Here is a 67507-nt window from a genome sequence, read left to right as displayed (position 1 = left end):
TGCGGGTCGGGATTGAGGTGCGTTGGCAGAGCTGGGGGGGAGCCCTGGGGGCTGCGGGTCGGGACTGAGGAGCGTTGGCAGAGCTGGGGGGAGCACTGGGGGCTGCGGGTCGGGATTGAGGAGCGGAGCTGGGCAGTTCAGGAGCCGTTTGCCGCCCCAGCACCTCATCCATCCTCCCCCCAGGCCCCGCGTCCCAGCAGGCGTCACACCCAGCAGCCTGGCCTGGCGCCCGCGTCCTCCTCACCCCACCCTGGGTGCACCCTGCGTTCCCCCACCAGCCGCCCCACCCAGAGACATGCAGGTCATGGGTGAGCTGGGGGGGCAGGACTGAGGTGAGCTGGGGCCAGCTTCACAGGCTCCTCTGGGCAAGGCCATGCAGGTCGCCATGGTTACGATTCCCTAGGATGTCCCCTACCCTTGGAAGTAAAATTACAACCAGGGTGTGTCCAGGAGCTCCACTGCCCCCTGCTGGCAGGATTCACACCTGCCACGTGTCATAGGCCCTGTACACTCAGTAGCAATTGTGATTCATCAGTCGCCTGGTTTGTGGGAGCAGGAGAATCCTGGCGCCGACCTGCCTGTCACCGGGAAGCTCCAAGGTGCGGTGAGGGGCATAAGATACAAACGCGAGGGCCCGAATGAGCCCACATGTGTTACAGACAGTCCCATTTCCTTGCCCCCAAAGGATCCCAAAGCAGTTACTGGATAAGGCACAAACATGCTGGCAAACTGCAGCCACCTCTGGGGTGATGTAGAGCAGCTCACAACATCACTGAACAGCTGCTTAGGACAGGACAGGGCGGAGCCCTTTGCCTCTGGAGAGAATGCAGCAAACTAAGGGGGGGCTGTGGGTTGGGATTGAGGAGCGCCGGCAGAGCTGGGGGGGAGCCCAGGGCTGGGATAATGGGGGTCCGCGGTCGGGATTGAGCACCAGCGGAGCTGTGTGCTGTAGCCAGGGATTTGAATACACCATCTGTGGCCACAAAATGCAATTGAAGAATGTAGCAAGGGCACAGCCCCGCCGTGGGGGGGTGGGGAGGGTTGTGAGGGGCCATGGGGGAAGCGGGGAGGGAGACTCTCTGGTTTCACCCCTGTCCTGTGTCCCAGGCCGCACGGAGCCAGAGAGGGTGGAGCCCATCGCTCACCTGCTGCTTGGCCAGGGCAGAAACTCAGTGGCGCTGGGATCTCCCTGCAGCTGCAGCCCTCCCTGCAGACGGGCCACAGAGCTTGGAGTAGAGACCCCCAGGGCAAAGCTGGCCACTGCAGGGCGCAGGGCAGGGGCTCAGCAGGGGGCGCTCTCCCCTGGCAGTCAGTGGGGCACGGGGGGCGCTGTGCTGCAGGGCGCAGGGTGGGGCTCAGCAGGGGGCGCTCTCCCCTGGCAGTCAGTGGGGCACGGGGGGTGCTGTGCTGCAGGGCGCAGGGTGGGGGCTCAGCAGGGGGCGCTCTCCCCTGGCAGTCAGTGGGGCATGGGGGGCGCTGGGCTGCAGGGCGCAGGGTGGGGCTCAGCAGGGGGCGCTCTCCCCTGGCACTAGGACTCTGGCAAGGGGGCCGTACTGCACGACTGGGGCCTGGTTCAGCCCCACAGGATCCATGGTCATTCCCGGGAGGAGCTGGGACCCCCATGCTCTGGTCTGACCCCACATTTCCCCTCCCCTCCCTCCACTCTGGGAAGTCTGGTCCCAGGGGCAGCGCCACGCAGCGGCCATCTCGGGGACAGGAGGGGGCACTATTGCCAGATGGGGGAGGTTCCACCAGCTGGCTGGACGGGGATTGCTCCCATCCCTTGCCCCTGCAAGCTGCGTCTGCCCTGAGCAACCGGAACCCCCCATCCCCCCCCCCCCCCGCCCCAGCCTGAGTGGAGCAGGACTAGGGAGGCCTCTGGGGCAGGGGAGGGGCAGGCTCTGCAAAAGGTCATGAACTGAACTTGCTTCCGACACATTGACGAGGCTTCTCTGGACTATCAGGCACGGAGATGTAGAGCAGGAGCTGTGGAGAGAACCCAGGAGTCCTGGCTCCCGTCCCAACCCCCCCCCCCCCGCTCTAACCACTAGACCCTGCTCCCTCTCAGAGCCAGGGAGAGAACCCAGGAGTCCTGGCTCCCAGCCCCCCAACTCTGCCCCTGGCTCTGCGGTTGATCCCCTCGATCTACGTGCTGTGCGGGGCTTGGGCAGCGATGGAGTCAGTGCCCCCCACCCCCGCGTGTCCATGCCAGGCTGCCCGCTGGGCCGTGGGAGCCGGCATGCCGGCAGCTGTGGGGCCAGGGAGCCGAGCTGTCATCTCCCGTCACGCCTCCCCTAAGCCGGGCTCCCCGCCCCCCCCGTCCCCCTGCCGCGCGCCTGCCCCACTTTTGAGCGCCTTTAATTGGCTGCTCTTCCCAGAGCCCGTTAGCGACCGGGGAGGAGGGGCGGCTCCGAGCGGGCGGGGGGAGAAGGGAGCCCGGGTTCTGTTCCCAGCCGAGCCCTGTCCGGACCCGGCGCCGGGGGCAGCAGCAGGGACAGGTGAGCGCTCGGTGCCTGGCGCGGGAGCAGGCGGATTAACGGGACAATGGGCGTCTGGAGGCTCCTGTCATGCCTGTCAGGGTTGCTCAGCTCAGCACTCAGGACCCAGGCTGCCCCCCCCCCGGCCTCCCCCCCCTCCCAGCACCGCTTTGCTCGGAGCTGCTGCGGCGATGACCGGGAGAGGGGCAGGCAGGGCGGGGGCTGCGGGGGGCAGAGGTCACCCCAGGGTGCTGGCCGGGGGCAGGGCTCTAGCTTGAGCAGTCGGAGCTCCGGGCAGGAGGCAGGGGGGGTGCTGTGGGGGAGGGGTGATCAGGCCCCTCCCACTGCCAGGCTGCTGTGTGCCCCCTCCCTGGTGGCTGGGGGGCTGTTTACTGTGTCTGGGCGGTGGAGGGAGGGGAGCCTGGTCACAGCGCCCCCTAGGGTAACATGCTGGCACTGAGCGTGGGCGAAGGGAGCCCTGTCGCCCTCTGGTGGCAGGGCCCGTGCAGGGGGCCAGGGCCCTGGGGGAGCGTGTCTCCCGGCCGGGGGGTGTGGGGCAGCCAGACTCAGTGTCTCGCCCCAGCTGGGGGTCACCTGGTCGCAGGGGTTACAGTGCATTGAGGCCTAGACGTGCCTCAGTGCCAGCTCCCTGGTGACCAGTGCCAGGGACCCCGGCATCCGGGGAGGGCCGAGTCCCTGCGGGTGAGTCTCGCTAGGAGAACTGATGAATGGCTCCTTCTCGATGCCCAGAGTGGGGGCAGCGCCAGCCTGGAGCCTCGTCACTGATCCAAGGGGAGTGAGCCCCGGGGGTGGGGACGGGCCTGGAGAGGCTGTGTGGCTTAGTCTGAGGGGCACCGGCAGAGCTGGGGGAGGGGCAGGGTTGAGATGGCAGGGGGCTGTGGGTCAGGGTTGAGGGGCACCGGCAGAGCTGGGGGGGCAGGGCTGGGATGGCAGGCGGCTGTGGGTCAGGCTTGAGGGGCACCAGCAGAGCTTGTGTGGGGCAGGGCTGGGATGGCAGGAGGCTACAGGTCGGGATTGAGGGGCACCAGCAGGGCTAGGATGGCAGGAGGCTACAGGTCGGGATTGAGGGGCACCAGCAGAGCTGGGGGCCAGGGCTGGGATGGCAGGGGGCTACAGGTCGGGATTGAGGGGCACCAGCAGAGTTGGGGGCAGGGCTGGGATAGCAGGGGGCTGCGGGTCAGGCTTAAGGGGCACCAGCAGAGCTGGGGGCCAGGGCTGGGATGGCAGGGGGCTACAGGTCGGGTTCTGCAGGCTCATCTCTGATGCAGACTGGGGGGCACAGATTGCCCCCCCTGCACTCAGGTATCTGGCGCTGTCAGGTTCATAGGCTTAACTGGTGCCCGGTGTGTGGTGCTGGCACAGCAGGTGCATGTCTCAGTGTGGCGCGGTCTGTGCCCCGGGGAGGCGGGAGATGGTTTCAGCCCCTTTTGCAAGGGGCACTGGGTGCCAGTGGTGGGAGAAGAAGCAATGAGCAGCAACAGTGGGGTCCTTCCCAGCATCTTCCAATTGGGCCATTGCAACAGAGGGGAAACAGAGAGGCAGGGATGTGCCTAGCACATTGTACTGCTGGGGACGGAACCCAGGAGTCCTGACTCTCAGCCCCCCTGCTCTAGCCACTAGACCTCACTCCCCTCCCAGAGCCGGGGATAGAACCCAGGAGTCCCACCCACCACTTCACTCTCTGCCCATCCTTGGGACTTGGGGACAGCCCTGCCCATCACACCCGCGCCCACACGCAGCCTCTGGGGAGCTAACAGCCTAGAGACCCGTCCCAAGCCCCAGCCTTGCGCCCTCACCCCCGAGACCCTGTCAGAGCAGCCACCCCCCCATGGGAATTGTGGTGTCGTTTTTTATTAATGCATCGAGCAGCCTTGTTAGGGGAGCTGGTCTCATTAGCTGCCCCACCCCCAGAGGGGGACCCTTGGTGCAGGGGGCTTTGCCTGGGGGTCTGGGCAGGGCTCATGACTCCGGCTATGCCAGCCCCCTCCTGCCTTCCCGGGGTAGCACCACAGCTGCCTTTGGGTCCTGGGCTCTGAGCTGGGCAGGGGACACTCAGGGGGCTGGTGGGGCTGAAAGCTGCTCCCCTCCCCTGCTGTGTCCCAGGCCCTCAGCCCCCCAGCATCACCCCCAGGTGTCCCCTGGCCCCCACCCAGGCATCTCACCAATGTGCCGCCCCCAGCAGCCGCAGAGCTGTTCTGAGCCATGGCAGCAGCACTGGTACCTAACCTGATCGAGGAGGGGGCTGTGCTGCCCCTTTAGCAGCTCCCCCTGGCTAGAGCCCAACACACTGGATTGACCCAGCAGACTGTAAGGGGCCCAGCCGGGGGGGGCTCAGTAGGGGGCGCTGTGCTGCAGGGAGCAGTGTGGAGGGTCAGCAGGGGGTGCTGTGCTTCAGGGAGCAGGGCAGGGGTGAGTGGGGTGCGCTGTGCTGCAGGGAGCAGGGGGAGTCAGCAGGGGGAGCTGTGCTGCAGGGAGCAGGGGGAGTCAGCAGGGGCGCCTGTGCTGCGGGGAGCAGGGAGGGGATCAGCAGGGGCGCTGTGCTGCAGGGAGCAGGGTGGGGGTGAGCAGGGCGCTGTGCTGCAGGGAGCAGGGGGGTCAGCAGGGGGTGCTGTGCTGCAGGGAGCAGGGCAGGGGTGAGTGGGTGCGCTGTGCTGCAGGGAGGGGTTCAGCAGGGGCGCCTGTGCTGCGGGGAGCAGGAGGGGATCAGCAGGCGCCTGTGCTGCGGGGAGCAGGGGTCAGCAGGGGCGCTGTGCTGCAGGGAGCAGGGGCGGGGTGAGCAGGGCGCTGTGCTGCCGGGAGCAGGGCGGGGGTGAGCGGGGGAGCTGTGCTGCAGGGAGCAGGGGGGGATCAGCAGGGGGCGCTGTGCTGCAGGGAGCAGTGTGGAGGGTCAGCAGGGGGCGCTGTGCTGCAGGGAGTGGGGGGGATCAGCAGGGGGCGCTGTGCTGCAGGAAGGGGGGGTCAGCAGGGGGCGCTGTGCTGCAGGGAGCAGGGCGGGGTGAGCAGGGGCGCTGTGCTGCAGGGAGCAGGGGATCAGCAGGGGTGCTGTGCTGCAGGGAGCAGGGGAGTCAGCAGGGGCGCTGTGCTGCAGGGAGTGGGGATCAGCAGGGGCGCTGTGCTGCAGGAGCGGGGATCAGCAGGGGCGCTGTGCTGCAGGGAGCAGGGGGGTCAGCAGGGGGTGCTGTGCTGCAGGGAGCAGGGGGGGATCAGCAGGGGGCGCTGTGCTGCAGGGAGCAGGGGGGTCAGCAGGGGGCGCTGTGCTGCAGGGAGCAGGGGGGGATCAGCAGGGGGCGCTGTGCTGCAGGGAGCAGGGGGAGTCAGCAGGGGGCGCTGTGCTGCAAGGAGTGGGGGGGATCAGCAGGGGGCGCTGTGCTGCAGGAAGGGGGGGTCAGCAGGGGGCGCTGTGCTGCACAGAGTGGGGTGGGGGCTCAGCACGGATCAATGCTCCTGAGAGATACCCAAGGGCCGTGATCCCCAGTTGTGGTGTTGCCACAGAACCGGGCTCCTCCCGAGAGCAGCTGTTCCTGTGCCCAGCCACATTCGAAGTGCCCTGCCGGGGAGGGCCCCTGGTTCAGGGCAGAAGGGGCCGCGCGTCCCCCATGTCTCTGCTTCCCGTGCTCAGCCGTTGAGGCCAGGGGTGACTTGCGTAGATCCCGACAGCACAGGGTGGGGTGGCCGTGTGTGGGGTGGGAGCTGCTCCCCCCGCCCCCAGCAAATGAAGCTCCGAATGTCACCTGCCCCTTTTGCGTTGTGTCTGCCCCGTGCACCAACGCACTGTGCCTGGGCTAAGGAACTCTGCACCGTGATGGCCATCCCACATCCCCGCACTACTGCCGCAGGAGCTGCATCTATGGCGATGGGCAACCCCCTCAGCCTGGGGGCTCTGAGTCCTGGTCCCCGCCCGCTCTCATGAGGTGCCTTCAAGGGGAAGCAGGTGGTGCAGATTCCATCTCTGGCCATTGCTCCCCGGCTCTGTTCCTGCAGGGCGTTGCTGCGGATGGATCAGTGGCTGTTGTGCTCCACCCCAGAGGGGGCTGCAGGGCAGTGCAGATCCCTCCGTGGAACGTGCTTTGGGGTGGAGAAAAGTCTTTACCTTAAGGACAGGGACTAATTAGCGCTTGTCACCAGGGCCGGTGCAACCATTTAGGCGACCGCTGGGATTTGGGGGGCGCCATTTTCTTCAGCAGTGACTGCGGCGGCTGGATCTTCGGCCACCCCTGTTGCCGCCAGCATTTAGGTGGAGGGAACTGGGCAGGGGAGCCCGGGCAGGGCTGCCTGCAGCAAGTAAGGGGGGGAGGCAGCATGCAGGGGAATTCCTTGCCCCAGCTCACCCCTGCCCCGCCTCCTCCCTGAGCACACCGTGGCTGTATCACTTCTCCCAATTCCCAGGCTTGCGGCGCCTAAGCTGATTGGCACTGCAAGTCTGGGAGGCAGGAGAAGTGAAGCAGTGACAGCGTGCTCGGGGTGCTCGTGCTCATGCATGGAGCAGGGGTGAGCTGGGGCGGGGTGGGTGCCTTAGGGCGGAGGGGGGGGAGCTGATGTGGGGGGGCCCTCAGGGCGAGGGCGCGGGGGTGGGGCGCAAGGTGGAAGTTTCTCCTAGGGCGTGACACATCCTTGCACCGGCTCTGCTTGTCACTGAGGGAGGGAGGGAGCCCCTTGTGCTGTGTATTCCCTGGCTGTCCATGAGCACAGCTCAGCCCCCCCCCCCGGCCAGCTGTGCTCATTGGGAGCTGCTGTGCAGAGGCGGGGGAGTCAGTTCCCCTTTGTGGGCAGCAGGAGCTGAGCTGTGACTAGGAGCTGGAGGGAAGCAGCATCTCTCTGGCCTGCGAAAGCGGATCCAACCCTGCTGTGCCCGGCCCAGGGGCTGGGAGGTTCCACGCTGCTGGGGCCGAGAAGCGAGTGCTCAGGGGAGGCGTGCGGCTGGCCGTGGGGATGGCTGTGATGATCAGGGTGAGTGTAACCGGCTGGCCTTGAACCTGGGGTGCTGGGCTAGAAGCAAGGGCTCTGCTGTTGGAGCTGCGGGAGTAGCTCTGTTAGCTGGCAGCAGCAGCAGTGGCAATAGGTTGTTATCTTCGCTTCGCCCAGCCATTGGAGGAGGAGATTTTCCAAGCATGTTGTGGGGGAACCAGCTAATGAGATTTCACAGGCTGAAAACAGCCGATGAGAGAGGCAGGCTGGGCTTGTGCTGCCCTGGGCTGGGGTTTGGGGCACTGGCCCCAAGAAGTCACTGAATCTCTTGGTCTGCACTGAAAGGTTACCGTGGCCAAGCTCCCAGTGAAAACTCACCCCTGGCCCGTGGGGCACGGCCGACCTCCCGTCACTGGAGACGCAGCCGAAGAGCTGCATGGGGAGGGGGGCGCAGAGCCCCCCGGCTGCATCGGGGGGAATTGGGGAGAATGACGTTCCTTCCTTCATCTTGTCTATCCAGACCCTGAGCTCAGTGGGGTGGGGCTGTTGGGGGGAAGGGGGAACACAGCAGCCAGGTGCTAATAGCAGCAGCAGCCCCTCCAATAACAGGTGGCTCAACACCCCCCCCCACGCCCCCAATTTTCAGATCCGAGGTTCTCAAAACTTAACACTTAGGCCCCTGGTCAGGCTCAGCTGGCTCGGAGATAAGTCAGCAGCAAGCCACGCCGGCTCGGTGCTATAGCAGCAGCAAACCACGCCGGCTCGGCACTATAGCAGCAGCAAGCCACGCCAGCTCGGAGCTAAAGCAGCAGCAAGCCACGCCGGCCCGGCGCTAAAGCAGCAGCAAGCCACGCCGGCTCGGAGCTAAAGCAGCAGCAAGCCACGCCGGCTCGGCGCTAAAGCAGCAGCAAGCCACGCCGGCTCGGAGCTAAGTCAGCAGCGAGCCACGCCGGCTCGGAGCTAAGTCAGCAGCGAGCCACGCCGGCTTGGAGCTAAAGCAGCAGTGAGCCACGCCCGCTCGGCGCTAAAGCAGCAGCGAGTCACGCCGGCACGGAGCTAAGCCAGCAGCAAGCCACACCGGCACGGAGCTACGCCGGCTCGGCGCTAAGCCAGCAGCGAGCCACGCCGGCATGGAGCTAAAGCAGCAGCGAGCCACGCCGGCTCGGCGCTAAGCCAGCAGCGAGCCACGCCGGCTAGGCGCTAAAGCAGCAGCAAGCCACGCCGGCTGGGAGCTCAAGCAGCAGCGAGCCACGCCGGCACGAAGCTAAAGCAGCAGAGAGCCACGCCGGCTCAGCGCTAAAGCAGCAGCAAGCCACGCCGGCCCGGCGCTAACGCAGCAGCGAGCCACGCCGGCTCGGCGCTAAAGCAGCAGCGAGCCACGCCGGCTTGGAGCTAAGCCAGCAGCGAGCCACGCCGGCACGGAGCTAAGCCAGCAGCGAGCCACGCCGGCTCGGAGCTAAGCCAGCAGCGAGTCACGCCGGCACGGAGCTAAGCCAGCAGCGAGCCACGCCGGCTCGGCGCTAAAGCAGCAGCAAGCCACGCCGGCATGGAGCTAAAGCAGCAGCGAGCCACGCCGGCTCGGCGCTAAAGCAGCAGCGAGCCACGCCGGCTCGGCGCTAAAGCAGCAGCGAGCCACGCCGGCTCGGCGCTAAAGCAGCAGCGAGCCACGCCGGCGCGAAGCTAAAGCAGCAGCGAGCCACGCCGGCTCGGCGCTAAAGCAGCAGCGAGCCACGCCGGCTCGGCGCTAAAGCAGCAGCAAGCCACGCCGGCACGGTGCTAAAGCAGCAGCAAGCCACGCCGGCTCGGCGCTAAAGCAGCAGCGAGCCACGCCGGCACAGAGCTAAGCCAGCAGCGAGCCACGCCGGCTCAGCGCTAAGCCAGCAGCAAGCCACGCCGGCTCGGCGCTAAAGCAGCTGCCAGGCCAGCTGCTTCCCAGCCCCAATTTCACAGCAATGTGTGGGATTACGAGGGTTTTGTCATTAACTCTCATCACCCAGCTCTGCTGCGTGGCCTCCTCCCTGAACACCCACTTCTGCCCGATCCCAGACCTGGCCACCCCGTTGCACCCTCTGGCGCTACCATGGGGCGGGGGGCTGGAGCTCCCGTTACTGGAGGGGCTGCTGCTCTTAGCACCTGGCTGCAGGATGCTTTGTGCCCCCGGCTCCCCTGAGGGAGCTCGGAGCTGCCCCAGCAGCCCTGGCGCTGCAGCATCCTGCCACATCAGGAAACCGCCTTAGGTTTGGCACTCTGCCTGTCCTGCGGCCTCCCAGCGTAGGGTGGCCACTTCCCTTTGGGGTAACCTGCAGGATGTTCTCCTACCCCCCAGCACAGGGTCAGCGTGGCACGCAGGGAGCCGCGTGGCACGCAGGGAGCCGCTTGGCTTTATGACACCACACCCTAGATGCAAATTTAGGGAGGGAGCCATTCGGTTTCCCCATTTACCCACAGGGGAGCCAGAGAGCAGATGCAGATTAGCTGGGCAGCAGGTAGGTGCAGTGGCGCACGCCGCCTCCACTTCACCTGCAGAGGGCGCCAGGAGTGTCTGTTCCCCAGGCCGGCTAGCGGTGGTGTGGACGTGCAGCGCCCGGCGCCGGCGCCCACTCACAGACCCCAGCAGGGTTTGCCGCAGGGAGCTCGGTGCCTGGGTCTGCAGCATGTTCAGGCCGGGCAGGTCCCTCCCAGCCCCACCACGTTTCACAACCCGGCAGTCTGGCGGCCGAACCCTGGGGGACGGGGCGGGGTTTGCAGGAACAAGGGGCAAGTGCTGGGGTGGGAATTCAGATCAGCCCTGGGGCCTTTCTCCCGACTCCCCCTCCCTCTCCCCCGGGCCTTGGGGCCTTTCTCCCAACCTCCCTGATCCCTGGGGCCTTTCTCCCTCCCCGCCCCCAGCCTTGGGGTCTTTCTCCCGACCCCCGCAGCTGGCTCCTTTGCAGAAACTCGGCCCTCTCCCTCCTTCCTATTTTCCAGCCCGAGGTCGTGGCGCTTGGTCTGGTGGCGCCCAGTGATGAGCTGCCAAAATCTTAACAACGGGTTCCCTATAAAAAGTTCTGATTTAAGGGATGTGCGACAGCATGTATTTTTTGTACCAATAGGGTTACCATATGTCCATATTTTCCCAGGAAGTGATTAAGAACCGAAAAGCCTGACATGTCCAGGAAAATACAGATGTATTTTAACCCTACCTAAAGTTCTTTTTTAAAAAGATGGGGCTGAACTAGAAATGAGCTCCGTTTCACATGTGTGGGTGGTGATCAGGGACAGTCTCAATTTTGGGGTCTTTTTCTTATATCGGCTCCTATTACCCCTCACCCCCGTCCCGATTTTTCACACTTGCTGTCTGGTCACCCTAGGGTGTGCACATGTGTGGGTCCGAGCTGCTCCCGGCCCCCTCATTGAAGCAGGTGTGCAGGGTTACTGCCCTGGGAACTGCAGGGCACCAGTGGATGTGGGGCTGGCTGCAGATAGGGGCGTGGGGCAGGGCTAGCTGGAGGCAGGGAGTGACACGGGCTGGCTGTGGGCAGGTGATGGAGGGGGGCGGGCGGCGGGTGGCGGTGGGCAGGGGTGGAGGGAAGGCGGGGAGGCGCAGACACTCACGGGGCGGGGAGCAGCAGGAGGCAGCCGGGGACCCACCAGGCAGCAGCAGGAGCCCCAGGGCCAGAGGTCCAAAGAGCAGGAGCAGCAACAGGGCCAGGAGGCAGCTCACATGGCTCTCAGCACAGCAGCGCCCCGGCGGCCGGGTGGAGGAATTACAGGCTTCCCAGGCAGAGCCCATCAAAGCTTCCCTCGCAGGGAAGCTAGTTAACAAGCGGTTCTAAAACCGCTTCTAAATTTAACAACGGGTTCGCGCGAACCGGTGCGAACCGGCTCCAGCTCACCCCTGGTGGCGCCCGGTGCCATTGCTGTAGTTGTTGCTGTAGTTGTGACAACCCCCAGCCTGGTGGGCCCAGCCAGGGCCGGCTCCAGACCCCAGCGCGACAAGCAGGCGCGTGGGGCGGCACTTGCCGGCAGGGGCGGCAGGCTGGGCCGGCGGACCTGCCGCAGTCATGCCTGCGGGAGGTCCACCGGAGCCCCGGGACGACCGGACCTGCCGCAGGCAGGACTGCGGAGGGGGCGCTCCTCCCGCGGCTCCAGTCGACCTCCCGCAGGCGTCACTGCGGACGGTTCGCTGGTGGCGCGGGTCAGCTGGACCTCCCGCAGGCATGACTGCGGCAGCTCAACCGCAGCCGCCGGACCAGCGAACCGCCCCGCAGCTGCGGGAGGTCCAGCCGAGCCGCGCGACTAGCGGACCCTCGCCAGTCAAGCCCGCGGGGGGAGCTGCTCCGGGGCGCCGGAGCGCCTCCCGCGCATGACTGCTTGGGGCGGCGGAATATGTAGAGCCGGCACTGGGCCCAGCTCAGAGCCCGGGGGGGCTGGGTTCCTTGGCAAACACTGCAGGGTCCTAGAGTGTGGGGGTCTTGCTGCCCCAGCTGGGCTCAGACCCCAGGGCTGCGTACCGCGAGTACCGTGACCCGGGCTGGAACCGGCTGCTGCTCCTGGCTGCGCTGGGGAAGTGCCGGTTAGCGGCACAAGAGCCGTGCGGGGGCCTGGCAGCCGCGCCCTCCGGGGCACAGCCCCTTGGGTCTCTGCTGACCCCGGCGCCCCCGAGACGGGGGATCAGAAACCAGGACATTGTCTGGCTCCGTGACTGAACCGGGGCGGGGGGCGGGGTGGGTGTCGCACCCTGTACCAGAGCCAGGGTCAGGAGCCAGCATGGACTCACTGCGGGGGTGCTCTAGTGGGGTGGGATAGGGTGCGGGGGAGGGGAGGACTCCGGGTTAGATGGACCCATGGCTCTGCCTGGGCATGGCAGGCAGGGGAGCAGTGGGTTCTCAGGGAGAAGGATCTGATCTGGGGCACTAGTGGTGGAAGGGCCAGGCTATTGGGCCCATGGGGCTGATCGGGGGGGGGGGAGGGATACCGGGCTGTTGGGCCCATGGGGCTGACCTGGGGATGGCGGGGAGGGAGAGATACCAGGCTATTGCACCCCTGGGACTGATCGGGGGTGGGGGGAAGGAGGGATACCGGGCTATTGGGTCCCTGGGGCTGACTGGGCGGGAGGGAGGGATACCAGGCTGTTGGGCCCATGGGGCTGATCGGGGCGGGGGGGGAGGGATACCGGGCTGTTGGGCCCATGGGGCTGACCGTGATGGTTTGGCTCTCGCTGGCAGATCCCAGGCCTCGCCAGCGGGTGGGGGGCTCTCTGGTGATGCTAGCGCAGGGGTCGGCAGCCTTTCAGAAGTGGGGTGCTGAGTCTTCATTTATTCACTCTGATTTAAGGTTTCACGTGCCAGTCATACATTTTAACGTTTGTAGAAGGCCTCTTTCTCTAAGTCTATAATATTTAACTAAACTATTGTTGTATGTAAAGTAAATAAGGTTTTAAAAATGTTTAAGAAGCTTCATTTAAAATTAAATTAAAATGCAGAGCCCCCCGGACCGGTGGCCAGGACCTGGGCAGTATGAGTGCCGCTGAAAATCAGCTCGTATGCTACCTTCAGCACGCGTGCCATAGGTTGCCTACCCCTGGGCTAGGTTGCGGGAGGGGAGAGGATGCCCCCTAGGCAGAGACACCCCCCTGAGCCTGGGACCCCAGGTTGGGAGTGGGGGGGAGAGTTGCAAAGGGCTTTGCAGCTCTAATCTCGCTGCACTGGGGCAGGAATTTCTGCTGCACCGCCACCAAGACAGGAGAGGGGGTCGCAGCCTAGAGCCCGTGTCTGTGCAGAGCAGGGGAGGGGATTAAAGAGCTCGGCTCCATGGGGCCTTTCTGGAGATGAAGAGATCCGGACACACCCAGACAGGCCTCTCGCCCGGCCCTGCCCAGACGGGCGCCTCTCACCCAGCCACACCCAGACGGGTGCCACTTGCCCCGGCCCTCCCAGACTGTGCTGCACTCAGACGGACACGTGTTCCCCGCCACACATGCTAACATGCAACCCCCACTCATGTTCACATGCAAGGGCAAAAATACGCTTACACACATGTGTGCACTGTCCCCCAAGTGCTGCTCAGTCTCACCCCATAATCCCCTGCTATCCCACCCCTGGGCTCCCCCACACCCAGCTCTGCCGGTGCCCCTCAAGCCCGACCCACAGCCCCCAACATGCATTCGTTTGGCTTGCTGTGACGGCCCCGCATGTTCAGGGTTAACTCCCTCTTGGTCTCTGAGTCCCTTCACGGCTGAGCCAGGCGCCGCCGGCTGGTGGGGGCCGTGAGCAGCACACGCCCGCACCCAGGGGACTTGTTCTGTCCCTGGCCCCGTGGCCAGTGCACCTGGGTGCTGCAACCAGGGAGCTGGTCCCGGCCTGGCATAGACCGGCCCAGGAGGCTGGACGCTGGCTAGTGAGGCTCAGGCCTGGATCCTGCCTGTGCAGGCGGGTCAGGCCAGGGGGGCTGGAACAATGTGTATAGTGGGGGCTGAGAGCCATTGAACCAAACTGTAAGGCCTGTATAGGATGGAAACCACTCTGAGCCTGGGGTGAGCCCCCCCCCCCCAGTTCCAGCATCTATAGGCCATAGGGTGACCAGATAACAAGTGTGAAAAATCGGGGGGGGGGGGAATTGGCACCTGTATAAGAAAAAGCCCCAAAGATCGCGACTGTCCCTATAAAATCGGGACATCTGGTCACCCTAATGGGCCAGGCCGTCCCCCAGGCTGGTTTAGTGTGTGTGGGAGCCTGGCGCCCCCTGGTGTCCCGCTGCAGGTTGCAGCTGCTGCTCCCAGAGCCTGTGGTTTGGGAGCTGAACGTCGGATCCCTGCGGGTGATGGGGAAACTCCCCCTCCCCATTGCAGACGTGGCTCCCGCTGGGCCCCCCCCCCCCATGCTGCTCCTAACGCTCTCTCCTTGTCTCTTGTCTAGGGAGCCTGAGCCGGGCGGCCCCGCTCCCCGCCATGCTGCGCGCGCCCCCCGCCATGATCCAGCCGCCACTGGACATCAAACACTTCCTACCCTTCCCCATGGAGGCGCAGCCAGCCGTGGGCCTGTTCCCGGGATTCAGCACGGTAAGGCCCTGGCTGCCATCATGCCCTGCTCTGCAGGCTCGGGTAGGACTCTGCCTCACTTCTCCGCTTTCCCCTCCCCCTGTCCAGGGCTGGGGAACCCCTGAAAGCAGGGGAGATGGGGATGCACCTGGGCGGAGCGGGGAGGGACAGGGATCCTGGCCCGTGGCAGGGCTGGGGGCTCTGAGAGATACAGCTGGGGGAGTATGCCCAATGGTCTGTGATGGGATGGGATCTGAGTTACTACAGAGAATTCTTTCCTGGGTGCTGGCTGGTGGGTCTTGCCCATATGCTCAGGGTTTAACTGATCACCATATTTGGGGTCAGGAAGGAATTTTCCTCCAGGGCAGATTGGCAGAGGCCCTGGAGGTTTTTCGCCTTCCTCTGCAGCGTGGGGCACGGGTCACTTGCTGGAGGATTCTCTGCAGCTTGAGGTCTTCAAACCACGATTTGAGGACTTCAATAACTCAGACATAGGTCAGGGGTTTGTTACAGGAGTGGGTGGGTGAGATTCTGTGGCCTGCGTTGTGCAGGAGGTCAGACTAGATGATCATAATGGTCCCGTCTGACCTTAAAGTCTATGAGTCTCTGAGTGTTAGAGCACGAAGCCCCACCAAGCCCTGCCCAGGCCTCACAGACAGACAGGGATGGATTTACCAAGGGCTTTAGGTGCCCGTACCCCACACATCCCCTCCCCCTCCAGCATGCCCATGGTCCCCTGCCCCACCCCCCATCAGAGTGCCCAGGCCCCACGGGTCCCCTGCCCCAGGGGTGCCATACCTTGTACATCCCCTGCCCCCCAGGGGGTGCTGTTGTATTAGTTTAAATGGAATATAGGGGTCCAGTGAGTGCAAGGGGTGAGCAGGGCCGCCCAGAGGATTCAGGGGGCCTGGGGCAGAGCGGGGGAGCTGCGGTGCTTGTACTCAGCCGGCGGCAGTCCGGGTCTTCGGCAGCATTGCAGCAGTGGGGGGCCCTTCGGTCGCTCCGCGTCTTCGGCAGCACTGAAGGCCCCCCCACTGCCAAAATGTTGCTGAAGACCCGGACCGCCGCAGGGCCAGGGCTCGCGGGACCCCTGCAGGGCCCGGGGCCTGGGGCAAATTGCCCCACTTGCCCCCCCCGCGGGCAGCCCTGGGCGTGAGCATGCTCCAGTCTGTGTCCAGCATCCGACAAGGTTCGGGGTTTGGTTATCAGAGCTCTCCCCTGGGCAGTGCCATAGCAAACGCCCCGGGAACAGCCCGGGAAGCCTGTATGAAAGCCCAGGGGAAGAAGAAAAGCCAGGGAAAGCCTTTGAGCTGTAAGGTATTAGAGGCTTTTCTCAGACCAGCGCCCCTTGATGCCCGGCCCCAGCCCTTCAGCTCCTGGACGGACCAGCCACGGGAGTAACCGGCCTTTGGCCGGGGGACGGAGCCGCCGGCTGAGCTGGGCTGGAGCTGCCGCTGCTGTTGTTAAAGTCCCATCCCGTTTCCCTGCAGACAAAACAAAACATAACAAAACAAACGCCCACAGAAGGAAGGAGAGCAGCAGCGTCTCTCTCCTGTGCAGTGTTACATCCTGGCCCACGGGCTGATGAGCCAGGCCAAGGCCCGGCAAACGTGGGGCATTGCTCTTCTCTTCCCCAGGGCACAGGCTTGCAGCCGTGTTGCAAAATACAGTGTCTTGGCAGCCAAGCCAGACTCTGGTGAGCCAGACGGGAAACAGGGAGGCGAGGGAAGAGGAGCAGGAAGATGGGGAAGGGAAAGAGACACATGGCAGCAGGGGGCGCGGGGGGCAGGCACAAAGTCTCGTGTCCCATGTGGTGGTTGGGATTTAGCTGGAGGTGTTGGTGGCAGTGGGTCCCCCTCTGGGTATGTCCACGTGCCCCGGCCCAGGCAGCAGGCAGTGGGTCCCCCTCTGGGTGTGTCCACGTGTCCCTGGCCCGGGCAGACAGGCAGTGGGTCCCTCTCTGGGCGTGTCCATGAGCCCTCGTGCCAGGCAGACAGGCAGTGGGTCCCTCTCTGGGCGTGTCCATGAGCCCGGGCCGGGCAGACAGGCAGTGGGTGTCCCCCCCCCGCCCGGGCGTGTCCATGTGCCCCGGCCCAGGCAGACAGGCAGTGGGTCCCTCCCAGGGCGTGTCTACGTGCCCCAGCCCAGGCAGACAGGCAGTGGGTCCCTCTCTGGGCGTGTCCACGTTCCCCGGGCCGGGCAGACAGGCAGTGGGTCCCCCTCTGGGCGTGTCCATGAGGCCCCGGCCCAGGCAGACCCGCTTGCGCTAACGAACAGTGTGGACAGAGACTCAGGCCAGCCACCCGAGCTCAGACCCACGGGCTGGCAGGGCTCAGGAGCCTGAAGTGCCGCCCGGTGCCCGCACACCTGTGTTCAGCGCACACGAGAGCAGGGCTGCCTGGGCTGCGGGCTGGCTCCTGGCTCGGTGTTGCCGTGGCCTCTCTGGCCCAGGCTGGCTGGGGCGTCTGTCAGGATCGGCAGGGTGCTGGTGGGTCCCATGGCAGCCAGGATGGCACCGCTCGCCCCTTCCCCTCCTTTCAGCCAGTTACGTCCATCCGGCCCCACCCCCGGCCTCCAAAGGCTCTTCCTTTACGGAGCCCAACACTAGGGAGTGGTGGGGGGGACTCGCCAGTGCCCCCATTCATTTATCCACCACTTAGGCCTAATTTCCGACACATCAGTGCTGGGGGGCTGGTTTCCAGCCCCACGCGGCTCCGGGTCCCGGGCGGGATCTTCACACGCCCTGGAGTTTGATCCAGGGGCCTGGTCAGTCCAAGCCAGCATCTCGATCGCCCTTGTTCAGCCTTTCCCATGACTGGGATGGTTGTGGGCATTCATCCCACTGCCCTGCCCTGCCCTTGGGGGAGCCCTGTCCCCAGACCAGCCTGGCTTGGCCCATAGCCTGGCCTCAGCTGGGACCCGGCTGCACCCCCTTGGCAGAGACTCACCCAGGACCCCAGACTCCAGCTGTGGGGAAGGTGCTGCTGGCACCGCGTGCCCTGGGCTGGGCTCCAGGGGGCAGGGCCCCTCGCCCAGCCCCCCAGAGCTTTGCTGTGGCACATATCCAGTGCTGGGGTGATGGGACATTGCTGAGTCACGCTCAGCTCATAACACCCATTGACTGGAGCCAGGCTCCCCACAATTGTTCCCAGGCTGCGCCCCACAGGGAGGGGGCAGCCGACAGCAGGGAAAGGTCCCCACCCTGGGATAACGCTGGTCCAGAACCCTGAGGGCCTGAGAAGCCACGGCCAGGGCCCACTAGCCACCCTGGTATTTTATAGCCACAGGAGGCAGCTAGTGTCTGTCTGTCTAGTGGTCGGTGCCGGGGCAGTGGGGCTAGGACTCTGTGCCCGCCATGCCTGACTGGCCTTGCCCCTCTGTCCCCAGCTTGGGGCTGGGGTTGACCCCACAGCTCTCTCTCTGCCAGCCCTGGGGTGCCCTTGCCAGCCTGGTCCAGGTCTGTGGGGCAAGGTGGTCCCAGGAGGGCGCAGTGTCAGCCATGGGACACCAAGCAAGCATTCTCCTTTGGGTGGAGCATTGGCACTTTAAGGGGGTGTAGCATTACCTCATGCCCGCTATCTGGAAATGAGCCCTTTAGAGGCATGAGGGCCCAGATGCCGTGGTGACAGGCAACTCAGGGAGAAGGGACTTTGGCAATCTGGCTTCCACTTCAAATACCCTGTTGGAAGATGGGCAAAAAATACCCAACACCTGTTTGTTAGACAACTGGAGAGCAGGACAACTGGGTTCTATCCATGGGCGGGGAGTGGGGGCTCATGGGTTAGAGCAGGGGGGCTTGGCATCCGGACTCCTGGGTCCTTTTCCTGGCTCTGGGCGGGGAGTGTGGATTAAAGTGGGGTGGGGGTGTCTGGGAGTCGGGACTCCTGGGTTCAATTTATGGCTCTGGAAGAGCAGTGGAGTCTGATAGGTTAGAGCGGTGTGTGTGTGTTGGGGTGTGGGGGGGGCTCACTTTACTGATTAGAGGTGGGATAACTGAAGCACGTAGGTTTGGCACAGTTAATCTGAAAGGTGATGTGGCTGAGTGGATAAGGCTTGTGTCTGCTGTAATAAGAGACTCAGATTCGGTTCCCAGCTGGCTTCAGCTCACCTTGTGTAACCTCGCTAGTAGCATCGCTAAAATGGGAGTCTAATGCTGGTGAATATTGAGAACTGTTAAGTGTGCAGAAGAATCCCTAGGAGTCAGTAGACGTGAGACCAGAACTGAGGCCACCTGGCTCCCAGCTTAGTGTCTGGCTCAGTGTGTGCAGAGCCCTGCTTGGCATTGGGGCAGAACATTCACTGTGGAGTATTTTACAAAACCCAGTTCCCTTGAGGGCTCCAGCCAGGACTGGAACAGTAGAGGTGGGGGCTGCGGTTCAGGAGAGGGGGCACTGGCAGGGCTGGGGGCATTGTGCTGGATCTGTTCCTAGGGTCCCCGTGAAGTAGACGGGCCTGCCATGCTCTCCAAACTGGCTTGCAGAACTTAGCCTGAGGGCTTGGGCTGCTGCTGCTGCCCATCACCCTCGTCTCTGGGCATCTGCCGTCCGCACCACACAGATCAGCAGCTGCTGGGGCACCTTACTGGGTCTGTCTCTCCTTTTCGGGGGGCTGCTTGGGGTGGTCTTGGAGTGTTTGTGTTCTGGGGTCGTTTGGTTTGGGTTTGGTTTAAAAAGTTTTAAAGTCCCTTTGGACTCTGCTGGCCTTCCCGTAGCGTGCGTCCAGCCACCACTGAAATGCAGCCGCCTCTGGGATGAGTGTGGCACAGGCAGTGTTCAACAGACGCAACGGGGGGTCCAGCGTCCCTGTGGAACCCCAGCTAAGTGGGAAGGCAGAAGGGAGCCCGGGCCCTGGGCGAACACCGAGCTGTGGATCTGGCCCAGCTTCAGAGCGGGGATGAGAGGCGGCTGTGTTGGGTGGCTGAGGCTCAGGGATCGGAGGCTGCCGGACGTCTGCCCATAGAGTTAGTGCAGAGAGCTGAGCGCTCCCGAGCTCACTGCTGACCCCATAACCGTGCAGCAGCTACTGCTCCGCTGGGCACAGGAGCCGCAGCACGGGGAGAGGCCACTGGTCTGGGATTCCTGCAGCCGGGGACGGGAGCATCCTGCTGTCCCTGGCCGCCAAGCTTAGGGCAGCTCCCTGGGCAACATTTTATGTAAGGAGAACGTTTGTATGTTTGCACCTGATTTGCATATGGGCAAAAATGGGGGGCGGCTCCTGCAGGGGACCAGGTCTGGGGCAGTTCTGACTCCCTGACGGCCCCAGCAGCTCCCGGCTCATTTGGTCCATTAGTTCAAAGCACTGGGGGGAGTTTGTGATGTAGGAGCTGGAGCTGAGACCCCCCCCCAGCCCACCCCACTGCTGAACGTCCCTCTATAATCCCTGCTGCGCTGGGCTGATCCAGGCGGAGACCAGCAGGCCAAGGGCTCTGTGTCTCATTAGCGACGCCCCGAGGCAGCCGGTCCCCCACGCTGACCTCCCCCCTGGATAGAGCTGGCTCTCAGGAAAGACCCATTTATTAAACCCGGTTCTGCTCTCTGGGGAGCTGGCCCAGCCCGGCCTCCGCTCTCTGATCCCAGCAAACCGCTAAGGAGGGGCCCCTCCCTCTTCTGAACGAGTTGTCAGGACTCACCCATTAACCAAAACACTCAGAATACACCAGTAAAACAAACAGTGACCTCACCTCTGAACACAACCCTCCCCAAAGCACAGCCACTTCACAGGCTGTCTCCCCGGCCCAGCCCAGCAGGCTACCACCTTCCGGAGGGGAATAGCTGCAGACAGCTGGGTGCTGGGATCACAGAGGATCATCCTCGAGCAGGCGACAAACCACATGGCACCCCAGCTGCGCACAGGTATCTGTGACCGGGCTGGGGCCGAGGCTGCCGGGCTCTGGCTGCAGGGTGCAGCCGGCTGTTAAAGGCCCCATCGCCAGTGTAACGATGGGACTGGGCCCTCTGCAAGGCAGGAGCCTGGGCTCTCTGGCACTAAAAGCGCAAGCTGCTGCCACTCGAGTTAAAGGACAACACCCAGCGGCAGATTCCTAAACCGCCCCTTGCGATCTGGCCGCTGGAAAGGGACGGAAACCCGTCTGTCGTCATGTGGGGCAGGCAAGCACATAACATGGCAGCGCCCCCTGAAAGGCAGCATGGCAAAGTGGGTGCAGCTGTTTTAGAGTCCTGGGTTCTCTCCCTGAAGTTACCTTGTCCAGCCCCTCAGCTGCCTCCGTCGCAGAGGGGGGCTCTGGGGATTGGTGGTGAGGGGTGCAGAAGACTCGAGCACAGTCTGGAGAAGGGCTGGGAGTTCACTGCTCTTCTCCAGGCTAGGGGCTGTGCGGAGCAGTGGTGTAGCTAGGACAGGAAACCTGGGTGGGCCCCGACTTTCAGGTGGGCAGGCAATGAAGGGGGGTAGGAGGGATGGGGGGCTTGCCTCCCCCCACCCCCTCTACCGCTTAGCAGGTGCCAGAAGATGAGGCTGCCCGGGGCACACTGGCTGCAGGGCTCACCCATGGGGCAGAGAAGAGTCCCACTACGGTTCGAACTCCGGCCACCCCTCCTGCCCCGGCTCAGTGTCTGTCTGCCCAGCTGGCCGCTGCTCCGGTCTCCGGCCCCAGCACTAGCCCTACCCAGACCTGCCCTGACAATCTCCCCCCTTCCCCACCAACCTGGGACAACTCCCTCCCTCCCAGTCTGTGGATTTGGGGGGCTTTTGCCCTGGTTTGGGTGGGCCTGGTGCAGAGGAGGACTCTCCATCTGTAGGCATTTCACTGGGCCTGCACGACAGCCCTTGACTGATGCACAAGTGTCATGAGCGCTGTCTGACCAGCAGGGAGCCTCGACAGCCGCGTGCCATGGGAAACCGCTGGATTCGCCTTTTTACACTTTGTGAAAAAAGAGAAACATCTGAACCTTGTTTAGCGAGTCTCCATTAGCCAGCTCCCTGTATTCACCGAACTGGGGCTGACAGCCTGGCTCTGGGCAGCAGGACTTGGGCCGTCAGCCCTGGGTGGCAGGGTTTGGGCCATGGGTCCTGAGCAGCTGGGTTCAGGCTGTGGCGCTCCGGGCTCCAACTGTCAGGTGAAGGCCGAGCCCTGCCGTGTGAGGCTGACAGCAGGAGCCCCATGGCCCAGGGCTGAAGCTCTCCGGATTATCTGAATTTTTGATGATCCGATCTGGGCCCGGTCCCCTTAGATCGGACAAACGGGGTTCACGGGGTTTCATTGGTCCCTCCCGTATTGTGGCAGGGAAAGTAAAGTTCCATGTTTCATTTTAATTGTGGAAAAACACAGATTTTTATGGTTTTTTTCAATCTGAGATTTTTTTTTTTTAATGATGGAAAACTGGGCTCCCTGCTGATCAGCCACCCTGTGTGTGTGTGTGGAGGGGGGGACGGGACTGTGGTACCCACTGGAGGGCTGCTGCACGCCCTGGATTTGGCTCAGCCGCCTGAGAGCAGGACCTGCCTGCCGCTAACTCCCCTATCCTCACAGCGTCAGTGGCCTGCCTGCTAGCAGGGTGCTGCCAAGTTCCTCAATTGGCTGGGGAGGGGGCAGCACGGCCCGGCAGCTTTAGGCAGCGAGGACCCTTCCTGTCTCTCTCACTTGTGCTGAGGCCTGGGAGCCCCTGGCTCGGTGTGGGGAACCGGCCAGCCCCACACAGGGAGGTCTGGGAGAAGCATGCGTTCATCAGGCCTCAGCCCACGGGAGGGGCCGCTGTTGCTGTAGATCAGAGGCCCATTACATTAGCGGTTATGTATAGATTAAAATAATATATGAGCTCTTGGTGTAGCAGATGCCTGGCTTCCACGAGGGCCTGATTAGATCATTATGGCACCCGGCCGGCTCCCCGCCCAGCTGTGCTAGCTACACCTGAGCTCCCCCCTCTCCAGGCACCCCAGCAGGAGCAGGCTGCACCCACACAGCAGAGGGGCCACAGAATGACTCGGCCCGTCCTCGTCTAGTGCGTTGGGGGGAGCCCAGGGCCCCCTGCCGTCTCAGGCTGCTGCATGGCAGGGGGGTCCCGGTGTGGGTCAGCGGGGTGGGGGGGTGTAGGGAGCCGGAAGCTTGGCTCTTCCAGCCTGAACCCTCCCTCCCTCTCCCCGCTGGCCAGCTGCTGGTAAGTGGCTGGAACGAGGCCCTTGGGGGCTGGCACTGCCCAGGCTGGTTGAAGCCAGAGGCAAAGTGTTTGGCGAAATGGGTTGAGCCCTGTAGGACCCCCGCCCCCCGCCATAGGGACCAGTCCCGTCCCCGCAGTTAACCCACGTCCCCCCTGGAAAGGCCGGCAGGCCTCAGCCGCCATCTGGGCCAGGGCTCTCAGGCCCCCAACATTGCAGAGGGATCGGGGGCCGGTTCAGATGCGGCGGGGGCAGTTGGGGTCCAGCAGGGGCATTGCCCCCCCCCCCCCCGCCAGCGCAGCTCCGGTGGGGCGGATTGTAGCGCCCGGTCTCCGTTCAGTCCCGGCCCGGCTGGACTGTGCCCCGGGGCTGGCCCGGGCTGAGCGCTCACCGCCCTGCCCCGGGTGCCCCCGTGGGCGGAGCGCACGGCCCGGCCCGCGGCTCCTGCCCCGGGCGGAGCGCAGCTGGCGGCGCGCCGGGGTGGGCGCCTCTTGCTCGCTCCGCCCCGGCCCGGCGGCCCCGCCCGCTGCCGGGCTGCGCCGGGGACTCGGCCGGGATCAGCGCCGCGGCGGGGCTGGGGAGCGCGGCGTCGCCCCGGCGGGCGCGGTAAGGGGCCGCGACGCGACGCGTTGCGGGACCGGCTCGCCGGAGGCTGCTCCGGGGAGCGCGGCCCCGCGGGGGGGCGGCAGGTGTCCCGGACTGGGGGGGGGGAGTCCGGCTCCCGATCCCCGATCTCCTTCCCCAGCGCGTTCATCCCCCCGGGTCCCTGCCCAGCCCCGCAGGCCGGTCCCCCGCGCCCTTCTCCGGCCCCCGCTCCGCCCTCCCCGGCTCCCCGCATCCACCTGCGCCCCCTTTCCGGGTCCCGCAGCCCCCCGCTCCCCTTGTACTCCTCCCCGCAGCCCACTGCGCTCCGTCTGCCTCGCTGCAGCGCCCCCTGGCTCCCCGCAGCCCCCCCCCCCCCAGTTCCTTTCCTGATGGTTGTTTTGCTAATTTATTTCTGAGACGCAGACCGTGTTTCCCGTCTCCCCTGAGCTCGGGTCAGCCGGGGTGTCACCACCCCACACCCTCCTCGAGGTCCCTTCACGGCGACCTCCAAGCGCTAGGCAGCCCCTCCCGCAGCAGCACTACAGACTGCCCTGAGGGGATCCCCCCACTCCCACAGCGAGGTAGGGATCCCCCCACGGCAGAGCCCTCCCAGCTCCCTTAACAGCATCCAGCAGCTGGTCCCTAGCTGTATCCGTGATCAGCCCAGCGGTTTGGTGTCTGGGGGGTGGGAAGTACCTTTAACTCCCAGGAAGCCCCAGGGGGTGCTCGCCGGTTCCACTTTCCTCACAGCCCCCTCTGTGGGTTTTCACTGCCTGCCGGGAACCAGGGGCTGGGGGAGGTTTGTAAGCATGCGGTGATGCACTTTGCTTCACGGCCCCCAGGCAGATGGAGAATTGCCCCTGTTTTACAGCTAGGGAAACTGAGGCACAGAGGTGGACTCACCCAAGGTCACTCAGGTGATACTGACCTGTCAGGGTGCTGAGCACACACGATCTCAGCTGTAAGGGGGTGCAACCCCTCTGGAAATCCATCCCTGGGACCCCCTGAGCATAGTGATCCCCAGACCCCTGCCCTAGCCACTGAACCCCACTCCCCTCCCAGAGCTGGGAACAGAACCCAGGAGTCCTGACTCCCGGTTCCTTCCCTAAGCACTAGACCGCACTCCCCTTCCCATAGGTAAGGCTAGAGCCCAGGCATCCTGGCTCCCAGCCTTCTGCTCTGTGCAGTGACAGAAGGTCTCAGAGGCGAGTGTGTGAGGAACGTGCTGGGGGGGGGGGCTCTGTGTGAAAGTGGAACCGCAGGGGGCTTGTGGGGAGCACTTGCCAAGAGGGGCCTTTCCCAGGCGGCCGTGCGAGCCCATCTGGACGGGCGTCTCTGCTAAAGCTCTTGAGAGCTGGCAGCCCTGGTGGTAATTCCCCTCCCCACCCCCAGAGGGGATGGCTCCTGCCCCTCGGCCAGGGGCTGTGCGGGGAACTGCAGCAGATCCCCCCCCCCCCACGAAGGAGCCATTATAAACCGGCCCAGTCCCTGCTTGCTGGCAGCAATTCCCCCGACTCTGGCTCCTGAGAACCCAGACGCTGCGTGACGGGTAATTGAGCGCCAATCGCTCCGGCCTGCTGGCTCCGCGTTGCTGTGCCTGCTTTTAGAGGTGGGGTGAACTGAAGCCGAGAGAGGGGAAGGGATTGGCCAGGAATAGAACCCAGGAGTCCGGGCTCGCTGCTCCCGCGCCATGGTCTCACACTGCCTGTTACGCAGGCTCCTGTCCAGGGAATCCCAGGCCAGACGGTCGGCCGGGGGAAGAGCTGAGGAGGCAGAGCGATGCAGAGAGGCGGCTCCGGAGCTGCAATGGAGGATGCTCTTGCGCCGAGAGGGGCTGGGGACAGGAGCAGACAGACAAGGCAGAGTGCAGCAGGGGCGAGTCCTTGGGCCGGGTTCTTTGGAACAGGGGCAGGGCAGGAGATGACTTGGGCAGGGCCATTAGCGCATCTAATCATGGCCAGGAACATTCAAGGAGCTGCCCTGCTCCGGCCTGGGAGACGGGTCAGCGCCAGGGGAGCTATTCCTGGCTCTGGGTTTATTCCAAGCCATTATCGACTAGCCCTGGGGGTTTGCTTGCTGGCTGTCGGTAACAAGATGTAGGCACATCCCCTCCCCGGTGGCCAGCACCGTGCTCCATAGGCTGCGTGATGCCTGTGGCCCTGCTCACGGAGCCAGCCGCTGGTCTCCATTCTGCTGCCCCCATTCCCAGGGCTGGGTTTCTGCTGGGCGGGAGCGTGGGAGGGGAATCGTCACGCGCTTCCAGGCCCCCTTGCCGAGCTGTGGAATCCCGAGGGCTGTTAATAATGAGATGGGCTGTTTTAATGTGCCTGTGAAATCTCACCAGAGCTCGTGGCTGTTTGTGCCCCAGTGAAATGCAGCCACCTCTGGGGTGGAGCTCTGCAGACAGCAGCGAGGAGAGGGGGAGCCTCTGGCAGAGCAGGCAGGGGCAGGATTCAAAGTGGGCCTCCTAGGTGTGCCCTGACTCTACCAGCCTGTGCCACCCTGTGGAACTGTATTTTGCTAATCCACTCAGGGGTGCCCGCACCAGGCACTGACCGAGAAAGACAGGCCCAGCCATGTTGGGGGGAACTAGCCTCGCTCCCTTAAAGCAAGTGAAACCAGCCCTCCCTCCCATGCCAGCCTGTCTCCTCCCACTGCCCAGGAAGCCTTATCTGATGGCTAGAGCACAGGGCTGGGAGTCAGGACCCCTGGGGTCTATCCCCCGTTCTGGGAGGAGGGTGAGGTCTAGTGGTTAGAGCAGGGGGCTGGGAGTCAGGACTCATGGGGTCTGTTCCTGGCTCATGCTGTGACTATGACTCATCTGTCCCAAGGGGGTAACGGAGCCTCCTGGTGTCAGAGTGCAGGGCTCTGCTTCCCCGTTCGCAAAGTGCTGTGAGGGCCTGTCCCGGATCCCAGGATCGGTGCCACACCCCAGCTTTGGGACAGGCCCTTGGAGGGATCCCTTTAATGTGCTGGACTCCCAGGGGGTCTCACTTCCTCCAGGGCACCCATGGGGCCTCCTGGCCTCCTGAGACTGACCCTCGGGGCTCCAGCCCACCTGGTGCAGCCGGGTCCCCTCCTCAGGGCCGGACGCCCCTCCCCCAGCCCAGCACGGGAGTCCTCAGCCCGGGGCCCCGCCAAGCTGTAGGTCAGGCGCTGTCTGTCTGCCTGTCTGCCCTCCTTGGTGAGAGCCTCGACTCCCAGCAGCCAGCTCGTATCCACACACCTTCCCTGTCCTTTGTTCTCTGCTGGGTCTGTGCCCAGCTTCCCCAGGGGTGGGGGTGGGGGGTGGAATCCATCTCCATGGGGCGCTGGGTGTCAGCGCCCTGGGGTTTGGCTTCGCCATTGTCTTCACGGATTCTCCATTGATAAGGGGTCGCCTCAGCCAGTCCTTGTTAATGGCCCATCCTGGCTCAGGCAGCCGGCGACATTGGTACCTAGGTCTCCCTGCCTGCCCTAAGAGCAAACAGTCCCTTCCCCTACTGGGTAGCCATGTGAAATACAGGGGAAACTGAGGCACGCATGGGGCCTCCTAAAAACATTATAGAAAATTCCCCCCTTGGGGCTCTGAGCCGGGCGGGGAGGGGGTTTGAGCTCAGCCCTAGGCTGTTTGCGGGACTTGGGCCACACTGCTGGGCTGGATGGGGGGACAGCAGCCCATCCGGTGAGGTTTGAAAGTGTTTGGCTGCTAATCGAGACGTGGCAGGAGGCTCTCCCATGGGAGCGAGTCCAGGACTGGGCCGCCATGGCTAAAGAGAGGAGCCCTAGGCTGGATTTCACCGTCACGGAAGGACCAGGGTCCTCTCCTAATGGCGGGTGGGAAGACAGGCAGGGCTGTGGGAGCTGGCTGCCCCTGTGATACTAGCATCCAGGGGGCTGCCACGGGCTGGGCCATTGACACATCCTGGCAATGGTAGGAACAGCCCAGCCCAGGTGGGTCTGTGCAGGAACCTGCTCAGCCTGTTCCTGGTGGTACAGTCCCTGTGATATCCCAGCTTGTGTGGGTAGGAGACGTGCCGCCCCCTAGGGGCTGGGCCTGCTACTGTGCTGTGGAGCTGGAGGCCTGGGTTCTAGTCCCAGCTAGGGCTGGTAATGCCTGGGTGGGGCCTGGAGCATGCGGGACAGTTAAATCAAGGGGGGCTGAGACTCTCGGTAAACCCCTCGTCTGCCCAGGGGTGGGGGCTGTGACCCAGTGGCTTAGGGCAGAGCTGACAGCGGGGCAGGGGTTAGTTTCATGCTGCGGGGACAGACCAGGAAGAGCAGCTGAGTCTTCCCAGGGTGGATGGGAGCTCGGCACCCCCTGGCTGGCGGTTAGGGCAGGGGCCATGTCAGGACTCCTGGGTTCCCTTCCTGTCTCTGCCACTGGCTTGGGGTGACCTTGGACTGTGCTTGGGACTGAGAGGTGGAGGACATGGGCATGGGGGCCGGGACTGCTCCTCACCCTGGCTGAAGAGGATGTTGGTGTGGGAGCAGAAGGGCCAGGGCCCCCAGTGGTGCTGGGCTTGGTGCAGACGAGGGGCCGGAAGCCGTGTGGGGAGCTTGGCCCTCGGGGTGCAGCCTAGCAGGGATCCCCTCCCAGAGGCTGCAGTCGGTGTGAAAGGGCCTTGGCAGCCCCGGAGCTTGTTCCTTTCCCTGCATTGCAGGTCCGGGGCCTCCAGGCTTTGCTGCCACACGTGTATCCCCCTCCCTCGGCAGCCAGCGGGCGTCCCTCCCTCAGGGCCGGATCCTCTCACCCCCGAGCGGCCCCACTGCAGGGGCTGGCTCTGCAGGCTCCCAAAGTCACCTTTCCAGGCTGCACCAGGCTGACAGTGCATCTCCCACATCCGGTGCAGGTGACTCTGGCACAGGCCTCAGTGCTCCTGGGGTGGGGGGGAGCAGAGCCGGGGCTCCACAGGGCAGGGCACGGGGAGAGCAGAGCTGGGGCTGGAGGGGGGAGCAAATCTGGGGCTCCACAGGGCAGGGTAGGTGGGGGGAACAGATCTGGAGCTCAGCAGGACAGGGGGGAGCAGAGCTGGGGCTCTGTGGGGCAGGGGAGCAGAGCCAGGGCTGCATGAGACAGAGGGGAGTAGAGCCGGGGCTCTGTGGGGCAGGGGACTGGAGCTGGGGCTCGGTGGGGTGGGGAGGAGCTGGGGCTTGGCGGGGCAGGGGAGCAGGTCTGGGGAGCGGAGCTGGGGCTCTGTGGGGCTGGGGCTCTGCGGGATTGGGAGGCGGAGCTGGGGCTCTGCGGGATTGGGGGGAGCGGAGGTGGGGCTGGGGCTCTGCGGGATTGGGGGGAGCGTCGCTGGGGCTCTGCGGGATTGGGGGGAGCGGAGGTGGGGCTGGGGCTCTGCGGGATTGGGGGGAGCGTCGCTGGGGCTCTGCGGGATTGGGGGGAGCAGAGCTGGGGCTCTGTGGGGCTGGGGCTCTGCGGGATTGGGGGGAGCAGCGCTGGGGCTCGGTAGGGTGTGGGGGAGCGGAGCCAGGGATCCATTGCAGGGAACATACAGGGCTCGTTGCTGAACATTCCCCCTCCCCCCCAACCATGGCTCTCTTTGTCGTCAGCCTGGGCTGTGGCCAGCTGGGGGGGGCAGCTTGGTGGGGGGGGGGCGCAGGGGGCGCTTGAGTCGGCTCGACCCACAGGCTAGATGAGGTGGAAGCAGAAATCTCTGTTCCCTGCCCATCACCCCAACTAGCGCTCTGTGGTGGGGGTGCTGGGAGGGGCGATCCATGGGGAGCTGGCTGTGCTGGGGAGGATGGGCTGGGTGGGGCCTCTGACCAGATAAAGCCCCTAATCCCCTGGGAGGGAGCGTGCAGATGTTTGCTCTGGCCCTGTGCCCCGTGGCTCAGCGCCCCCTAATCTGCTGTGGGAGCCCGGTGCCGGATTAGCTGGGTGGAAATCCGCCTGCCGTGGTTAACCCTCGGTGCTCCCGGCTCTGCCCATCAGCAGGACCTGAGGGGGTGCGGGGGGAATGAAAGGGTAGGAAACAAGTGGCCAGGGAGCCAAGGGGGCATGTGCAAATTACCGCCCAGAGTTGTGCCCGTAGGCAGCACCCTGGGCTCAGGACAGCAGGAGCCTGCAGCGAGACGGCCCCTGGGTCCTGGCCCAGAGAGTGCCAGGCCTGTACCCAAGCTCTGCTGGGGGGGCTTGTGGCGGCTGCCCTGCAGCTCCCCTCGCAGAGGAAGGGTGGCCTTGTGCCTAGCAAGCTCCTCTGTCCGTTTAGGAGACCTGGGTCAGTTCCCTGGTTTGCCGCACACGTCCTGTTCGAGCTTGGCCAAATCCGCCCCATTGCTCCTTTCCAGAGTCAGCCGCCCCATGGGGCCCTGCAGCAGGGTCACACAGCGGGGCAGTGGCAAGAAGGGCACCCAGGAGTCCTGACTCATCCCTGCTCTAACAACAAAGCCGCACTCCCTCCCCTGCTGGGCATGGACTAGAAGCCGGGGTCCTGGCTCCTTGCCTGCCTCCCTGCCCCAGTTAATAGGTCTCTGGGTCGCAGCTGCTTATCTGGTTACAAGGAACGTGGCTGTAGCTGGTGGGATGTGTCGGGGGGGATCTGGGCTGTGTGAGTGAAAGCGAGGGTCCCAGCGTGGGGTGGGGTGTGAGCGCGGCGGGGTGCCCAGCGTGGGGTGGGGGCATTGTCCTCCATACAGTACAGGGTCGGGCTCTGTCGGTTCTGTCTTATGGCCCCTGTCACCCTGGTGTCTGGATGCCTCACAGCCAAACGCTCCTGAGAGGCTGGGCTGGGCAGGGCTGGGCTGAGCTAGGCTGCCCAGGGCTGTCATCCCCATGTCCCAGCGGGAAGCCGGGTCCCAGAGGGGCCGCCCAAGTCTCCACGGCCACAGGGGCAGTTGGTGGCAGATCAGGAAGTCGAACCCGCTGTCCCACGGCCCAGGCAAGTCCTCTAACCACTGGGCCAGCCTCCCCCCAACTCCCTTTGTCTGCACCTTGCCCTGAGGCTGGATCCCTCCTCCCCCCCCCGGGTTCATGACCAGATCTGGGGGCTGAGCGGGAGCTCAGAGGGGTGCTGGTGACCCAGCCGGGTAGTTCCCCTCTCCGCACAGCCAGGCCAGCCCCAGCCAACCTCTTGGGGCTGCAGCTGAGGCTTAAATCCCTGGCTCTGGTTGTGCAAGGACACGGGTGCTGCTGCCGCCCCTTCCTAACGCGGAGGTGCGAACCCTGGGGGGAGGCTCGACTCCAGCTCGAGAGCTGGGCCCAGCCCCCATCCTCTTGGCTGGCTCCAAAGCCTCTTCACTTCCTGTCCTAAAGTGGGCTGGGGTGCTGCTGGCAGTTGTTTGAACAGCTGCCCTGTGAAGCGAATCCAGCTCCCAGGGCCTGGGGAGGAGAGGAGCGAGGACACTCTGCCCCGAAAGCCGGGGCTGGCCCTGAGTTCAGCCCTCACTGCACGTGAGCAGCAGAGCAGCCCCTCTCCCCCCAGGCGGCTGGGAAGGGCAGGACAGGGCCGAGAAGGGAAATTCCTCTCCCGCTAGCGAATGCTGGAACAGTTGCCGGGCTTGGCTGGGAGCACGATGGCTCAGCTGCCCTGGTGGCCTTCCAGCACTCAGCACAGGGGAGATCGCAACTGCAGGGAGCCGAATCCATCGCCTGCCCCAGCCCCTCCAGCTCCTGGGGCCACTCGGCCTCCACGGGCAGCTCGTGAGCTAAGCAGGGCACCTGGCATCCTTGCCTGCATGGAAGACCTAGGAAAACCCAGTGCTGGGGGCTCAGCAGGGGGCGCTCTCCCCTCAGAGCTGAACCTGATGAGGTGCGAGGGGCGCTGTGCTGCAGGGGTCCGGACAGGGGCTCAGCAGGGGGCACTGTGCTGAAGGGGTCCGGACAGGGACTCAGCAGGGGGCGCTGTGCTGCAGGCAGCAGGGTGGGGGCTCAGCAGGGGGCGCTGTGCTGCAGGGAGCAGGGCGGGGGCTCAGCAGGGGGCGCTGTGCTGCAGGGAGCAGGGCGGGGGCTCAGCAGGGGGCGCTGTGCTGCAGGGAGCAGGGAGGGGCTCAGCAGGGGCGCTGTGCTGCAGGGAGCGCTGTGCTGCAGGAAGCAGGCGGGGTCAGCAGGGGCGCTGTGCTGCAGGGAGCAGGAGGGGCTCAGCAGGGGGCGCTGTGCTGTAGGTAGCAGGGTGGGGGTTCAGCAGGGGGCGCTGTGCTGCAGGGAGCAGGGCGGGGTCAGCAGGGGGCGCTGTGCTGAAGGGAGCAGGGCAGGCTCAGCAGGGGGCGTTGTGCTGCAGGTAGCAGGGCGGGCTCAGCAGGGGGCGCTCTCCCCTCAGAGCTGAACCTGACGAGGTGCGAGGGGTGCTGTGCTGCAGGGGGCTGGGCAGAGGCTCAGCAGGGGGCACTGTGCTGAAGGGGTCCGGACAGGGGCTCAGCAGGGGGCGCTGTGCTGCAGGGAGCAGGGCGGGGGCTCAGCAGGGGGCGCTGTGCTGCAGGGAGCAGGGCGGGCTCAGCAGGGGACGCTGTGCTGCAGGCAGCAGGGCGGGCTCAGCAGGGGGCGCTGTGCTGCAGGGAGCAGGGTGGGGTCAGCAGGGGGCGCTGTGCTGCGGGGAGCAGGGTGGGGGCTCAGCAGGGGGCGCCGTGCTGCAGGCAGCAGGGTGGGGTCAGCAGGGGGCGCTCTCCCCTCACAGTCTGGGCGGAACCAGTGTCCCAGTATGGGCCTTGGGGCTGCTATTTGTCAAATGAGTTGTCCAAGTGAGGCACCAGCCACCTCTGGCCATTGCATATCCCCTGTGTTCCCAAACAAGCTGGGCGGGTACCTCCCACCTCCCCCTGTGTTTTCAGTTAGATACATCATTACCCTTCATGTCCTGCCCTAAGATGCTGTGTGCTGTTCACACTGGCTGCCCCCCCCCCAGACAGATGCATTTCAGCATGGGGTTAAGGGGTGTTGATATAGCTAGTGCTGTGGAAGGCCCATTAAAATCAATGGGGGGGTGTATGTAGAGGGACCCCTCCTTCCCCAGGGAGTGGATCAGGGAGAATCAGGCACAGGAGGGGGGTAAGCAGGCAGCTGAGCTGTAACCTGAGCCAGGAGCGGGGTTGGGAGAAGTGACACCTTCTAGCCCTGAGACTGGACAAAGGAGAGGAGGAGCTGGGGGGAGGGGGGAGAGAGCGGCTGGAGGAGTTTTTAGTTTCAGTTTGGTGCTGGGTGGTGGAACGCAGGGAACCCCAAGGCTGGGGTCTAAGCTCCCTGCCCCCCAGAAGGACTTGACTTAGAGGTCCTGGTTATACCTACAAGCTCTGTTTTAGGCTGCGTTCCTATTGTCCAATAAACCTTCCGTTTTACTGGCTGGCTGAGAGTCGCGGTGAATCCCAGGAAGAGGGGTGCAGGGCCCGGACTCCCCCACACTGGTCACAACTGGTGGCAGCGGTGGGATCTACTGTACCCCGTGGGTGGCGCTTCCTGCAGTAAGTGACTGGGGAGCAGTAAAACGAAGGGGGATTGACAGGGAGCAGGTGTGCTGAAGAGTCAGAGAGAGACGGTTTCAGGGGGTGATTAACCCCTGGGAGTGTGTGACCAGAGAGAAGGATGTTTGCAATAACGGGGTTCCCCTGGGGACTGCAGCGAGCGGTCCCAGGGGTGGAGGAGTCTGCAGCTCGACCCTGGCAAAGAAGTGGTGACCTCAAGAAGGGCTGGCACACTAGGGGTTCTTCCTAGAAACTGTGGGAAGCGGAGAGCACAGGCTGGCGAGTGGCCAGCAGGAAGGTGTATGCTAAACGCCTTAAGAGTGACCTGGTGGAGCTGTGCAGGCAGAGGGGGCTGCGCATTGGGAGGTCCACCAAAGACCAGCTGATTACCCAGCTGGAGGAGAAGGATCGCTTGGATGAACCGATCCCTGTCCCTGAGGGAAGCCGCCCAGCGGACACAGCGTGGGCCCCGGGGCCTGACCTGGCTGGGAGGGGTCAGACTGCTGCTGAGGACATCCCGAGACCCTTCCTACCTATGCCTAGGGGAGGGGTGGAGGGAAGCCCAGCGAATACTGAGGGCACCCTGACCCCGGTGGCCAGCAGGGGATTGTCCCGGCGGAGCTCCCCATCCCTGGAGCTGAGGCGGCTGGAATGTGAGAGGGAGATGAGGCTGAAAGAGCTCGAGTTGAGGCAGCAGGAACTGAAGCAGGAGCAGGAAGAAGGGGAAAAGCAGCGGCAGCATGAGCTGGAGGAGGAGGAGAAACAGCATCAGCATGAAGAGAGACAGAGACAGCATAAGCTGGAGCTGGCCAGGCTGAGGAGCAGTGGGCCCCTGGCTGCAGTGAGTGAGGGGAGGCCCAAGACTGCAAGGAGCTTTGATAAGTGCTTCCTGGCCCAGCGGAAGGAGGGGGAGGACATGGATAGCTTCCTGACGGCCTTTGAGAACGTCTGCGAGCTGCACAGGGTTGACCCTGCGGACAGGCTCCAGTTTCTCACCCCCTTACTGGACTCCAAAGCCGTGGAGGTGCACAGCTGAATGAAGGGGCGGAGGCAGGGGACTACGAACTGTTCAAAAAGGTCCTGCTCCGCGAGTTTGGGCTGACCCCGGAGAAGTACCGGAAGAGGTTCTGGAGTCAGCATAAAACCTCTGAGGTAACGTACCTACAACTGGTCAACCGGATGCAGGGATATGCCCGCAAGTGGACAGCTGGGGCCCAAGCTAAAGAGGACCTGCTTGACCTAATCGTACTGGAGCAACTGTATGAACAGTGCCCATCCAACCTGAGGCTGTGGTTGGTGGACAAAAAGCCAGAGAACCCGCAGCACGCAGGGCAGCTGGCCGACGAGTTTGTGGATAGTCGGCCAGGGGATAGCAGGGAGGAGTCCTAAAAGAACAGACCCACCCTGATGCAGAGAGTGAGTCACCATGGGACCTCCCAGCGGGGAAATATGGAGAACCCCCTTCAAAGGGGAACACTTGGCGTCAGGACCATCTGACCCACTCGAGGGGATCAGTGGGTGGCCAGAGAGGCCACATATGGTCCCAGTGCCCCAGGCTCAGGGACAGACTGAGCAGACCCAAACCACGCAGGGTTAACTGGGTAGAGAGCCTGCCGGATGAGGGGCAGACGGCCCAGGCAAGGGGGGCTGACAGTTTACCACTGGCTCAGGAGGGAGGAGTGCCCCAGGCCAGCTCCTCTGGAGGGATGGATGCTCCAGACTCAGGGTTCTCGGTTTACAGGGTGGGCTGTCCCTCCAGAGAGAGTGCCTTGTTCCCCTGGAGGTGGATGGGAGGAAGGTCAATGGATACTGGGAGACGGGCTCTGAGGTGACGCTGACCCAGCCCGAGGTGGTGGCCCCAGATCAGGTGGTGCCCAACACCTACCTGACCCTGACGGGGGGGAGCGGGACCCCATTCAAGGTGCCCGTGGTGAGGGTACACCTGAAATGGGGGGCCAAGGAGGGCCCCAAGGAAGTGGGGGTGCACCACCATTTGCCCACTGAGGTGTTGATGGGGGGGTACCTAGAGGACTGTCCAAGCAACCCCCAGACCCCCCTGGTCGTGACCCGTAGCCAGAGCCAGCGAGGGGCACTATGCCCTGACCTCGGGGAGGCGCTGGACACTACCATGGTGGGGTGGCAGTGCCCAGGGAGAAGACCTGGCCAGCGAGAGGGAGCAGGCCCCCGTCCCTTCCCCAGCTGCTGAGTTCCAGGCCGAGTTGCAGAAAGATCCCTCCTTGCAGAAGCTAAGGGACCTGGCTGACCTCAGTGTGATACAGACTATGGGGAGAGGCTGCCAGGAGAGATTCCCGTGGGAGAAGGGATTTCTGTACCGAGAATGGGCTCCCCCAGGGGAAGTGGAGTCATGGGGGAGCAGGAGGCAGCTGGTGGTCCCCCAGATGTTTCACCGCAAGCTACTGTACCTGGCCCATGACATCCCTCTCGCAGGGCACCAGGGAATCCGGTGCACCAGGCAGAGGCTGCTACAGAACTTTTACTGGCCTGGGGTCTTTACTACGGTCCAACAGTACTGCCGATCCTGTGACCCCTCTCAGAGGGTGGGGAAGGCCCGGGACAAGGGGAAGGCGGCTTTGAGGCCTTTGCCCATCATAGAGGAGCCTTTTCAGAAGGTGGCTATGGACATAGTGAGGCCACTCAGCAAGACAACCCGATCGGGGAAGAAATACATTCTGGTGGTGGTAGATTTCGCCACCCGCTACCCCGAAGCAGTGCCCTTAGCTTCCATTGAAGCAGACACCGTGGCGGATGTGCTGCTGACCATTTTCAGCCGAGTCGGGTTCCCCAGGGAAGTCCTGAAAGACCAAGGGTCCAACTTCATGTCGGCCCTGCTCCGGTGCTTGTGGGAGAAATATGGGGTTCGGCACAGCTGGGCCTCAGCATATCACCCCCAGTCCAATGGGCTGGTGGAGAGGTTCAATGGGACGCTAAAGATGATGCCGAAAACCTTTATAAACCAGCACCCACAGGATTGGGACAAGTACTTACCTCACCTGCTGTTCACGTACAGGGAAGTGCCCCAGGAGTCTACCAGATTTTTGCCTTTCAAACTGTTATATGGCAGGAGCGTAAGGGGGCCCCTAGACCTGATGAGAGACGAATGGGAGGGGAAGGCTACTCCCGATGGAGAATCGGTGGTGAAGTATGTCCTGATCTTCCGAGAGAAACTTGCTGAACTCATGGGCCTGGCCAGGGAGAATCTGTCCAGAACCCAGAGGAAGCAGAAGGTCTGGTATGACTGCACGGCGCGGGCCCGCGCCTACGCCACCGGGGATCAGGTGATGGTTCTCATCCCCGTGAGGAAAAACAAACTACAGGCCGCTTGGGAAGGCCCTTTTAACATGGTCAAGCAACTAAATGAGGTAAACTACATGGTGGAGCTGTCTAACCGGGCGCACCACTGCCGGGTGTACCATGTCAGTACAATGAAGCCATATTATGACAGGGGGAATGTGGTGTTGGCCGTGTGTGGACATTGGGACGAGCAGGGAGATGACCCTTTAGTAGATCTATTCCCTGGGACAAGAGCTGGCTCCCCCCCCAGGAAACAATTCCCCTCTCTAATCAGCTGACCCTGGCCCAGCACACTGAGATCAGAGGGGTGCTGCATCTCTACCGACAGCTGTTTTCCAACCAGCCTGGACGCACTAATCTGACTGTCCACCGGGTGCAGACAGGATTGCACCCCCCTATAAGATGCTCTCCCTTCCAAGTCACAGGGAAAACGGCTCACGATCTGAAAAGAGAGCTCAATGACATGCTGGCTTTGGGGTAATCCAGCCATCTTCCAGCCCTTGGGCCTCGCCGGTGGTGCTGGTCCCCAAAAAGGATGGGTCGATCCGGTTCTGGGTGGCCTATTGGAAGCTTAATGCCATCACCGTATCTGATGCCTACCCCATGCCCAGGCCTGACGAGCTCCTAGACAAGCTGGGAGGTGCTCGGTACCTCACCATCATGGATCTTACAAAGGGCTACCGGCAAGTGCCGCTGGACGCAGATGCCAGGCTGAAATCGGCTTTTATCACCCCGCTGGGGCTCTATGGGTTCCTGACCCTGCCTTTCGGCCTCAAGGGAGCGCCGGCCACCTTCCAGCGCCTGGTGGATCAGCTACTGAGGGGGATGGAGAGTTTTGCTGTGGCGTATATTGATGACATCTGTATCTTTAGCCAGACCTGGGAGGACCACGTTTCCCAGGTTAAACAAGTGCTGGACCGACTCCAGGAGACTGGGCTGACCATAAAGGCTGAGAAATGCAAGGTGGGGATGGCTGAAGTATCTTACCTGGGCCATCGGGTGGGGAGCGGCTGCCTAAAGCCGGAACCAGCCAAGGTGGAGGTGATCAGAGACTGGCCCGCTCCCCAAACCAAAAAACAGGTCCAAGCCTTTATTGGGATGGCGGGGTATTATCAAAGGTTCGTGTCCCACTTTAGCGCCATAGCCGTCCCCATCACTGAGCTGTGCAAGAAGGGGAAGCCAGACAAGGTGATCTGGACCGAGCAGTGCCAGGAGGCTCTCCGGGCGCTGAAGGAGGCTCTGGTTAGTGGCCCAGTTCTGGCAAACCCAGCCTTCTACAAGCCCTTTATGGTGTTCACCGACGCCTCAGACACGGGACTGGGGGCAGTGTTAATGCAGGATGATGAAAAGGGGGAGAGACACCCCATCGTGTACCTGAGCAAGAAGTTGTTACCCTGGGAGCAGAACTACGCGGCCATCGAGAAGGAATGCCTGGCCATGGTGTGGGCCCTCAAAAAACTACAACCCTATCTATTTGGGTGACACTTCACCATGTACACCGACCACTCTCCCCTGACCTGGCTGCACCAGATGAAAGGAGCCAACGCCAAGCTCCTGAGGTGGAGCCTGATCCTGCAGGATTATGACATGGACGTGGTCCATGTGAAGGGAAGTGCCAACATGATAGCGGATGCGTCGGCCCGGAGAGGGGGCCCTGAACTTCCCCAGGTCATTGGTCAGTGACCCCACTCAGTTCAGTCTCCAAGGGGGCGGGGGGAGATGACCTGGGAATGTTGCAGGGGAGTTACTTTGGGGATGGGGGACTTCTCTTGAAGGAAGATCCCTGAGCTGTAACCTGAGCCAGGCAGGGGGTTGGGAGACTGGACAAAGGAGAGGAGGGGCTGGGGGGAGAGAGCGGCTGGAGGAGTTTTTAGTTTCAGGTGCTGGGTGGTGGAACGCAGGGAACCCCAAGGCTGGGGTCTAAGCTCCCTGCCCCCCAGAAGGACTTGACTAAGGGGTCCTGGTACTTACCAGCTCTGTTTTAGGCTGCGTTCCTATTGTCCTTCCTTTTTACTGGCCGGCTGCGAGTCGCGGTGATCCCAGGAAGAGGGGTGCAGGGCCCTGACTCCCCCACTCCATGACAGGGTGGCAGTGCTGGGCTCTGGGGGGTGGTAGGGCCAGGCTCTGGGGGGGTTGGCAGTGCCAGCCTTTGGCGGGGTGGTAGGGCCAGGCTATGTAAGGGTGGTAGCACCCAGCTCTGGGCAGGTCATAGTGCCGGGCTCTGTAGGGGTGGTAGCACCCAGCTTTGCCAGGGGGGTCAAAGTGCTGGGCTCTGCTGGGGGGTGGTAGCACCCAGCTCTGGAGGGGTGGTAGTGCTGGGCTCGTGTGTGTGGGAGGGGTAGCTCCGGGCTCTGGGGGTGGGGCGGTGGTAGCACCCAGCTCTGGATGGGTGGTAGCGTCGGGCTCTGGGAGGGTCGTAGTGCTGGGCTCTGGAGGGGTGGTAGTACCTGGCTCGGGCGGGGGTTAGCTCCGGGCTCTGGGGGTCGTAGTGCTGGGCTCTGGGAGGGTCGTAGTGCCGGGCTCTGGAGGGGTGGTAGCACCTGGCTCGTGTACGTGGCGGTGGTAGCTCGGGGTGGGGGTGGTAGCCCCGGGCTCTGGTGGGGTGGGGGTAGGGCTGGGCTCTGCGGAGGTGGTAGGGCTGGGCTCTGGAGGGGGTGGTAGAGTCGGGCTCTGGGAGGGTCGTAGTGCCGGGCTCTGTAGGGGTGGTAGCACCTGGCTGGGGGTTTAGATCCAGGCTCGGGGCGGGGGGGGTAGGGCTGAGCTCTGCGGGGGTGGTAGGGCTGGGCTCTGGGTAAGGGTCGTAGTGCCAGGCTGGGGGGGGGTAGCTCCAGGCTCTGGGGTGGGGTAGGGCTGGGCTCTGGAGAGGGTGGTAGCGTCGGGCTCTGTAGGGGTGGTAGCTCCGGGCTCTGGTGGGGTGGTAGGGCTGGGCTCTGGGAGGGTCGTAGTGCCGGGCTCTGGAGGGGTGGTAGCACCTGGCTCGGGGGTGGGGGGGTGGTAGCTCTGGGCTCGGGGCGGGGGTTAGCTCCAAGCTCTGGGGATGGTTGGGCTGGGCTCTGGGGTCGTAGTGCCGGGCTCTGGAGGGTGGTAGCACCTGGCTCGGGGGTGTTAGATCCAGGCTCTGGGGTGGTAGGGCTGAGCTCTGCGGGGTGGTAGGGCTGGGCTCTGGGAGGGTCGTAGTGCCGGGCTGGGGGTAGCTCCAGGCTCTGGGGTGGGGTAGGGCTGGGCTCTGGAGGGTGGTAGCGTCGGGTTCTGTAGGGGTGGTAGCTCCGGGCTCTGGGGTGGTAGGGCTGGGCTCTGGAGGGTGGTAGCACCTGGCTCGTGTGTGGGGGGTGGTAGCTCTGGGCTCGGGCGGGGTTAGCTCCGAGCTCTGGGGATGGTTGGGCTGGGCTCTGGGGGTCGTAGTGCCGGGCTCTGGAGGGTGGTAGCACCTGGCTCGGGGCGGGGTTAGATCCAGGCTCTGGGGGTGGTAGGGCCAGGTTCTGGGAGGGTCGTAGTGCCGGGCTCGGGGCGGGGGGTTAGATCCGGGCTCTGAGGGGGTCGTAGTGCCGGGCTCTGGGAGGGTCGTAGGGCCGGGCTCTGGGGGGGTGGGTGGTAGGGCCGGGCTCTGGGGGGGTCGTAGTGCTGGGCTCTGGGAGGGTCGTAGGGCCGGGCTCTGGGGGGGTGGGTGGTAGGGCTGGGCTCTGAGGGGGTCGTAGTGCCGGACTCTGTGGCCCTGGTGCCGTCGCAGTTCCAGGCGGTTGACAATTATTGTCGTACAATCGGGGCCAAACGCCTGGCCAGGCTGGGCCCTGCGCCAGCGCCCCAAGGGCCGTGCTGTCTGGCCCCCTGATGGGTCGAGCTCTGTGCTGGCCAATCACAGTGCTTGGCCAGCCAGCCAGCCCTGCACGGCTTTGTCACCACCCAATCAGAGCGCTGCGGCCGCTGATCATTCGGGGTAAAAGCTGGAATAAACAAAACACAGCCAATGGGAAAGTGGGGTGTTTGGAGCACGGCGATGTGTGGGGCTGAAGCAATGGGTCTCAGGGTGCTCCCAAGACTGGGGCATTGTCCTAGGAGGGAGTGAGGCCTAATAGTCAAAGCAGGGGGCTGGGAGTCAGGATTGTTGGGAGGGGAGTGGGGTCTAGTGGTCAGAGCAGAGGATGAGTGGGGTCAGGACGCCTGGGTTCTATTCCAGGTTGTATCTCTGACCGACTGTGCGACCCATCCCCGATCTGGGGCAGCCGATATCGTGGCACCCAACAGAGTGTGGTGGCAGGAGAGTGACCTGCAAGCAGGGCCCAGACCCCTGGGTGGCAGCACATCCTGGGGTGGCAGTGGGGGACTAGGGAAGTGATGGGCCCCAGGGCAAGTGATGGGGAATGAGGGCAGGTGGTGAGGGACTAGGGCAGGTGATTGGCCCCGGGGCAGGTGAGGGGCCCTGCGGTGGGGGATGGGGGATGAGGGCAGGTGATGGGCCCTGGGGTGGGTGATGGGGGACTAGGGCGGGTGAGTGGGGCCGGGCACAGGTGATGGGCCCGGGGGGGGGGGCTGGGGGGCAAGTGATGGGGAACGAGGGCCGGTGATGGGCCCTGGGGTGGGTGATGGGGGACGAGGGCAGGTGAGAAGCCCTGGGGCGGGTGTGGGAGGATGAGGGCGGGTGAGGGGCCCCGGGGTGGGGCTGGGGGCACTAAAGCGGGTGATGAGGGATTAAGGAAGTGATGGGGGACTAGGGCAGTGATGGGCCCCGGGGTGGGGGGTGGTACACCAGGCAGTGCCTGCCTGGGATGCTGGAGCGAGGGGAGTGGCCCGCAGGAGCTGTGGGGACACCCTGCAAGTCCGGCCTCGCATCAAACACAGCCTGGAGCTGGATCCAGCTCCTCCAGGGCCAGGATGGCTGCATGTTCCCTGCCCTGCGACCCTGCTTCCCAGAGGGGACTGAGCAGACTGGAGGCCGAGCTCCCTTCCTGGACTTCAGCATCAGGAGCTGCAGGCTTCCCCTGGGGCCGGGGTGAGATAGCGCGATCCCTGCAGGGGCCTGGACCTCTGCAGCTGACCCCCCGGTTCTGGCCCATCCCTGTTCCCAGCACCCGTGGCTGGCGCCCGCCCCCGCTCCCTGCAAGCACAGGATGTGTTTGCAGCTGGAATTCTAATCTGAGCCAGTTACTGCAGCAAATGGAAAATGGTGGGGCTGGGGGAAGCGCAGGTGGCAGGGCTGGTGGTACCGGGGATCAGCAGGGGCAGAGCTGGGCCGCTGGGGAGGGCAGGGTGCCAGGCTGGGGGCTTTGGGGAGGGCAGGGTGCCAGGCTGGAGGTGCTGGGGAGGGCAGGGTGCCAGTGTGTCTATCTGGGGGGAAGGGGGAGCCCCCAGTGTTTGTATCGGAGGCAGGAGAGCCATGGCTGGGGGGAGGGGGAGCTACCAGTGTGTGTATTGGGGGAGGGCAGGGGGACCATGGCTGGGGAGGAAGCTGCTAGTCTGGATCTGGGGCAGTGGCTGGGGGGAGGGGAAGCTGCTCGCATGTGTATCGGGGGAGCGGCGGGGGGGGGCTGTGGTTGGGGGGAGGGGGAGCTGCCCGCTCCCCCAGGAGCGAGGGAGGGGCCTAAGGTGCTGGTTGGAGCTGGATCACAGGGGGGCTGTTTGGATCCAGGGGGCTGGGCTAGCCCATTACTGAGACTCTGCGTGTCCCTGTGGCCCCAGATCCCAGCTCGCTTCACGCTTGGGACCCACCGCGCCAGCTAATCCACCTCCCCATCATCCGTTCATTTGGGGAGAGCGTCCACATGGCAGCCAACACCCTGGCGTTGTGCCATGCGCTGGCCATGGCGGATTCACTGTCTGGTGCGCCAGCATTGCCAGGAAGGCACGGGGCAGCGGCCAGCACGGCCAGCACGGAGCCCTGGGGAGCTGCCATGGCTCAGATACGGCTGGAGAGATGGAAATGCTGGTTTTGTGGGGCTGTGAGGTGTAGTGGGCAGAGCAAGGGCTGAGGGGCTGGGTTCTCAGCCACACTTTAGGGGCTGTGAGGTGTAGTGGGTGGAGCCGGGGGGGTGTAGTGGGTGGAGTTGGGGCTTGGGGGGCTGGGCTCTCAGCCCGGCTTTGGGGGCTGTGGGGTGTAGTGGGCAGAGCAGGGACTGGGGGACTGGGTTCTCAGCCACACTTTAGGGGCTGTGAGGTGTAGTGGGTGGAGCCGTGGGGGTGTAGTGGGTGGAGTCGGGGCTTGGGGGGCTGGGCTCTCAGCCCGGCTTTGGAGGCTGTGGGGTGTAGTGGGCAGAGCAGGGGCTGGGTTGGGGATAGCGTGGCAGAGCCAGGGCCAAGCCCTCCCCTCCTCTCCCTGGGGTCACACTCCCCGTCAGAGCTTGACTCCTCCCTTTTGCTTTCCAGGGGGTGTCCTGGGCTCTGGTGGGGGCGGAGGAGGGGCTTGCTGCTCCACTACCACCCTGCCCCATGGACACTGGCAGAGCTGGAGGGTGGGGCTGGGGGAGCTGGGGGTGGAGCTCCCCCTACGAATGGTCAGCAGGAACCGGAGGCTGTCCAGCCTGGGCCACAACATGGCATCGGAAATGCCAGCCTGGGCCCCAGCTGGGGATGTTGCTCGTTGGAGCGAGACCCACCCATGGGGGTTTAGTCCAGCCTCCCCAGGACCAGTTCCCCCAGTCCCTGCAGGAGGAGCCCCCCCCAGGGTGGGGCAGGCAGAGCCCCCCCCAGGTTGTGCCTGGGACTCTGTGGGTGCCCAGCTCCCCATGGCTCCTCACGGCGTCACTCTCCCCACAGATGGATCCGGTGCAGAAGGCGGTGATTAACCACACCTTCGGGGCGCCCCCCGGCAAGGCCCGGCGCCCCGTCATCTCCTGCAACGTCTGCCAGATCCGCTTCAACTCGGAGGTGAGTCCCCCGCTGCACTGGCTCCCGGCAAAGGCCCCCACACTGTGAGCCCCCCCCAGCCGGGCGGCTGGACCCAGAACCTGTCGCAGATCCATGGGCTGGGGGCTGTGGCCCCAGCTTTGGACCAGTCTCTGGGACGCCCCCTTCAGTGACCCAGACCCCTGGGGTGCCACGCGGCTCGCTGCCAGCACCCCAGGGATGCGCAGCCACACAGGCAGGTTTCTTGGCTCGCTGGACCGGGGTCCTTGGCTAGCAGAGTCCATCCTGGGCAGCCCGAGCCCCTCTGTCGCTCAGCCTGGCCTCAGTGCATAGGCACCAACTCTGGGGCTGGAGCACCCACGGGGAAAAATTGGTGGGTGCTCTGCACCCACCAGCAGCCAAGCTCCCGGCCCCGCCCCTCGTGCCCTCTTCTCCTCCCAGGCTGTGGGAGGGAGGGGGAGGAGGCGGGGCCAGGGCGGGGATTTGGGGAAGGGGTCCAATAGGGGCAGGGAGGGGGTGGAGTTGGGGCGGGGACTTTGGAGAAGGGGTTGGAATATGGGTGTGGGGCAGGGGTGGAGCTGGGGCGGGGGGGGGCGCAAGCACCCACGGGCGCCAGGAGAAGTTGGCGCCTGTGCCTCAGTGGGCTTCCCCCGAGCCCCCCGCTCCTCCAGCAGCCAGTGCTGCGGCCTAGCCTGGGCTCCCAAGCGGGAGGGGCTCACCCCCCTGCACAGAGGCGGCGTCCGTATCTCGCTGGGGCCTTGGTTGCTAGGTGGCCATGTCGTGGCGACTGGGTTTGCCCTGAGGTGGGGATCAAGGCCCAGACAGCTCGGCGATACCCACCTGCGTCTTAGCCTGCCCCGAGAGCACACAGGCCTCCCCCCCACTAGGGAGCAGTGCTGCACGCAGGGGAAACTGAGGCAAAGCTCGGCTTCTTAAAAATAGTACTCAAACTTCCCACTTGGTCACGGGGCCGATGGGGGCTTGGCTCTGCTTGGACCCCGGGGACGTGACCCGAGGTGGGGGATGGCAGAGCTGCTCTGGGCCAGGCCAAGCTGCACCAGGCCAGGGACGGGACGACTTCCCTAGGCAGCGCTGGCTGTACAGACCAGGCTGGCTCCTCGATCACCAGCGGACATGGGAGCTGCTGAGAGCTCGTCTGTGTGGGTCCCTCCCCCCACAGCCTGACCCCTGTCCCTCCCCCCCACAGCCTGACCCCTGTCTGACACTGATCCTCCCCCTGGGGCTCAGTCTAAATCAGGGGTGGGCAAACTACGGCCCGAGGGCCGGATCTGGCCCATGAGGGCTTTGGATCCGGGCCACGGGATTGCCACCCTTGTGGCGCCGTGGGCCCTGCACCGCTCCTGGAAGCAGCTGGCACCATGTCCCTGCGGCCCTGGGAGTTTCGGGGGAGGTACCCACAGGCGAGGGCAGCGCGCAGAGCCCTCTGCCCCCCCTCCCCCAGGGGCTGCAGGGATGTGATGCCAGCTGCTTCCAGGAGCGGCACGGGGCCAGGGCAGGCAGGGAGCCTGCCTTAGCCCCGCTGCCACCCCGGGGCCACTCCAGGTAAGCGGCGCTGGGCTGGAGCCCTCACCCTGCACCCCAACCCCCTGCCACACCCCTCCTGCACCCCAACCCCCTGCCCTGAGCCCCCTGCCACACCCCTCCTGCACCCCAACCCCTGCCTGAGCCCCTGCCACACCCTCCTGCACCCCAACCCCTGCTCTGAGCCCCTGCCACACCCACTCCTGCACCCCAACCCCTGCCTGAGCCCCTGCCACACCCTCCTGCACCCCAACCCCTGCCTGAGCCCCTGCCACACCCACTCCTGCACCCCAACCCCTGCCCTGAGCCCCTACCACACCTCCTGCACCCCAACCCCTGCTCTGAGCCCCTGCCACACCCTCCTGCACCCCAACACCCTGCCCTGAGCCCCTGCGGCACCCCTCCTGCACCTCAACTACCTGCCCTGTGCCCCCTGCCACACCCTCCTGCACCCCAACACCCTGCCCTGAGCCCCTGCCACACCCACTCCTGCACCCCAACCCCTGCCCTGACCCCCTGCCACACCCCTCCTGCACCCCAACCCCCTGCCCTGACCCCCTGCCACACCCCTCCTACACCCCAACCCCTGCTCTGAGCCCCTGCTGCACCCCTCCTGCACCCCAACCCCTGCCATACCCCTCCTGCACCCCATACCCCCTGCTGCACCCCTGCTCTGAGCCCCTGCCACACCCCACACCCCTCCTGCACACCAACCCCTGCCCTCGCCCCTGCCACACCTCGCACCCCTTGTGCACCCCAACCCCCTGCCCTGAGCCCCCTGCTGCACCCTGCACCCCTCCTGTATGCCACCCCCCTGCCCTGAGTCCCCTGCCACACCCCACCTGCACCCCACCCCCCTGCCCTGAGCCCCCGGCCCTGCCCAGGAGCATCGTGGGAACGTGCGGAAAGTGCTGTCCGGCAGGCAGTTTGTGCATGGAGGGAGGGTGGTGGGGGGGGGTGCATGCAGGGAGCAGTCAGGGCGCGGCCCACGGGTCAGCACTGACCAGGATGGGAGAGCCCCTGACTGAGCCCTGCCCCACTCCCCCCAGCACAGTGCCCCCCAGCACCGGGATCAGCACTGAGAGGGAGGGGAGCGCCCCTCACCGAGCCCCCCTCCCTCCGGCACAGCGCCCCCTAGCGCCAGGGTCAGCACTGACCGGGGGGAGAGCCCCTCACCGAGCCCCCCTCCCTCCGGCACAGCGCCCCCTAGCGCCAGGGTCAGCACTGACCGGGGGGAGAGCCCCTCACCGAGCCCCCCTCCCTCCGGCACAGCGCCCCCTAGTGCCAGGGTCAGCACTGACCCGGGGGGGGGCGCCCCTCACCGAGCCCCCTCCCTCCGGCTGCGCCCCTAGCGCCAGGGTCAGCACTGACCGGGAGAGCCCCTCACCGAGCCCCCCTCCCTCCGGCACAGCGCCCCCTAGCGCCAGGGTCAGCACTGACCGGGAGAGCCTCACCGAGCCCCCTCCCTCCGGCTGGCGCCCCTAGCGCCAGGGTCAGCACTGACCGGGGGGAGAGCCCCTCACCGAGCCCCCCTCCCTCCGGCACAGCGCCCCCTAGCGCCAGGGTCAGCACTGACCGGGGGGAGCGCGCGCCTTGCTGAGACCCCCACCCCTCCGAGCACCCCTGGGCTCTGTTCTGTTGCCCACCCCTGCCCCGGCTCCGCTCCCCGCTGCATCAGGCCCTGGGGCCTGGGGCTCGGGGGTGGGGTTCTTTGCTGCTCTCCGGTTCGGGTTGGGCTGGAGCGGGTTGGCGGTTGGGGCTGGGCCCCTTGGGCAGAGCACAGGGAGGGGGTGCCAGGGGCTAGCAGTGCCCCCTGCAGGCTGGGCACCGCTTATCTGCATTGCCCCGGCCAGCTGTGCCGAGCTACTTCAGCAGGAGAGACTCCCCCGCCCCCGCAGCATCGTCCAGCTGTTATTCCTATCGGCTCCCGCAACCTGGCCAGGATCTGCTCCCAGCCCCCGGCCGGCCGGCGGCTCCAGAGGAGGTGGGAGGGGGATCTGCTCCCCCCAGGATGCACTTGGAGCCCGTGGGCGCAGCGTGGGGCCAGCGGGTATCTGCCAGAGTGAAGGGTGCCGGTCCCAGTGGGGGATGGGGGCGGCTGCTGCTACATGGCACAAGTCACTGGATGTTTGAACCCTCGCTAATGGCGGAAACCCGTCCCGAAAATGGGTGGCATCTCCCCATGGGCACCAACACCCCACAGCCAGCCCCACGGCCTGCCAGCAGCACCAGGGCACCGGCAGAGCTGGGGGGAGCTCAGGGCTGGGATAGCGGGGGCTGCAGTTCGGATTTGAGAGGCACTGGGGCGGGGGCAGGGCTGGGCTAGCAGGGGCTGCGGGTCGGGATTGAGGGGCACTGGGGCGGGGCAGGTCTGGGCTAGCAGGGGCTGTGGGTCAGGATTGAGGGGCACTGGGAGGGTGGGGGCAGGGCTGGGCTAGCAGGGGCTGCGGGTCGGAATTGAGAGGCACTGGGGGCAGGGGCAGGGCTGGGCTAGCAGGGGCTGCGGGTCGGGATTGAGAGGCACTGGGGCGGGGGCCAGGGCTGGGCTAGCAGGGGGCTGCCGGTCAGGATTGAGGGGCACTGGGAGGGTGGGGGCAGGGCTGGGCTAGCAGGGGCTGCGGGTCGGGATTGAGGGGCACTGGGGCCAGGGGCAGGGCTGGGCTAGCAGGGGCTGCGGGTCGGGATTGAGGGGCACTGGGGGCAGGGGCAGGGCTGGGCTAGCAGGGGCTGCAGGTCAGGAATGAGGGGCACTGGGGGCGGGGGCCAGGGGCAGGGCTGGGCTAGCAGGGGCTGCGGGTCGGGATTGAGAGGCACTGGGGCGGGGGCAGGGCTGGGCTAGCAGGGGCTGCGGGTCGGGATTGAGGGGCACTGGGGGGAGGGGGGCAGGGCTGGGCTAGCAGGGGCTGCGGGTCGGGATTGAGGGGCACTGGGGGCAGGGGCAGGGCTGGGCTAGCAGGGGCTGCAGGTCAGGATTGAGGGGCACTGGGGCGGGGGCCAGGGGCAGGGCTGGGCTAGCAGGGGCTGCGGGTCGGGATTGAGGGCACTGGGGGCGGGGGCAGGGCTGGGCTAGCAGGGGCTGCGGGTCGGGATTGAGGGGCACTGGGGAGGGGCAGGGCTGGGCTAGCAGGGGCTGCGGGTCGGGATTGAGGGGCACTGGGGGCGGGGCAGGGCTGGGCTAGCAGGGGCTGCGGGTCGGGATTGAGGGCACTGGGGAGGGGGCAGGGCTGGGCTAGCAGGGCTGCGGGTCGGGATTGAGGGGCACTGGGGGAGGGGCAGGGCTGGGCTAGCAGGGGCTGCGGGTCGGGATTGAGGGGCACTGGGGAGGGGGCAGGGCTGGGCTAGCAGGGGCTGCGGGTCAGGATTGAGGGGCACTGGGGCGGGGCAGGGCTGGGCTAGCAGGGGCTGCGGGTCGGGATTGAGGGGCACTGGGGGGGCGGGGGGCAGGGCTGGGCTAGCAGGGGCTGCAGGTCGGGATTGAGGGGCACTGGGGGGGCGGGGGGCAGGGCTGGGCTAGCAGGGGCTGCGGGTCGGGATTGAGGGGCACTGGGGGGAGGGGGGCAGGGCTGGGCTAGCAGGGGCTGCGGGTCGGGATTGAGGGGCACTGGCAGAGCCCCAGGGCTCGTCCCTCTCCCAGTAGCACCCAGGGGCGGTGGACCCAGCGCTGGAGGGTGGGGGGGGGCTGGCGGGGGGGCTGTTGGCCCGTGGCTGGGGCTGAGCTCGGCTGCGGTTTGTTGTTGTCTCCCAGCTGCGGTTGCAGCCGCATCTCAAGCTGTGACCCCGGGTGCAGCCCAGGCGCCGGGGCCTGGGATAAACAAACAAGGCTGAGTGCGGCCAGCAGCAGCCTCGCCGGGGCGGCTACAGCCGGGGGTCCCCCCCAGCCCCCCCTCCGGGCAGGGGACCGCCCAGTGCTCCCCCCCAGCCCCCCCTCCGGGCAGGGTACAGCCCAGCGCTCCCCCAGCCCCCTCCGGGCAGGGTACAGCCCAGTGCCCCCAGCCCCCTCCGGGCAGGGTACAGCCCAGCGCTCCCCCCCCAGCCCCCCCTCCGGGCAGGGTACGGCCCAGCGCTCCCCCCAGCACCCCCTCCGGGCAGCGTACGGCCCAGCGCTCCCCCCCCAGCCCCCCCTCCGGGCAGGGTACAGCCCAGTGCTCCCCAGCCCCCTCCGGGCGGTGTACAGCCCAGTGCTCCCCCAGCACCCCTCCGGGCAGGGTACAGCCCAGCGCTCCCCAGCCCCCTCCGGGCGGTGTACAGCCCAGTGCTCCCCAGCACCCCTCCGGGCAGGGTACAGCCCAGTGCTCCCCCCCAGCACCCCCTCCGGGCAGGGTACAGCCCAGCGCTCCCCCAGCCCCCTCCGGGCAGTGTACAGCCCAGTGCTCCCCAGCCCCCTCTGGGCAGGGTACAGCCCAGCGCTCCCCCAGCCCCCTCCGGCCAGTGTGCGGCCCAGCGCTCCCAGCCCCCTCCGGCCAGTGTACGGCCCAGCGCTCCCAGCACCCCAGCCCGACACTCCCCACCAAGCGCCCCCTCTGGGCGATGTTCAGCCTGATGCTCCCCACACCCAGTGCCCCCTCCGGGCGGCTACAGCCCAACACTCCTGTCCATGGTGCCCTCCCAGGAGCCGCACCCCCCCAGCTCTCTGCCCCATGCCCAGCACAGCCCCATCTCTGCCCCTGGGTGGCCCCTGCCGGCTCTGGTAGCCAGTGTGGCTGGGGAGGGCCATGTCTCTCCAGCCGGGCAGGGTGGGGTTCAGGAGATCTCCCAAGGCACCCTGGGAGCAATGGCCCCAGAACAACGAGACTCGTTAGGAGCAGAAGAGAATCCATATTGGGCGTAGCTGCAGCAAGAGCCTCTGCCATGTGGGGGTGCTGTGGAGGCAGCACAGCCACCCCAGGGAGTTAGCAGCACCCCAGTCCTTCCTTCTCCTGGCTCCTACCCCCCTGCTCTAGCCAGTGACCCCTCAGCTTCCCAGAGCAGGGCATGGAACCCAGGAGTCCTGGCTCCCAGCCCTTTCTAACCACTAGATCCCGCCGCTCTCCCCTCTGGCCCAGTTGCTGAGTGCTCCAGGCCCCCAGCGGGGAGCTGCACGGGGGCAGGGGCCCATCGGCTGCAGTGTGCTGGGCCCTCCCCTCCCCAGGCTGTCAGAGCTCCCAGCTGGGATCCTTCATGGCAGGGTCTTGCCAGCAGTTACTGGAAGATGCTCTGTACCCCTCCCTCGCAGCCGGCGCTGAGCTGGCTGGAGCTCAGGAGGGGGGGTGGCCAGCTGGGGGTGGATGTTGTAGGCAGCACTAGGGGGCTGCTGGGGGGGAGGGAGGGTCAGGAAGCTATGGGGAGAAGGTCAGCGGTTGATGGGGGGGCCGTGCAGTGTGGGGAGGGTCGGGGTTGATGGGGGCCGTGCAGTGGGGAGAAGGTCAGCGGTTGATGGGGTGCACTGTGGGGAAATGTCAGGTCGGGGTTGGTGGGGCCGTGCAGTGTGGGGAGGGTCAGGGGTTGATGGGGCGCACTGTGGGGAAATGTCAGGTCGGGGTTGGTGGGGGCCCGTGCAGTGTGGGAGGGTCGGGGTTGATGGGGGCCGTGCAGTGGGGAGAAGGTCAGCGGGTGAGGGGGGGGCGCCCTGTGGGGAAGTGTCAGGTCAGGGGTTGGTGTGGGGGCACACTGTAGGGGAGGTCAGGGGTTGATGGGGAGCATGTTGTGGGGAGGGATTGGTATAGGTGGGCCACGCTGTGGGGAGGGTCAGGGATTTATGGGGGCTGCACTGTGAGGAGGTTGGGTTTATGGGGGCTGCACTGTGGGGAGAGTTGGGGGTTGGTGGGGGCCTGCACTGTGGGGAGGGTCAGGGGTTGGTGTAGAGGCGCACTGTGGGAGAGGGTCAGGGTTGGTGTGTGGGGGCCGCACTGTGAGGAGGAGGGGTTGGTGCGGGAGGGTCTGCACTGTGGGGAAGTATCAGGTTGGGGTTGATGTGGGAGTCTACACTGTGGGGAAGTGTCAGGTCGGGGTTGATTTTGGGGCCATGCAGTGGAGGGAGGGTCGGGGGTTGATGTGGGGGGTCTGCACTGTGGGGGAAGTGTCAGGTCGGGGTTGATGTGGGGGCTGCGCTGAGGGCTTGGGGAGGTTGGAGGGCAGGGAGGCTTGGGGGCAGGGCAGGGAGGATGGGGGCAGGGTGGGGGCCGTTCTGTCGGGGAGGGTCGGGGTTGGTCGAGGATGAACTGTGGGGAAGGGAGTTGGTGCGGGAGGGCTGCACTGTGGGGAGGGTCAGGGGTTGGTGTGTGGGGCCGCACTGTGGGGAGAGGGTCAGGGTTGGTGTGGGGCCACACTGTGAGGAGGAGGGTGGGGTTGGTGCGGGGTCTGCACTGTGGGGAAGTATCAGGTTGGGGTTGATGTGGGAGTCTACACTGTGGGGAAGTGTCAGGTCGGGGTTGATTTTGGGGCCATGCAGTGGAGGGAGGGTCGGGGGTTGATGTGGGGGGTCTCCACTGTGGGGGAAGTGTCAGGTCGGGGATTGATGTGGGGGCTGCGCTGAGGGCTTGGGAAGGTTGGAGGGCAGGGAGGCTTGGGGGGCAGGGCAGGGGAGGATGGGGGCAGGGTGGGGGCCGTTCTGTCGGGGGAGGGTCGGGGGTTGGTCGAGGGGATGAACTGTGGGGGGAAGGGGAGTTGGTGCGGGAGGGCTGCACTGTGGGGAGGGTCGGGTTGGTGTGTGGGGCCGCACTGTGGGGAGAGGGTCAGGGTTGGTGGGGCGCACTGTGAGAGGAGGAGGGGTTGGTGCGGGGTCTGCACTGTGGGGAAGTGTCAGGTCGGGGTTGATTTTGGGGCCATGCCGTGGAGGGAGGGGCGGGGGGTGAGGTGGGGGGCTGCGCTGGGGGCTGGGGGAGGGGGGAGGGCGGGGAGGCGGGGGGGGCAGGGCAGGGGAGGATGGGGGCAGGGTGGGGGCCGTTCTGTCGGGGTTTCCCAGGGCGCCCTGACCCCCCCTCTCCCCGCAGAGCCAGGCCGAGGCGCACTACAAGGGGAACCGACACGCCCGGCGCGTCAAGGGCATGGAGGCGGCCAAGACGCGGCAGAAGGAGTCGGGGCCCCGCGAGGGCGACAAGCCGGGGCCCGTGGGCAGCCCCATGTCCAGCGTCAGCGAGAGCGACTCGGACAAGCCAGGTGCTCCCCGCCCCCACGGGCCCTTCCCACTTCCCCCTGGGCCCTCGGCCCCCATGTGCCCCCAGCCGCCGATCCCACACAGCGCTAACCCCCCCTCAGCACCTTCCCCACCCCCTTGGTCTGGTGCTGGCACCTGAGGGGGTACTGGGGCACCCCTGTGGTTGGGGGCTGGGGGATCCTGCCCCAGGCAGTGGTAGTGCCAGAAGAGGGACCCGTTCTCGGCACAGGGCAGGGGGCAGACCCAGCAGTGCCCTGCGCGGCAGCTGCCAGCCTGCGGTGACGGGCTGAATTGCGGCTGGTTCTGGGGTGGGAGGTCAGCTGCTCAGTGGTGCCCACAACGCTACCTTGGGCCCGAGGGGCAATTCCATCCCATCCCCGACCCCACACAGGGCCGCCCTGGCCCATACTCCAGCTCTGGGGCAGCTCCCTCCGCAGCGGGAACTTGAGCTGGCCCGTCAGCCGAGCCGGGCGGCTAATTAAATAGCATCGAATTAAAAATTGATTGTGGTTGCAAGAGGCGGGTAATGGAGCCGTGTGATGCCCGGAAGCCGGGTGGCTCTGCGGAGTCTGGCGCTGCGGTGCTGCCGGACAATTAACTTGTGCCCCCCCCGCCACACACACACCCCTGCCCATCCCCACACCACCGCCAAGGCTGAGATCATGGCCTCCACCTGCAGCTGGCGCCATGTACGTGGGGGCGGCGGGGAGGGGACGGACTGGATCCAGATCCTGTTCTCCCCTCGGCATCCCATCCTTAGAGCCAACAGCGAACTAGGCTGCAGCAGAGGGGCGTGGGCATCAGGTTTGGCAGAGCTGGGGGGGAAGGAAGCCCAGGGCTGGGATGGCAGGAGGCTGGGGGGCACTGGGTTGGGGGACAGGGGGCTGTGGGGCACTGGGTTGGGGGACAGGGGACTATGGGGCACTGGCAGAGATGGGGGGCAGGAAGGCCAGAGGGCTGGGATGGCAGAGGGCTGGGGGCAGGGGGTTGGGGCACAGGGGACTATGGGGCACTGGCAGAGATGGGGGGCAGGAAGGCCAGGCCAGAGGGCTGGGATGGCAGAGGGCTGGGGGGCACTGGCAGAACTGGGGGCAGGAAGGCCACAACTGGGATGGCAGGGGGCTATGGGGCACTGGGTTGGGGGACAGGGGACGATGGGGCACTGGCAGAGCTGGGGGGCAGGAAGGCCAGGCCAGGGCTGGGATGGCAGGGGGCTGTGGGGCACTGGGTTGGGGGACAGGGGACGATGGGGCACTGGCAGAGCTGGGGGGCAGGAAGGCCAGGCCGGGGCTGGGGGGCACTGGTAGAGGTGGGGGCAGGAAGGGCAGGGCTGGATGGCAGGGGGCTGTGGGGCAGGTGCTCTCCTGCCTATCCTGGTTTGGGGCCATCCTGGATGGAGGGGAGGGCGCCCCCTGCGGAGTCACTCTCCTCCCTCCCGGCAGCACCCCAGTGTTAGCTGATCTCCCCCCAAACCTCTGCCCGCCCCCCAACAACCCGGCGTGGGAGCCCAGACGGGGCCCAGCCCCAGCTCCATCCTACCCTAGCTGCATGCACAGGGAGGCTGGGGGGAGGGGGGCCGCCCCCTGCTGCTAGTGCCCAGTTGTGGGACCCCAGCCGGCCCCTGGGTGCCTCCAGCTGGCTCCAAGTGCCCCCCCCACCCCCACCCCACTGCCGTGTGAGCTGGGAACCTGATCAGCGCAGTTACCGGAGCCGCGCTGCCCTGCGTGCCCCTGGCCTGGAAACTTCCCTCACGAGTGGAACTGGGGCGGGGGGGGGGAACGTTTAATGGGGCCCCATGAATTATAGAGCAGCACTCGCACTCTGGGCCTTGTGCTCGGGAGGGCAGCTAGTGTGGGGAGGAGGCTGGGGGGGGGAAAGGAGGCTGGGCCAGCGCCGGGCTGGGGGGGGCCGGAGGGAGGCTAGGTGGGGGAGGAGCCTGTGATGTGGCAGCCAGGGCCCCCTGAGCCGGGAAAGCCCGTCTGGAGGGGCCCTGGGCTCTGCCACGGGCCGGGCAGGTTCGTTCTCGGAGCCGACTGTTGGCATTGCCCAGCTGTGCTCAGCGATAGATCCCTCCCCTTGCGGCGTGGGGCAGGGGCAGGGCTGGCACGGGAGCCCACCGCAAAACACTACAGGGGCGGCAGGGAGCAGGGGGGCTCAGTCGGGGGCGCTCTCCCCTTGGGCAGGGCTGACCCCAGAGTGGCGCTAGGGGGCGCTGTGCTGCAGGGAGTGCGGGGGAGGGGCTCAGTCGGGGGCGCTCTCCCCTCGGGCAGGGCTGACCCCAGAGTGGCACTAGGGGGCGCTGTGCTGCAGGGAGTGCGGGGGAGGGGCTCAGTCGGGGGCACTCTCCCCTCGGGCAGGGCTGACCCCAGAGTGGCGCTAGGGGGCGCTGTGCTGCAGGGAGCATGGGGGAGGGTTCAGTAGGGGGCACTCTCCCCTCGGGCAGGGCTGACCCCAGAGTGGCACTAGGGGGCGCTGTGCTGCAGGGAGCGTGGGGGAGGGGCTCAGTCGGGGGCGCTCTCCCCTCGGGCAGGGCTGACCCCAGAGTGGCACTAGGGGGCGCTGTGCTGCAGGGAGCATGAGGGAAGGGGCTCAGTAGGGGGCGCTCTCCCCTCAGGCAGGGCTGACCCCAGAGTGGCACTAGGGGGCGCTGTGCTGCAGGGAGCGTGGGGGAGGGCTCAGTCGGGGGCGCTCTCCCCTCAGGCAGGGCTGACCTCAGAGTGGCACTAGGGGGCGCTGTGCAGCCTGGCACCCCAGAACCTGCCCTGCCCCCAACCCCAGCTGGCCCCTCGTGGGCAGTCAGCGGGGAAGGGCCCTGGGCTCCTGTCAGGCCTCGTGGGATCTGCTCCTCCATGGGGCTCACTCAAGTTCACCCCGTGCCCCCGGCTCAGCTGGCGTGACCTGGTGGCCCAGCCGGGCTGGTTTGGATAGAGGGGGTGATGCCCCTAAGGCCCAACCCACAGCCCCCAGCCTGGGGCTGCACCACACACAGCTGTGCCGAGGCCCCTGAATCCCAGCCCCGGTGCCCCTCCACAGGCCGCCCCTTTGCCAGCCCCACCAGCCCATCTCCTGCCAGCCTCTGCTCCTCCCCACGCTGCCCCGGGGGGTGAGCAGCAAGTGCTAATGGTGCCACTGACTCACCCGCACTGCAACAGCAGGGCATGCACTGGGCCAGGGCCGGGATCGCGCCCTCCGTGGGCACCGTGGGGGGCAGCCTCCCCCTGCTAGCTGGCTCTGCAGCACCTGGGGGGCACGGGGGCCTGTGGGGTGCTCAGGGATAGGCGGGACGCAGGGGGGCAGAGGTTGCAGCCTGTCCTTTCCCTGCCCCAGGGCTACTGAGCCTGTCCTGTGCCCGGGGAACCCGGGGTCCTCACCCCTCATCCAGGCACCCCAACTGGCTGCTCCCTCCTGCCGTGGGGCACAGACCCCGAGGATCCAGCGGTGTCTGCAGCCCTGCCTGGCTCCCCACCCCACCCCAGCTCTGAACCTTCTCTCCTCTCCTGCAGCCGAGCAGCAGAACGGGCTGGGGGGGACCGTGCCCTCGGCACCCGCCTCACCCTTCAAGCCGCCCTACCTGGCATCTCCGGTCCCAGCCGTGCCACCCAACCAGGCCTCCTTTGCCGAAGCGAGCCAGGAGCCCAGGGGCACGCTGGCCGTGGGGGACGTGGCGTCAGTGCCCGCTGGCACCTCTGTGCCCAGCAGCAATGGCAGCGTGGGGCCAGGGGCGACCTCCAAGTCAGACGAGGAGAAGGCCAAGAAGCTGCTGTACTGCGCCCTCTGCAAGGTGGCCGTGAACTCCCTGTCGCAGCTGGAGGCCCACAACAAAGGTACAGGGCCGGGGGACGGGCAGCCCTGCTGTGGAACGGGCTCCACCATGGGCTGTGCCAGCAAGGGCCATGTGGCGCCTCCTCCTGGGCCGTCTGGTGCCTGCGGGCGCTGCTCTGCCGGGTCCTGCCAGGCCCAACAATGCTGCCTGAATTCTAGAGACTAAACTAACTGTGTCCTTGCCCCAGGCTGGGCCCCCACACGGTGCCGCGTGGGAAAGTTCAGGTCCTTTTCTAAACAGCTCCAAGGTTCTACAATCAGGGATGTCAGTAGGGTGGGCAGAGCAGCACCAGGCCAGCGGGCGGCCGGGCAGGGGCAGCACCAGGCCAGCGGGTGGGCAGAGCAGCACCAGGCCAGCGGGCGGCCGGGCAGGGGCAGCACCAGGCCAGCGGGTGGGCAGGGCAGCACCAGGCCAGCGGGCAGCTGGGCAGGGGCAGCACCGGGGCGCATGCCCTAGGGCAGAGCTCTATGAAATTATGTGGCTCCCCACAGAGCTCTGGCAGTACCTCCAATCCCATCCTGCAGCCCCCTGCTCTCCCAGCCCTGGGCTCTGCCCCCCAGCTCTGCCGGTGCCCCTCAGTCCCAACCCCCCAGCATTCTCCCTGAGTCCTGCAACCCCAGCCCTTCTTTACAGTCTGGAATTTCCCAGCATGCCCAGCTGCTGGGGCTCAGGCCAGGGAGCCTCTAAATTTCCAGAAGCAGCCGGGGCTGGGCCTCAGGAGCCTGCCAGAGACGGGCCTGGGCCCTGGCCTGAGCTCCCGGCGCCCTCCCCAGGGACCCGCATTTCCTGCCCCGCGCCGGCTGCCAGCCCTGGAAAAACAGAGCAAGGGCCACACTGAGTCCAGGCGGCCCCACCCTGCCCGGCTGCAACGCGCTTCCCAGGCCTGCTGCCGTCCAGCCACCTCCCATGGCTCCTCCTGACACCCCCCGGCTCGTCCAGCCCCCCCAGCTCGTCTAGCCCCCCCAGCTCATCCAGCCACTATCCACTCATCCAGCCACCCCGCATGGCTCCTCCTGACACCCCCCGGCTCATCCAGCCCCCGCCCCCCAGCTCATCCAGCTACACTCCACTCATCCGGCCACTCCCCATGGCTCCTCCTGCCACCCCAGCTCGTCCAGCCCCCAGCTCGTCTAGACCCCCAGCTCGTCCAGCCACACTCCACTCATCCGGCCACCCCCTGGCTCGTCCAGCATCCGCCGTGTGTCCAGCCGCCCCCCCAGCTCGTCTAGCCTCCCCCAGCTCCTCCAGCCCCCATCCACCCCTCCAGCCACCCCCCATGGCTCCTCCTGCCACCCCCCCGCTCGTCCAGCCCCCGCCATGCATCCAGCCCCCCCAGCTCATCCAGCCACCCCAGCTCATCCAGCCCCAGCTCATCCAGCCACCCCAGCTCATCCAGCCCCGGCTCATCCAGCCACCCCAGCTCATCTAGCCCCAGCTCATCCAGCCACACTCCACTCATCCAGCCACCCCCATGGCTCCTCCAGCTACCCCAGTGTGCGTCCACCCCCAGCTCATCTAGCCCCCAGCTCATCCAGCCACACTCCACTCATCCAGCCACCCCCATGGCTCCTCCTGCCACCCCCAGCTCGTCCAGCCCCGCCGTCGTCCAGCCCCAGCTCGTCTAGCCCCAGCTCATCCAGCCACACTCCACTCCATCTAGCCCCAGCTTGTCCAGCCACCCCACATGCGTCCAGCCCCTGCCCCCAGCTCATCTAGCCCTGTCTCAAGCTCATCCAGCCACCCCCGTGCATCAGCCCCCTCAGCTCATCCAGCCACACTCCACTCATCCAGCTACCACCCAGTTCGTTCAGCCCCCCCGCTCATCCATACACCCTCTGCTTGTCCAGCCCTCCCCCTGGCTCCGCTGCCCCCCCCACCTCCTCCAGCCATCCCTCAGCTCATCCTCCCATCCCCCCGGCTCCTCCAGCCACTTCCCAGTTGTGCAGCTAGCCCCCCACATCAGCTCATACAGCCACCCCCCACCCCACCGCCGTACCCTGCCCCCACCTGCCCTGCGGCACACCCACTGTGGGTTGGGATTGAGAGACATTGCCTGAGCTGGGTGAGGGAGGCCAGGGCTAGGGTAGCAGGGGGCTGCGGGTCAGGATTGAGGTGTGTGTGGGGAGCCAGAGCTGGGACGGCAGAGTGGGGGGAGCTGCGGATTGGGGCAACTGAGCTGGGCAGGGGACGTTTGTGACCAGCTTCCCGCCCCTCAGTGAGTGCCCAGGGAATTCCCCACCTGCCCCCGGCCGGTGGCCCAGTCTGTGCTGGGCATGTGAGGGGCGGCAGCCAGGCCCCTGCGGGGAGCATCTGTGCTGTGCCAAGCAGCCCCAGCCCCAGGGATCTGCCCCGGCCTGAGCCACTGGCTGCGACCGAGCTGAGCACGGGGCCAGGTGGGGGGGCTTCTGCCCTCTGATTGGTCCAGCAAAGAGCCAGCAAACTCAGTCCATCCAAAGTGAAACTAATCAAGGCTCCAGCCTCTCCAGCAGGGGGCGCTGTGGGGAGCGGGGTGGGAGCGCTGGCCATAGGGCTGGGTTGCTCCCACCACTGCTGTCCCTCACTGCCCCCCCTCCCCGCCCAGGTACCAAGCACAAAACCATCCTGGAGGCGCGCAGCGGGCTGGGGCCCATCAAGGCGTACCCACGGCTGGGCCCCACGGCCAGCGGGGAGCCAGGCAGCCAGGACCCCAATGCTCAGGAGCGCACCTTCCACTGTGAGATCTGCAACGTCAAGGTCAACTCGGAGATCCAGCTCAAACAGGTGGGGCACTGCTGGGGACCCCCATGTCCTCCCAGCCTCCCCACCCCACCATCACTCCTCCCCCTTAGCCCCTGGGGTATGTGGGGTGGGGGCAGGCCAGTCTCCCACATCGGGAAGGAGGTGGCTCCTGGGTCTGATCCCAGCTGGGGGTGCTGGGAGACACTGAGTCTCAGCTCTGAACCCGGGCTGGAGTCAGGACTCCTGGGTTCCATTGGGAGGGGAGCAGGGTCTAGTGGTTGGAGCAGAGGGCTGGAGTCAGGACTCCTGGGTTCCCTGCCCAGCTCTGGGAGGGGAGCAGGGTCTAGACTCTAGCAGCTCAAGGCAGGGCTCTGACTCTCTCCTTCCCCCCTCAGCACATTTCCAGCCGGAGACACCGGGATGGGGTAGCCGGGAAGCCCAACCCCCTGCTGAGCCGGCACAAGAAGCAGCGCAGCTCAGCCGAGCTGGGGGTGAGCTGAGAGGCGGGGGGCAGGGAGTGGGGGGGTGAGCTGAGAGGCGGGAGGGTGAGGGTGAGCTGCAGGGCCGGCTCCAGCTTTTCTGCTGCCCCAAGCGGCAAAAAAGACGCGTGGCGACACTTCAGTGGCAGCTCAAACGCGCCACTTCTTCAGCGTCAATTTGGCGGTGGGTCCTTCAGTCCCTCTCCTCTTCTTCGGCGGCACTTCGACGGCAGGTCAAAGAGGAAGAGAGGGACTGAGCCGCCAAATTCTCGCCAAAGACCCAGACGTGCCGCCCCGATACCAGACGGACGTGCCGCCCCTTTCAATTGGCCGCCCCAAGCACCAGCTTCCTTAGCTGGTGCCTGGAGCCGGCCCCGGTGAGCTGAGAGGCGGGCGGGTGAGACTGGGGGTGAGCTGAGAGGCAGAGGGGAGTGGGGGGTGAGCTGAGAGGCAGGGAGGTGGGGTGGGGAAGTAGGGGAGAGCTGAGAGGCGGGGTGGGGCGAAGTAGGGGAGAGCTGAGAGGCGGGGTGGGGGAAGCAGGGGGTGAGCTGAGAGGCGGGAGGTGGGGGTGGGGAAGTAGGAGGAGAGCTGAGAGGCAGGGGTGGGAAGAAGTAGGGGTGAGCTGAGAGGCGGGAGGTGGGGGTGGGGAAGCAGGGGGTGAGCTGAGAGGCAGGGGGTGGGGTAGGGGGAAGTAGGGGGGTGAGCTGAGAGGCGGGGGTGGGGGGAAGCCGGGGGGTGAGCTGAGAGGCAGGGGGTGGGGGGAAGCAGGGGGGTGAGCTGAGAGGTGGGGTGGGGGAAGCAGGGGGTGAGCTGAGAGGCAGGGGTGGGGGAACCAGGGGGGTGAGCTGAGAGGCAGGGGGTGGGGGTGCTCCCTTCACCTTGCTGGGCCCAGCCGCATAGAGAATTGGGGCTGGGTGCTGGGGCTTCCTAGGAGTGCAGGGGCCGAGGGGGCAGGAGCACCACGGCGAGGGGGGGTAGTTGGAGAGAGGTTGGAGGGACGGACGGACGGAGAGACGGGTATTCTGGAAGCCATGGGCACCGATGGGTGCCACAGACCAGTGGCTCTCAAACTTTTGTACTGGGACCCCTTCACACAGCAGGCCTGAGTGCGACCCCCCCCCCCCATAAATTAAAAACACTTTTTTATACATTTTACACCATTATAAATGCTGGAGGCAAAGCAGGGTTTGGGGTGGAGGTTGACGGCTCGTGACCCCCCATGTAATAACCTTGCGACCCCTTGAGCGTCCCGCCCCCCAGTTTGAGAACCCGCCATAGTCGGATGGATGCAGTGGGCAGGCAGCTGGAGGGTGGCCGACAAATATGGCCCCCGGTGCCCTCTGCACACCCTGGCCTTTCCTGGCCGGCCCCCATGGTTGGGCCCCCCACCCCCCCAGTGCTGTGTCTGTGGGTGCCCCTCCCCCCACGCCCGGCACTCTCTGTGGGCCCCCCACCCCCACACACCCGGCTCTCTCTCTCTCTGGGCGCCCCCTGAGCCCGCCTCTCTCTCTCTTGCAGAGCCCCCTGGCCTTCCCCAAGGACCTGCCCAAGTCGCTGGCGGCCGGACTCCTGCCCAGCCCCTTGGCCATGGCAGCAGCGATGGCAGCCGCGGCCTCCGCCCCCCTGACGCTGCGCCCAACGCCCCCACTCCTGCAGGGGCCCCCCCTGACGCACCCGCTGCTGCGTCCGGCCCCGGGGCCCATCAGAACTGCTCACGGGCCCATCCTCTTCTCGCCGTACTGACGCCCGCTGCTGTGCCCCTCGACGCCCACCTCCGCTGGACCCGCCCGGCGCCCACCCGAGCTCCCGGGGGCTGGGCGGGGGCTGGGCGGGGCTTGGGGCCTTTCGTTTGTGGCTTTTTAACTGGAATTCGGATCCTTTTTCCCCAGAAGAAAAGGGACAAGCCCATCCCCCGCCCGCCCCCCCAGCTCCGTCCCCCCAGGCCCAGCCAACTCTGCACAAGTGCTGGGCCCCCCGGGGAAGCGGCCGAGGGGACCCCCACAGCCCCCTTCATTGCTCTTTTCTCCCTGGTACCAAGCGTGGGGGGGATCTGAATCTTGGGAGAAGGACGGGGGAAGGGAGAAGCCCCCCCGTCGGACTCCATGGAGTGTCAGGTTGGGGGGGCGACCCCAGATCGGGGGGAGGGTCCCCCGGTACCTCAGGGAACTGATCGCAAGCAATCTCTTTTGTATCTCTCTCTCCATGGGGAGGCGCCCCTGTCCCGTCCAGAGCTGGGGGGCTCCCTCCAGCCCCCCAGCAGGATCCATGCGGGGGCAGGGAGCCCGCCAGCCACACAAGCCATGTCCACTTGCACTGAGAGGCGCGAAGCTGGGAGCCCGGCCCGCCAGGAGAACGGACACCATTGCAATAACGTTGGGGCCTGGGCCGCCCCGTGTACATAGCACCCCCCACCCTCCCCCATGCTTCCTCCCGCTGCCACCACGGCCCCCGGCCAGAGCCTGCGGCCCACACTGTGCCCCCTGCGCCCGCCCCTCTCCCCTTCGGGCAGGAGCTCTGTGTCTAGAGGTAGCGCCCTCCCCCCCGTCCCTCGGGAGCCACTGGCTGGGCCTGGCCTGAGCCCCCTGCCGTGGGGCCAGGAGGCTGAGGGGAAGCCCCAAATGTGGGTGATTTTATCAGCTGTGCTGAGAATGAGGGGGGTGTCCCAGCTGGCGGGAGGGGGGCTGGGGATGGCCGCCCTCTAGGGCAGGACTGGATGAGGCTCCACAGGGCAGCCAGGGCACTTGCTCGGATGCTGCAGGGACGGAGCCCCAGCCAGGCCCTGGGGGTCTGATCCAAGTGGGGCAGGGGAACCCAGCCTGGGCCGCGTGGGTGCCCAGCTGTCACCTCCCTGGGGCTGCAGCCCACGTTAGGCCCTGCCCCCCTCACGGCCTGTGGGGCTCAGCCCAGGCAATGGGCACAAGCTGAATCAACCCTTTGCCCTGCCATGGGGCCCCTGCTACCCCAACAGGGAGTGGGGGTGGGGTTCCCTGTGCCAGGGAGCAGGTGGTGCCCCAAGTTCCAGCCAGGACCCCTCCCCCATATGTAGGGGGTCAGCTGGCGAGACCCTAGCTCAAATACATGGGATGGAGAGGCTGGGGTTAGGGGGTGCAGGGGATAGGGGGTGCCCCTTGGGGGCCAGGGAAAGGTGGGGGTGCAGGGGGGCCACAGGAGGAGATGGGGGCGCATCGAGTGGTCAGTGGCACATCAGGGGAAGGGATGTGTGGGGTGCCCATCGGAGGGGTGGGGAGGGGAAGGGTGTGGGGAGGGGATGGGAGGGAAGGGCTAGAGTGCCCAGGGGAGGGGTGGGCGGGTGCCCAGGGGAGCGCCAAGTGCTGCTGGAAAACCACTGCCCCAGACGCAGACTTGTGAAGGGCTGTTGTGATGCTGTTGCCATGGCGGCCGCCCCCCCCCAGCACGTCCCCACCCTCCGTGGGGCCACCTGAAGCCGCTCAGTGAGCCAGCAGCCTGGCCCCAGGCCCCTCAGCCTTAGCCAGAGAGGCCAGGTCATTTCCTGGAGATTAACCAGCCCTCTTCCCGTCCCCGCTAGGCCCCCCAGCCGTTAAATCCCAGACACTCATTAAATGCCCGGGGCTGGCAGTGCCAGGCTGGGGGGGGCTAATACCCAAACAGCCCCTCATCCTTACCTCAGCAACCCTGGGACCACTGACCCCCTGGCCTGGCCCCCATGGCTGCCCCTTTGTATGGTGCCTGGTGCTCCATTGACTGGGTGTCCCCCAGCAAAGGGCTCGTGTGACAGGCCAGCACCTCCCCCCCCCCCCAGGTGTCAGTCACTGCCCCCAAAGCCCTGGCTGCCGGAGGAGAATTGCCCTCCAGCCCCAGCAGTGCGGGGCCCATGACACACAACACCTCGGCAGGCCCCTGGCCTGGCCACTTGCCCAAATGCAGCCTCTGATTGGCTGGAGAGGTTCAGCTCCCATGGCTCCCTTGACCCTGTGGGGCAGCAGGGGACACTGATCTCAACTGTGGGGCCAGGGAGGTCCGCTTCTGCCCCAGGCCCGGGGTGGGGGCTCGAGCCAGCTTCCACCACCAAGGGGTTTGGCTGGGGGCTGATCTAGCTCTTGGGCCACCCCCTCATGGTCAGGGACAAGGGGTCCTGCCCCTCTAGCTCCTTAGTTGTGGGGCAGGAACTTGATGGGGCTGGATGCTGCCGCCCCCCCCCCCCCGCCGCCCTTCAGCCCACGGGTTGGAGGGGGGAAATGCCTCAGAGCTCAGCACCCTGGGACAATTGGGGGCGGGGGGCTGGGGTTAGGCTCCAGGCTAGACACCTGCTCCTGCCCAGGGCTCCTGAGCCCCCCATGCTGCCCATACCCCTGCTGGCTCAGAGCTCAGCATCAGACCCCCCCCAGCTCGCACCTGCGATTCCCAACTCCGCCAGCAAAACTGTGATAAAGCAAAAGCAATAGACAAGGGGGGGGGCCTCTGCTGGGGGGGGTGGTCTGGGTCACATGCTCCCTGCATTACCTCAGCCAAGCACTGTCCTACGCGGGGCACTCGGGTGAGATCCTGCACGCCCCCCACTGCCCTCCCAGGCTTTGCCTCCACCCCAGACGTCTCTCCCTGTCCGTCCTGTGCTGGATTCTCGCCGTGACACTGATGTGTTTCCGCTCGAGCCCCCCGCACCCTGACAACAATAAAATTCAAGGTTTGACTCCACAATACCCAGGTTCACTGTGTGTGTCTGTCGCTGCGCCGGCCTCGGCCCTATAGCACGCACCCCCCACTCAGCTCCCTGGCACTGCACAGGCTGCGCCCACCCAGGGCTAGAACCCAGGAGACCCCCAGTACAGGAGGTGAAAGAGAATCCCTGCTAGCTGGGGGCAGTGCATGGGTTATGACTCAGAGTAGAGCACATCTGATTTCAGCCAGCAGAGGGCAGTGGTGCCCACACACCTGGGCACATGGCACCAGCCAGCTCAATGCCCGGCTAATGCCTGGCTGGCTGACATGCTTGTTGTGGAGTAGTGTCTGCGGGGAAGCATCATGCATGAGGCTCTCAAACCTTTGCAGACGGGGCACAGTGTAGCCAGGTTCCCAGGTCCCTCCCCTTTCCCCCTCTGGATGGCACCCCAGGGCAGCAAAGGGCTCATGGCACTCAGAGTGGGGCAGGCTCCCAGCACTGAAATGCAGCCACCTCTGGGCTGCAGCAAGGCAGCTGTTAGGCAGAGCACCGCAGCACTGGCTCAGCGAGGCTGCTCATGGGGATTCCCAGCCCAAGGAGCCAAGGGACGAAGCAGCCTTGATCACAGGGAGTTTCTTTTCCCAGCAAAGGCAACAGGAGCCACAAGACAAATCTGGCCCAGGCCCCACGGCCCCCAGTGAGGAGCCTGCACTGCACCGGGCAGAGGGGCTGAGCAGGGCCAGGACGCTGGGGTCCGGTCTGGGCCTTGAGCCTGGTTCAGCGCTTGCTGGCTCCGCGGGGCAATGCCCGATTCCCCCAAGGCAGGGAGCGGAGTCATCAGCCTGTAGCATCCCCACAAGCACAGCAGCGGTAGGTAAAGTGGGAGCGTTCATCTTGGTTAAGGGGGGAAACTGAGGCGTAGAGCAGGACTGAGACTGGCCCAAGGGTAAGTGACAGAGCTGGGGCTAGAACCCAGGAGTCCTGACTCCCAGCCTCCCCTGCTCTAACCACTAGCCGCCACTCCCCTCCCACCAGCAGGGTTGTGAGTGGCTGGTGCCCTGGTCTGAATGGTGCTTGCTGGTTGGCTCTGGATTCTGCCTCGCGTACACAGATCCCTGCCTCCCTGCCCATGACGTGGTCGGTCCCTGCATCCATCGAGCACCAGACATGTGGGCCCGGCCTGTGGGGGAAGGAATGCGACTCCAGCCCTGGCAGGATCATCACCTGGCCCTAGAGGGTGCTGAGGCCACAGTGGGTTGTGCCTAGGGGCAGGGGTGCAGCTGGGCAGGTGCCTTGGGTCACAACCCCCCAGGGAGGCTGCAGGGAGACACCAGCCCCTGGCACCCTCCTAGCTCCACTGGCTGGTTGGGGGGCACACAGTGGGGCCCAGGAAATACAAGCCGGCGGCCCAGCAGGGGAGGAGCTGACAGAGACTGGGGTCCTGAGTCCCGGGGAGAGCCTGGCAGTGTCCTGCTGGGGCTCCTCTGCACCCAGAGGCGTGATGGGAATGGGGCACCCAGGGGAAGGGTGGCCCTGGTGCCAGCCCTGGGCTCATGCCATGTCCCACCCTGGGCATGCTCTGCTGCTCTCATCCATTTTTAACTCAGTTTCCATGGGGGGAGCGAGACTCACCCTAATGGGGGGGCATGACCCTGGCACTCATGGGACGGACGACTCAGCAGCCCCGGATGGCAGCGGAGCCCTGGGGGGGGTGGAGGCTGGGACTGACGCTGAGACCCTCCCCCCACCCAAGGAGTCTAGCTGGCAGGTGAGGGAGACCACAAAGACAGGGTGGGGATTGATCCCGCCAGGCTGTCGCCATAGTAACCAGATGCCCCACACTGGAGTGACCCCAACTCTGGGTCCCACGGCCTATGGCACATGGGAGAGTGACTGCTCAGCCCCACCCCCATCCATAGGCCCCCCCCCACCTTCCCCATCCATGGACCCCCTAGCCCCCCCACCTCCCCCGGCCATGGACCCCCAGCCCCCCACCTCCCCCATCCACAGGCCCCCAGCCCTCTCCACCTTCCCCATCCCTGGTCCCCCAGCCCCCACCTCCCACATCCACAGGCCCCCAGCAACCCCTCCACCTTCCCCATCCCTGGTCCTCAGCGCTCCCACCCACCCCCATCCATGGACCCCAGTCCCTCCACCTTCCCCATCCCTGGTCCCCCAGCCCCACCTCCCACATCCATGGGCCCCCAGCAGCCCCCTCCACCTTCCCCATCCCTGGTCCCCAGCCCCCACCTCCCACATCCACAGGCCACCAGCAGCCCCTCCACCTTCCCCATTCCTGGTCCTCCAGCTCCCCCACCTCCCCATCCACAGGCCCACAGTCCCCTCCGCCTTCCCCATCCCTGGTCCCCAGCCCCGCTGTCTCCCCATCCATGGACCCCCAGCCCCTCCACCTTCCCCATCCCTGGTCCTCAGCCCTCCCACCCACCCCCATCCATGGATCTCCAGTCCCTCCACATTCCCCATCCCTGGTTCCCCAGCCCCCACCTCCCACATCCATGGGCCCCCAGCACCCCCACCACCATCCCCATCCCTGGTCCCCCAGCCCCACCTCCCACATCCACAGGCCCACAGCCCTCCGCCTTCCCCATCCCTGGTCCCCCAGCCCCTCTGTCTCTCCCATCCATGGACCCCCCCAGTCTCCTCCACCTTCCCCATCCCTGGGGGAACATGACAAACTCTGAGATTCTTGAGCCAGGTTCTGCGGCTCCTGGTACATGGGGCCCTGATGAAAGTGCCCCCAGATCCAAACCCTTGCTATGATTGGGGGGGGCAAAGAGCCTCCACCAAGGTCTCTCCTCCCAGCCCCCCCCCCCACACGTCTGCCCCAGTCAGGTGCTCACTCCTTTGCCCTGATTCCAGGGGCCACGCAAAGACGTGGGCACTGGGTGGCTACTGCCCTAAAAGCCAGGCCCTGCATTCATGCACCCTCCAGCAGGTGGTGCTGCTGCCCCATACAACAGCGACGTTGACAGCAGTGCCTGGGATGGCGCCAATACCCCAAGCAGCAGGAGCAGTGTCACCCCAGTGACCACACTAGGGAGGGAGGAGCCTGGAAGTGTGGTTAAAGCAGTGGGCAGAGACCGGACTCCTGGGTTCTTCCCCAGTGGTTAGGGCAGGAAGTGGAGTTTACTGGGTTAGAGTATGGCAGGAGTGGGGGGAGGAGGGGGGGTCTGGTAGCTCGGACTCCTGGGTTCTGCATTGATAGCCCCAGAGTGGGGACAGGACCCTGGGGAACTGCCATCCCACACAGGCCAAGAACCAGGCTGTGGTGGCACCAGCGCCTGCTGGGAAAAAGGTGCCCCCTCCCTCCGGCTCTCAGGGCTTGTGAGACTCCTCCCCCAACCCCAGGTCAGAACCAGAACTGTCCCCCCTCCCGCTACCACAGTGTTACAGACAATACCCCCAGCCCCGCCCCAGCCCCCTTCCCCCCCAGTACACACAGATGCCCCCTGCCCCTCCCCACCTTCATAGCCAGGCCCCTCGAGGGCTCCCCCCCCCCCACATGGTCCTGGGGGATGGGCCCAGGGGCTGAGTCCTCTCCCGCCAGTCATGGGAGAACATGGTTGGGTGCCCTCGGTGCCCCACCCAGGTCTGAGTCGGGGCAGCCTCCCAGCCCAGCCCCAGAGGGAGTGAAGGGGCCTGGACACGTGTTCCACAGCCTGGACTCAGCAATGGGCCATGAGTGCCACCTAGTGACACTGGGCTGCCCTGGGTCCTGCGGGCACAACAGCCCCAGTGCTGCCCTCATGCCCTGCCCTGCCCTGCTGGGATCCACCGGGGGCCCCACCCGCTGCTCAGCCAGGCCGGGCCTCTCGGCAGTGGGTGATTAGTGCCGGGAGGGGCCCCAGGCTCATCGGGAGCTGGGCTGAGGCCCTCACACTCAACTCACACCAAGTGGGCATCAGGTGGGAGCTGCTGTTATTGGTTCTCCCTGTGGGGAGAGACCTGGCCTGCTCCTGCCCCGCCCCCAACTCCAGTGTCTGAGCCCACATCCCCCCAGCCCCTGTCCCCTGTGATCAGAGGCCCACAGCTCCAGCCGGCTGTGTGGATCTCTCAGGACATATGGAGCTCACAGGCCCTTCCCTGTGTCTCCAAGCCACAGTGGGGCCATGCACCAGCCCCTCTTCCCCCCCTTCCCCCCCATAGCTGGATCAGGGCCCGTCAGCCAGCCTGCCCTGGCTCATTTGCTTTGTAAATGGTGTGTACTGGCACCTGGTGGAGACATGGGATGTATAGGCCCCATCAATCACTCATTTCAGCTGCATGCCCGGGCAGCCTACCCACCCTGGGACCGGCTGAGCACTTGGCTGCCATGCCAGGGCCAGCATTCACACAGATGAATTCCATCCCCTGTCTAGGGTGGGGAGTAGGGGCTAGTGGTTTGAACAGAGGCACTAGGAACCAGACTTCTGGGTTCTGGGAAGTGAGTGGGTCAGTGTTTTCCCCAGGAATCGAAATTGGGGGTCAGGGCCGATGAGGAGTGAAACCGTGAGGGTGAAGGTGGGCTG

The 67507-nt window shown here is 65.7% G+C and overlaps 1 protein-coding gene across 4 annotated transcripts; it reads left to right on the top strand.

The window, feature by feature from the left end:
• Positions 1-7323: 7323 nt before the first annotated feature.
• ZNF385A (zinc finger protein 385A) lies at positions 7324-61431 on the top strand. 4 transcript variants are annotated; one of them, XM_039513759.1, is made up of 8 exons: positions 7324-7445; positions 14300-14442; positions 42556-42666; positions 51156-51321; positions 54823-55143; positions 57724-57902; positions 58256-58351; positions 59858-61431. In XM_039513759.1, the coding sequence occupies exons 2-8, from the start codon at positions 14332-14334 to the stop codon at positions 60080-60082; spliced, it is 1209 nt and encodes a 402-aa protein (XP_039369693.1). In that variant the 5' UTR covers positions 7324-7445; positions 14300-14331; the 3' UTR covers positions 60083-61431. The 4 variants fall into 4 exon arrangements, with proteins under 4 accessions (XP_039369693.1, XP_039369691.1, XP_039369692.1 ...); XM_039513757.1 differs by lacking the exons at positions 7324-7445; positions 14300-14442 and adding an exon at positions 23068-23136; XM_039513758.1 differs by lacking the exons at positions 7324-7445; positions 14300-14442 and adding an exon at positions 27929-27947.
• Positions 61432-67507: the final 6076 nt, after the last annotated feature.

Source organism: Mauremys reevesii, linkage group 25 (assembly GCF_016161935.1).
Source record: "Mauremys reevesii isolate NIE-2019 linkage group 25, ASM1616193v1, whole genome shotgun sequence".
NCBI classification, from domain to species: Eukaryota; Metazoa; Chordata; order Testudines; family Geoemydidae; genus Mauremys; species Mauremys reevesii.
Note: the sequence above shows the minus strand (reverse complement) of the source record. Positions and strands in the feature narration are given on the sequence as shown.

What these genes read in the sequence shown, in the direction of transcription:
- ZNF385A (XM_039513759.1), top strand. Translation starts at nt 14,332, where the DNA reads ATGCTGCGCGCGCCCCCCGCCATGATCCAGCCGCCACTGGACATCAAA. An exon ending in AGATCCGCTTCAACTCGGAG is followed by an intron (nt 42,667 to 51,155) that starts GTGAGTCCCCCG and finishes CTCTCCCCGCAG; the next exon opens with AGCCAGGCCGAGGCGCACTA. An exon ending in GCAGCTCAGCCGAGCTGGGG is followed by an intron (nt 58,352 to 59,857) that starts GTGAGCTGAGAG and finishes TCTCTCTTGCAG; the next exon opens with AGCCCCCTGGCCTTCCCCAA.